Below are 72,089 nucleotides of genomic sequence, written 5' to 3' on the forward strand. Positions count from 1 at the left end.
CCTTGTTGCTTTTGTTGATAGCATTCCGGTAACCACCGATGGACGAGAACTTTGCCTATTGGTCCGCCTCGTTCAATGAGCAGGAAAATGGTTCTCTTCGTCCCTCGCCCTTGGTACTGATGTTGTTGTCGACATAAATGACAGGCTATCCTCTGACATGCCTTGCTTACATGATCACGCAAGACGTCTCCGCCCTTTCTACTTTTAACCCACATGGTGGGCCCATAACCCACAGTTCCACAGGATCAAAACCTGACTCTCTTGTACAACCCTGTCTCTAATGGTTATTCCTCACGCTTGGCTTCGTATTTAATTCATGGGCCACCTTCCTAGTGCTCTATTCTGGTATCAAACACAATACTTACTCTCGCTGCTCTGAACCCCTTTTCCTCTCTAGTTCAGACTTCGAGCAACTATCTATCCGCTTGGAACCTCTTATTGTACCTTCGTACCTTACTCTCGATGTATTTTATATGTTCAACTCGAGAGATACTCATGTGTTCATTCCTGGGATAACCCCAAATGAGTTCCCTTACACCATTCTATCGTTTTAGAGCAGCCCCTTACCTATTTGTAAGTACGGCGGTATTTTCCGAAGAAAGGAGGACGACTTCATCATGATGACCTGGAGCAGAGGAATGAAGGCATCAACGTAATGGATTGACCTCTTCGAGAAGAGCAACCAACACCGAGAAGACCAGTTAGAATTTCGTAACCAAATCCCTTCCCCCTTACTCCCCTCTTAAATCTCGGGACGAGATTTCTTATATTGGAGGAGAATTATGACGCCCGGATAATTAAACTACAGTAACCCTCTACTAATGATGCCACGTCACTTCGATTACTGTTGCTAATCTCGCGTTATTTCAAAACCAATTCAAATTCAAAATTGATTTAAAGAAAACATCAAAAGTTTTCAAACTTTAAAACTAAAATGTTCAGGTTGTGCCAAATAATGCATAGGTAATTGTGGTGAAGAAACCCCACTTTTATAAAATGTTTTAAGTACTCTAAGGTGAATAAAATAGGGACTAAACAATTATTTAAATGCTTTTAAAAATAATAAACAATTACAAACTATCTTATTTTAGGTGCCAAAATTAATTGTGACAATGGCATAATTAATAATACTATTTTAGCTGCAACTTTTGTATTTTGTAAAACTAAAATTAAATAAAATAGAAAAGAAATAAAAAAAGGGCAAAGCAAAAACAAAGTAAAACAAATGGGGTGACCCCCCCAACTGGGCCTCAGCCCGGCAGGCCACCAGGCCGACCCAGTCAGCCCCTACCAGGACCCCGCTGCCCCAGCCTAACCCTAACGCCCACCCCACGATCCCCACTCCTCCTGTCCCCCTCTCGCTCGATCTGGATCGAGCTCGACGCCTGCCCCCGACGCGTCCCCGGCGCCATCGCACCGGGACCACCCCGCCGCCGCCACGCCGTCCCGGAGCCGCCCCCGACGCCGTCGCTCGCCGCTTCCCCGTCTTCCTCCCTTGACGGCCTGCCTCCACTCCGATGCTGTCGTCCCCGTCGCCCTCCTCGCGCCCCGCTGCCCCGTTCCCTGCAATCCGCTGTGAGCTACCCCTCCCTCCTCTCTTCGCCGTGGCCGCACTCGCCTTCCCCTTCCCGCCCGCGCCTGCTGCCGCCACCCACGGGTGCGCTCGCCTCGCCCAAAGACGCCCGCTCCTTCGTCCCCTGTCCCAACATCCCCGTGCCGCCACCCGCCGCGGCGGTCGCCGCTCCGGCCGCCTGGCCGGCGCCGTGGCCTCCGGCCCCGCCTTGCGCCACCACCTCCCACTGCTCCTGGCCGCGCGCCTCGCGTGGAGGCAACACCTCGCCGACGGCTTTGCCGTTGGTCGCCCGCGGCCCCACACCTGTCGGCCCGCTCTGCCGGACCCAACCTGGCCTCGCCCTACCCTGCTCCGGCGCCGCCCGGTGTTCCTCCCATCCCTCCCGCTCCGGCCACTGGCGGCCGGTCTCGCCGCGGCCACGCCCCTCTCGCTGGCCGGCCTCGTGACCTCCGGCACCCGCAGGGCCCAGTCGGGCGCCCGGCGCCCGCCCACCCGGGGCTCTGCCCCGTTTCGCCAGCGCCCGATCCACTAAGCCCCAGGGGCCAATGACAGGCGGGCCCCGCCCTTAAACGTTTTATAAAAAACATAAAAAATAATTAAGAAAATAATTAATTAATTAATTACTTAATTAATTAACTTAATTAATCCTGATCAGATTAACTTAATCACTTAGGTTAGTTAATTAATCTGTTAGGTTAGTTAACAGTCAATGGCAGCTGGGACCCACACGTCAGCTTGACCCAGTCAACACCTCTGTTGACTACTGACATCATGCGGACGTCATGCTGATGCAGTAATGCCATTTTCGAATTAAATTAATAATAATAATTTAGAAAATGTTTTAAAATCTTTAAAAATTAATATAAAATAATCCATAATTCGGATGTAAAACTTTGTACATGAAAGTTGCTTAGAACAACGAGACGAATCCGAATACGCTGCCCGTTCGTCCGCCACACATCCCTAGCATAGCAAACTCGCAACTTTTCCCCTCCGGTTCATCTGTCCGAAAACGCGAAACACCGGGAATACTTTCCCGGATGTTTTCCCCCTTCGCCAGTATCACCTATCCTGCGTTAGATGATGGAGATCAAAGATGATCATGGTGCCCTGAAGATGGAGATCAAAGGAGCAAAATGATATTGGCCATATCATGTCACTATTTGATTGCATGTGATGTTTATCATGTTATGCATCTTATTTGCTTAGAACGACGGTAGTAAGTAAGATGATCCCTCACTAAAATTTCAAGAGACGTGTTCCCCCTAACTGTGCACCGTTGCGAAGGTTCGTTGTTTCGAAGCACCACGTGATGATCGGGTGTGATAGATTCTAACGTTCGAATACAACGGGTGTTGACGAGCCTAGCATGTACAGACATGGCCTCGGAACACATGCGAAACACTTAGGTTGACTTGACGAGCCTAGCATGTACAGACATGGCCTCGGAACACAAGAGACCGAAAGGTCGAACATGAGTCGTATAGTAGATACGATCAACATGGAGATGTTCACCGATGATGACTAGTCCGTCTCACGTGATGATCGGACACGGCCTAGTTTGACTCGGATCATGTATCACTTAGATGACTAGAGGGATGTCTATCTGAGTGGGAGTTCATTAATCAGATGAACTTCATTATCATGAACATAGTCAAAAGGTCTTTGCAAATTATGTCATAGCTTGCGCTTTAGTTCTACTGTTTAAGATATGTTCCTAGAGAAAATTTAGTTGAAAGTTGGTAGTAGCGATTGTTGGAAATATGCCCTAGAGGCAATAATAAATAGGTTATTATTATATTTCCTTGTTCATGATAATCGTTTATTATCCATGCTAGAATTGTATTGATAGGAAACTCAGATACATGTGTGGATACATAGGCAACACCATGTCCCTAGTAAGCCTCTAGTTGACTAGCTCGTTGATCAATAGATGGTTACAGTTTCCTGACCATGGACATTGGATGTCGTTGATAACGGGATCACATCATTAGGAGAATGATGTGATGGACAAGACCCAATCCTAAGCCTAGCACAAGATCGTGTAGTTCGTTTGCTCAGAGCTTTTCTAATGTCAAGTATCATTTCCTTAGACCATGAGATTGTGCAACTCCCGGATACCGTAGGAATGCTTTGGGTGTACCAAACGTCACAACATAACTGGGTGGCTATAAAGGTGCACTACAGGTATCTCCGAAAGTGTCTGTTTGGTTGGCACGAATCGAGACTGGGATTTGTCACTCCGTGTAAACGGAGAGGTATCTCTGGGCCCACTCGGTAGGACATCATCATTATGTGCACAATGTGACCAAGGAGTTGATCACGGGATGATGTGAGTTATGGAACGAGTAAAGAGACTTGCCGGTAACGAGATTGAACAAGGTATAGGGATACCGACGATCGAATCTCGGGCAAGTAACATACCGATAGACAAAGGGAATTGCATATGGGATTGATTGAATCCCCGACATCGTGGTTCATCCGATGAGATCATCGTGGAACATGTGGGAGCCAACATGGGTATCCAGATCCCGCTGTTGGTTATTGACCGGAGAACGTCTCGGTCATGTCTGCATGGTTCCCGAACCCGTAGGGTCTACACGCTTAAGGTTCGATGACGCTAGGGTTATAGGGAAAGTATGAACGTGGTTACCGAATGTTGTTCGGAGTCCCGGATGAGATCCCGAACGTCACGAGGAGTTCCGGAATGGTCCGGAGGTAAAGATTTATATATGGGAAGTCCTGTTTTGGTCACCGGAAAAGTTTCGGGTGAAATCGGTAATGTACCGGGACCACCGGGAGGGTCCCGGGGGTCCACCAAGTGGGGCCACCAGCCCCAGAAGGCTGCGTGGGCCAAGTGTGGGAGGGGACCAGCCCCAGGTGGGCTGGTGCGCCCCCCCACCAAGGCCCAAGGCGCATGGGAGAGTGGGAGGGGGCAAACCCTAGGTCCAGATGGGCCTTAGGGCCCATCTAGTGGGGCGCCCCCCTCTCCTCCCCTTGGCCGCCCCCCTTGATGGGATCTAGGGCTGGCCGCCTCCTCTTGGGGGTGGAAACCCTAAGGGGGGCGCAGCCCCCTCCCCCCTATATATAGTTGAGGTTTGGGCTGCCCAAGACACACGAGAACGTCTCTCTTTCGGCGCAGCCCTACCCCTCTCCCTCCTCCTCCTCTCCCGCGGTGCTTGGCGAAGCCCTGCGGGATTGCCACGCTCCTCCACCACCACCACGCCGTTGTGCTGCTGCTGGATGGAGTCTTCCCCAACCTCTCCCTCTCTCCTTGCTGGATCAAGGCATGGGAGACGTCACCGGGCTGCACGTGTGTTGAACGCGGAGGCGCCGTGGTTCGGCGCTTAGATCGGAATCAACCGCGATCTGAATCGCTACGAGTACGACTCCTTCATCCGCGTTCTTGCAACGCTTCCGCATCGCGATCTACAAGGGTATGTAGATGCACTCCCCTTCCCCTCGTTGCTAGATTACTCCATAGATTGATCTTGGTGATGCGTAGAAAATTTTGAATTTCTGCTACGTTCCCCAACAGTGGTTTCAGAGCCAGGTTTATGCGTAGTTTCTATGCACGAGTAGAACACAAAGTAGTTGTGGGCGTAGATGTTGCCAATTCTTCTTGCCGTTACTAGTCTTATCTTGTTTCGGCGGCATTGTGGGATGAAGCGGCCCGGACCGACCTTACACGTACGCTTACGTGAGACAGGTTCCACCGACTGACATGCACTAGTTGCATAAGGTGGCTAGCGGGTGTCTGTCTCTCCCACTTTAGTCGGAACGGATTCGATGAAAAGGGTCCTTATGAAGGGTAAATAGAAATTGGCATATCACGTTGTGGCTTTTGCGTAGGTAAGAAACGTTCTTGCTAAAATCCCATAGCAGCCACGTAAAACATGCAACAACAATTAGAGGACGTCTAACTTGTTTTTGCAGGGTATGCTATGTGATGTGATATGGCCAGAAGATGTGATGAATGATATATGTGATGTATGAGATTGATCATATTCTTGTAATAGGAATCACGACTTGCATGTCGATGAGTATGACAACCGGCAGGAGCCATAGGAGTTGTCTTTATTTTTGTATGACCTGCGTGTCATTGAATAATGCCATGTAAATTACTTTACTTTATTGCTAAGTGCGTTAGCCATAGAAGTAGAAGTAATCGTTGGCGTGACGACTTCATGAAGACACAATGATGGAGATCATGGTGTCATGCCGGTGACAAAGATGATCATGGTGCCCCGAAGATGGAGATCAAAGGAGCAAAATGATATTGGCCATATCATGTCACTATTTGATTGCATGTGATGTTTATCATGTTATGCATCTTATTTGCTTAGAACGACGGTAGTAAGTAAGATGATCCCTCACTAAAAATTTCAAGAGACGTGTTCCCCCTAACTGTGCACCGTTGCGAAGGTTCGTTGTTTCGAAGCACCACGTGATGATCGGGTGTGATAGATTCTAACGTTCTAATACAACGGGTGTTGACGAGCCTAGCATGTACAGACATGGCCTCGGAACACATGCGAAACACTTAGGTTGACTTGACGAGCCTAGCATGTACAGACATGGCCTCGGAACACAAGAGACCGAAAGGTCGAACATGAGTCGTATAGTAGATACGATCAACATGGAGATGTTCACCGATGATGACTAGTCCGTCTCACGTGATGATCGGACACGGCCTAGTTTGACTCGGATCATGTATCACTTAGATGACTAGAGGGATGTCTATCTGAGTGGGAGTTCAATAATCAGATGAACTTCATTATCATAAACATAGTCAAAAGGTCTTTACAAATTATGTCATTGCGCTTTAGTTCTACTGTTTAAGATATGTTCCTAGAGAAAATTTAGTTGAAAGTTGGTAGTAGCAATTATGCGGACTGGGTCCGTAAACTGAGGATTGTCCTCATTGCTGCACAGAAGGCTTATGTCCTTAATGCACCGCTCGGTGTGCCGAACCTCAGCGTCGTCTGTAGATGTTGCGAAACATCTGACATACACGTTTTGATGACTACGTGATAGTTCAGTGAGTAATGCTAACGGTTTAGAATTGGGGCACGAGAGACGTTTTTGAAACGTCGTAGAACATATGAGATGTTCCGAAGACAGAAATTGGGATTTCAGACTAGTGCCCACGTCAAGAGGTATGAGACTTCTGACAAGTTTCTTAAGCCTGCAAACTAAGGGAGAAAAGCTCAATCGTTGAGCATGTGCTCAGATTGTCTGAGTACCACAATCGCTTGAATCGAGTGGGAGATAATCTCCCAGATGAGATAGTGATTGTTCTCCATAGTCACTGCCACCAAGCTAGTAGAGCTTCGTGATGAACTATAACATATCAGGGATAGTTATGATGATCCTTGAGCTATTCGCGATGTTTGACACCGCGAAAGTAGAAATCAAGAAGGAGCATCAATTGTTGATGGTTAGTAAAACACTGGTTTAAGAAGGGCAAGGGCAAAAGGGATACTTCATGAAACAACAAGTCATTTGCTGCTCTAGTGAAGAATCCCAAGGTTGAACCCAAACCCGAGACTGAGTGCTTCCGTAATGAGAGGAACGGTCACTAAAGCAGTGCTACCCTAGATACTTGGTAGATGAGAAGGCAGGCAAGGTCGACAGAAGTATATTGGATATACATTATATGAATGTGCACTTTACTAGTACTCCTAGCAGCACCAGGGTATTAGATACCGGTTCGGTTGCTAAGTGTTAGTAACTCGAAATAAAAGCTGCGGAATAAACGGAGACTAGCTAAAGGTGAGATGATGATATGTGTTGGAAGTGTTTCCAAGGTTGATGTGATCAAGCATCGCATGCTCCCTCTACCATCGAGATTTGGTGTTTGCGTTGAGCATGATTGGATTATGTTTATCGCAATACGGTTATTCATTTAAGGAGAATAATGGTTACTCTGTTTATTTGAATAATAGCTTCAATGGTCTTGCACCTAAAATGAATCTCGATCGTAGTGATACACATGTTCATGCCAAAAGATATAAGATAGTAATGATAGTTCCACATACTTGTGGCACTGCCATTTGAGTCATATTAGTATAGAACGCATGAAGAAGCTCCATGTAGATGGATCTTTGGACTCAGTCGTTTTTGAAAAGATTGAGACATGCGAACCATGTCTATTGGTATATATGCATGAAGAAACTCCATGCAGATGGATCGTTTGGACTCACTTGTTTTTGAATCACTTGAGACATGCAAATCATACCACATGGGCAAGATGACTGAAAGTCCTCGTTTTCAGTAAGATGGAACAAGAGAGCAACTTATTGGAAGTAATACATTTTGATGTATGCAGTCCAATGAGTGCTGAGGCATGCAGTGGATATCGTTATGTTCTTACTTCACAGATGATTTGAGTAGATGCTGAGTGTATTTACTTGATTAAACACAAGTCTGAATTATTGAAAGGTTCAAGTAATTTCAGAGTGAAGTTGAAGATCGTCGTGACAAGAGGATAAAATGTCTGTGATATGATCATAGAGATGAGTATCTGAGTTACGAGTTTGGCACACAATTAAGACATTGTGGAAAGTGTTTCACAATTAATACCGCCTGGAACACCATAGTGTGATGGTGTGTCCGAACATCATAACTGCACCCTATTGGATATGGTGCATAACATGATGTCTCTTTACCACTATCGTTTATGGGTTAGGCATTAGAGACAACCGCATTCACTTTAAAAGGGGCACCACGCAATTCCGTTGAGACGACACCGTTTAGAGAAACCTAAGTTGTCGTTTCTTAAAAGATTGGGGCTGCGATGCTTATGTGAAAGAGTTTCAAGCTGATAAGCTCGAACCCAAAGCGGATAAATGCATCTTCATAGAAAACCCAAAACAGTTGGGTATACCTCCTATTTCAGATCTGGAAGCAAAAGTAATTGCTTCTAGAAACGAGTCCTTTCTCGAGGAAAAGTTTCTCTCGAAAGAATTGAGTGGGAGGATGGTGGAGACTTGATAAGGTTATTGAACCGTCACTTCAACTAGTGTGTAGCAGGGCACAGGAAGTTGTTCCTGTGGCACCTACACCAATTGAAGTGGAAGCTTATGATAGTGATCATGAAACTTTGGATCAAGTCACTACCAAACCTCGTAGGACGACGAGGATGCGTACTACTTCAGAGTAATGCGTAATCCTGTCTTGGAAATCATGTTGTTGGACAATGATGAACCTACGAGCTATGGAGAAGCGATGGTGGGCCCATATTCCGACGAATGGCTCGAAGCCATGAAATCCGAGATAAATGGATCTTTAAGAAGAAGACGGACATGGACGGTAATGTTACCGTCTATGAAGCTCGACTTGTGGCAAAGAGTATTTTCACAAGTTCAAGGAGTTGACTACGATGAGATTTTCTCATCCGTAGCGATGCTTAAGTCCGTCGGAATCATGTTAGCATTAGCTGCATTTATGAAATCTGGCAGATGGATGTCAAAACAAGTTTCCTTACCAGTTTTCGTAAGGAAAGGTTGTATGTGATACAATCAGAAAGGTTTTGTCGATCCTAAGGATGCTAAAAGGTATGCTAGCTCCAGCGATCCTTCCATGGATTAGAGCAAGCATCTCGGAGTCAGAATATACGCTTTGATGGAGTGATCAAAGTTTTTGGGTTTATACAAAGTTTGTTAGAAACTTGTATTTACAATAAAGTGAGTGGGAGCGCTACAACATTTCTGATAAGTATATGTGAATGACATATTGTTGATCCGAAATGATGTAATATTTCTGGAAAGCATAAAGGGTTGTTTGAAAGGAGTTTTTCAAAGGAAGACCTGGATAAAGCTGCTTACATATTGGGCATCAAGATCTATAGAGATAGATCAAGACGCCTGATGATACTTTCAAAGAACGCACACCTTGACATGATTTTGAAAGAGTTCAAAATAGATCAGCAAAGAAGGAGTTCTTGGCTGTGTTACAAGGTGTGAGTATTGAGTAAGACTCAAGACCTGACTACAGCAGAAGAGAGAGAAAGGACGAAGGTCGTCCCCTATGCTTTAGACGTAGGCTCTACAGTATGCTATGCTGTGTACCGCACATGAAGTGTGCCTTGCCATGAGTTGGTCAAGGGGTACAATAGTGATCCGGGAATGGATCACATGACAGCGGTCGAACTTATCCTTAGTATCTAGTTGACTAAGGAATTTTCTCGATTATGGAGGTGAAAAGGAGTTCGTCGTAAAGGGTTACGTCGATGCGAACTTTGACACTAATCCGGATGACTCTGAGTAGTAAACCGGATTCGTATAGTAGAGCAATTATTTGAAATGGCTCCAAATAGCGCGTGGTAGCATCCACAAGATGACATAGATATTCGTAAAGCACACACGGATCTGAAAGGTTCAGACCCGTCGACTAATAACCTCTCTCACAAGCATAACATGATCAAACCAGAACTCATTGAGTGTTAATCACATAATGATGTGAACTAGATTGTTGACTCTAGTAAACTCTTTGGATGTTGGTCACATGGTGATGTGACCTGTCAGTGTTATTCACATGGTGATGTGAACTAGATTATTGACTCTAGTGCAAGTGGGAGACTGTTGGAAATATGCCCTAGAGGCAATAATAAATAGGTTATTATTATATTTCCTTGTTCATGATAATCGTTTATTATCCATGCTAGAATTGTATTGATAGGAAACTCAGATACATGTGTGGATACATAGACAACACCATGTCCCTAGTAAGCCTCTAGTTGACTAGCTCGTTGATCAATAGATGGTTACGGTTTCCTGACCATGGACATTGGATGTCGTTGATAACGGGATCACATCATTAGGACAATGATGTGATGGACAAGACCCAATCCTAAGCCTAGCACAAGATCGTGTAGTTCGTTTGCTCAGAGCTTTTCTAATGTCAAGTATCAGTTCCTTAGACCATGAGATGGTGCAACTCCCGGATACCGTAGGAATGCTTTGGGTGTTCCAAACGTCACAACGTAACTGGGTGGCTATAAAGGTGCACTACAGGTATCTCCGAAAGTATCTGTTGGGTTGGCACGAATCGAGACTGGGATTTGTCACTCCGTGTAAACGGAGAGGTATCTCTGGGCCCACTCGGTAGGACATCATCATTATGTGCACAATGTGACCAAGGAGTTGATCACGGGATGATGTGAGTTACGGAACGAGTAAAGAGACTTGCCGGTAACGAGATTGAACAAGGTATAGGGATATCGACAATCGAATCTCGGGCAAGTAACATACCGATAGACAAAGGGAATTGCATACGGGATTGATTGAATCCCCGACATCGTGGTTCATCCGATGAGATCATCGTGGAACATGTGGGAGCCAACATGGGTATCCAGATCCCGCTGTTGGTTATTGACCGGAGAACGTCTCGTTCATGTCTGCATGGTTCCCGAACCCGTAGGGTCTACACGCTTAAGGTTCGATGACGCTAGGGTTATAGGGAAAGTATGTACATGGTTACCGAATGTTGTTCGGAGTCCCGGATGAGATCCCGGACGTCACGAGGAGTTCCGGAATGGTCCGGAGGTAAAGATTTATATATGGGAAGTCCTGTTTTGGTCACCGGAAAAGTTTCGGGTGAAATCGGTAATGTACCGGGACCACCGGGAGGGTCCCGGGGGTCCACCAAGTGGGGCCACCAGCCCCAGAAGGCTGTGTGGGCCAAGTGTGGGAGGGGACCAGCCCCAGGTGGGCTGGTGCGCCCCCCACCAAGGCCCAAGGCGCATGGGAGAGTGGGAGGGGGCAAACCCTAGGTCCAGATGGGCCTTAGGGCCCATCTAGTGGGGCGCCCCCCCTCTCCTCCCCTTGGCCGCCCCCCTTGATGGGATCTAGGGCTGGCCGCCTCCTCTTGGGGGTGGAAACCCTAAGGGGGGCGCAGCCCCCTCCCCCCCTATATATAGTTGAGGTTTGGGCTGCCCAAGACACACGAGAACGTCTCTCTTTCGGCGCAGCCCTACCCCTCTCCCTCCTCCTCCTCTCCCGCGGTGCTTGGCGAAGCCCTGCGGGATTGCCACGCTCCTCCACCACCACCACGCCATCGTGCTTCTGCTGGATGGAGTCTTCCCCAACCTCTCCCTCTCTCCTTGCTGGATCAAGGCATGGGAGACGTCACCGGGCTGCACGTGTGTTGAACGCGGAGGCGCCGTGGTTCGGCGCTTAGATCGGAATCAACCGCGATCTGAATCGCTACGAGTACGACTCCTTCATCCGCGTTCTTGCAACGCTTCCGCATCGCGATCTACAAGGGTATGTAGATGCACTCCCCTTCCCCTCGTTGCTAGATTACTCCATAGATTGATCTTGTTGATGCGTAGAAAATTTTGAATTTCTGCTACGTTCCCCAACAGCAATTATGCGGACTGGGTCTGTAAACTGAGGATTGTCCTCATTGCTGCACAGAAGACTTATGTCCTTAATGCACCGCTCGGTGTGCTGAACCTCAGCGTCATCTGTAGATGTTGCGAAACATCTGCATACACGTTTTGATGACTACGTGATAGTTCAGTGCGTATTGCTAACGGTTTAGAATTGTGGCACCAAAGACGGTTTTGAAACGTCGCAGAACATATGAGATGTTCCGAAGACTGAAATTGGGATTTTAGACTAGTGCCCACGTCAAGAGGTATGAGACCTCTGACAAGTTTCTTAAGCCTGCAAACTAAGGGAGAAAAGCTCAATCGTTGAGCATGTGCTCAGATTGTCTGAGTACCACAATCGCTTGAATCGAGTGGGAGTTAATCTTCCAGATGAGATAGTGATGGTTCTCCGTAGTCACTACCACCAAGCTATTAGAGCTTCGTGATGAACTATAACATATCAGGGATAGATATGATGATCCTTGAGCTATTCGCGATGTTTGACACCGCGAAAGTAGAAATCAAGTTGGAGCATCAATTGTTGATGGTTAGTAAAACCACTAGTTTCTAGAAGGGCAAGGGCAAAAGGGATACTTCATGAAACAGCAAATCATTTGCTGCTCTAGTGAAGAATCCCAAGATTGAACCCAAACCCGAGACTAAGTGCTTCTGTAATGAGGGGAACGGTCACTGAAGCAGTACTACCCTAGATACTTGGTAGATGAGAAGGCAGGGAAGGTCGACAGAAGTATATTGGATATACATTATATGAATGTGTACTTTAATAGTACTCCTAGCAGCACCAGGGTATTAGATACCGGTTCGGTTGCTAAGTGTTAGTAACTCGAAATAAAAGCTGCGGAATAAATGGAGACTGGATAAAGGTGAGATGACAATGTGTGTTGGAAGTGTTTCCAAGGTTGATGTGATCAAGCATCGCATGCTCCCTCTACCATCTAGATTTGGTGTTTGCGTTGAACATGATTGGATTATGTTTATCGCAATACGGTTATTCATTTAAGGAGAATAATGGTTACTCTGTTTATTTGAATAATACATTCAATGGTCTTGCACCTAAAATGAATCTCGATTGCAGTGATACACATGTTCGTGCCAAAAGATATAAAATAGTAATGATAGTACCACATACTTGTGGCACTGCCACTTGAGTCATATTGGTATAGAACGCATGAAGAACCTCCATGTAGATGGATCTTTGGACTCGGTCGTTTTTGAAAAGATTGAGACATGCGAACCATGTCTATTGGTATATATGCATGAAGAAACTCCATGCAGATGGATCGTTTGGACTCACTTGATTTTGAATCACTTGAGACATGCAAATCATACCACATGGGCAAGATGACTGAAAAGCCTCATTTTTAGTAAGATGGAACAAGAGAGCAACTTGTTGGAAGTAATACATTTGATGTGTGCAGTCCAATGAGTGCTGAGGCATGCAGTGGATATCGTTATGTTCTTACTTCACAAATGATTTGAGTAGATGCTGAGTGTACTTGCTTGATGAAACACAAGTCTGAATTATTGAAAGGTTCAAGTAATTTCAGAGTGAAGTTGAAGATCGTCGTGACAAGAGGATAAAATGTCTGTGATATGATCATAAGAGATGAGTATCTGAGTTACGAGTTTGGCACACAATTGAGACATTGTGGAAAGTGTTTCACAATTAATACCGCCTAGAACACCATAGTGTGATGGTGTGTCCGAACATCATAACTGCACCCTATTGGATATGGTGCATAACATGATGTCTCTTTACCACTATCGTTTATGGGTTAGGCATTAGAGATAACCGCATTCACTTTAAAAGGGGCACCACGCAATTCCGTTGAGACGACACCGTTTAGAGAAACCTAAGTTGTCGTTTCTTAAAAGTCTGGGGCTGCTTATGTGAAAAAGTTTCAAGCTGATAAGCTCGAACCCAAAGCGGATAAATGCATCTTCATAGAATACCCAAAAACATTTGGGTATACCTCCTATTTCAGATCTGGAAGCAAAAGTAATTGCTTCTAGAAACGGGTCCTTTCTCGAGGAAAAGTTTCTCTCGAAAGAATTGAGTGGGAGGATGGTGGAGACTTGATAAGGTCATTGAACCGTCACTTCAACTAGTGTGCAGCAGGGCACAGGAAGTTGTTCCTGTGGCATCTACACCAATTGAAGTGGAAGCTTATGATAGTGATCATGAAACTTCGGATCAAGTCACTACCAAACCTCGTAGGACGACGAGGATGCGTGCTACTTCAGAGTAATGCGTAATCCTGTCTTGGAAGTCATATTGTTGGACAACAATGAACCTATGAGCTGTGGAGAAGCGATGGTGGGCCCATATTCCGACAAATGGTTAGAAGCCATGAAATCCGAGATAAATGGATCTTTAAGAAGAAGACGGACGTGGACGGTAATGTTACCGTCTATGAAGATCGACTTGTGGCTAAGAGTATTTCCACAAGTTCAAGGAGTTGACTACGATGAGATTTTCTCATCCGTAGCGATGCTTAAGTCCGTCGAAATCATGTTAGCATTAGCTGCATTTATGAAATCTGGCAGATGGATGTCAAAACAAGTTTCCTTACCAGTTTTCGTAAGGAAAGGTTGTATGTGATACCACCAGAAGGGTTTTGTCGATCCTAAGGATGCTAAAAGGTATGCTAGCTCCAGCGATCCTTCCAAGGACTAGAGCAAGCATCTCGGAGTCAGAATATACGCTTTGATGGAGTGATCAAAGTTTTTGGGTTTATACAAAGTTTGTTAGAAACTTGTATTTACAATAAAGTGAGTGGGAGCGCTACAACATTTCTGATAAGTATATGTGAATGACATATTGTTGATCCGAAATGATGTAAAATTTCTGGAAAGCATAAAGGGTTGTTTGAAAGGAGTTTTTCAAAGGAAGACCTGGATAAAAGCTGCTTGCATATTGGGCATCAAGATCTATAGATAGATCAAGACGCCTGATGATACTTTCAAAGAACGCACACCTTGACATGATTTTGAAAGAGTTCAAAGTAGATCAGCAAAGAAGGAGTTCTTGGCTGTGTTATAAGGTGTGAGTATTGAGTAAGACTCAAGACCTGACCACAGCAGAAGAGAGAGAAAGGACGAAGGTCGTCCCCTATGCTTTAGACGTAGGCTCTACAGTATGCTATGCTGTGTACCGCACATGAAGTGTGCCTTGCCATGAGTTGGTCAAGGGGTACAACAGTGATCCGAGAATGGATCACATGACAGCGGTCGAACTTATCCTTAGTATCTAGTGGACTAAGGAATTTTCTCGATTATGGAGGTGAAAAGGAGTTCGTCGTAAAGGGTTACGTCGATGCGAACTTTGACACTAATCCGGATGACTCTGAGTAGAAAACTGGATTCGTATAGTAGAGCAGTTATTTGAAATGGCTCCAAGTAGCGCGTGGTAGCATCCACAAGATGGCATAGATATTCGCAAAGCACACACGGATCTGAAAGGTTCAGACCCGTTGACTAATAACCTCTCTCACAAGCATAACATGATCAAACCAGAACTCATTGAGTGTTAATCACATAATGATGTGAACTAGATTGTTGACTCTAGTAAACTCTTTGGATGTTGGTCACATGGTGATGTGACCTGTGAGTGTTAATCACATGGTGATGTGAACTAGATTATTGACTCTAGTGCAAGTGGGAGACTGTTGGAAATATGCCCTAGAGGCAATAATAAATAGGTTATTATTATATTTCCTTGTTCATGATAATCGTTTATTATCCATGCTAGAATTGTATTGATAGGAAACTCAGATACATGTGTGGATACATAGACAACACCATGTCCCTAGTAAGCCTCTAGTTGACTAGCTCGTTGATCAATAGATGGTTACGGTTTCCTGACCATGGACATTGGATGTCGTTGATAACGGGATCACATCATTAGGAGAATGATGTGATGGACAAGACCCAATCCTAAGCCTAGCACAAGATCGTGTAGTTCGTTTGCTCAGAGCTTTTCTAATGTCAAGTATCATTTCCTTAGACCATGAGATTGTGCAACTCCAGGATACCGTAGGAATGCTTTGGGTGTACCAAACGTCACAACGTAACTGGGTGGCTATAAAGGTGCACTACAGGTATCTCCGAAAGTATCTGTTGGGTTGGCACGAATCGAGACTGGGATTTGTCACTCCGTGTAAACGGAGAGGTATCTCTGGGCCCACTCGGTAGGACATCATCATAATGTGCACAATGTGACCAAGGAGTTGATCACGGGATGATGTGTTACGGAACGAGTAAAGAGACTTGCCGGTAACGAGATTGAACAAGGTATCGGGATACCGATGATCGAATCTCGGGCAAGTAACATACCGATTGACAAAGGGAATTGTATACGGGATTGATTGAATCCTCGACATCGTGGTTCATCCGATGAGATCATCGAGGAGCACGTGGGAGCCAACATGGGTATCCAGATCCCGCTGTTGGTTATTGACCGGAGAGTCGTCTCGGTCATGTCTACCTATCTCCCGAACCCGTAGGGTCTACACACTTAAGGTTCGGTGACGCTAGGGTTATAGAGATATTAGTATGCGGTAACCCGAAAGTTGTTCGGAGTCCCGGATGAGATCCCGGACGTCACGAGGAGTTCCGGAATGGTCCGGAGGTAAAGATTTATATATGGGAAGTCTTATTTTGGTCGCCGGAAAAGTTTCGCACTTTATCGGTATTGTACCGGGAGTGCCGAAAGGGGTCCGGGGGTCCACCAAGGGGGTCCACCAGCCCCGGGGGGCCACATGGGCTGTAGGGGGTGCGCCTTGGCCCATATGGGCCAAGGGAACCAGCCCCAAGAGGCCCATGCGCCAAGAGATAAGATAAATGGAGAGTCCTAAAGGGGGAAGGCACCTCCGAGGTGCCTTGGGGAGGAAGGACTCCTCCCTGGCCGCACCCTTCCTTGGAGGAAGGGCCAAGGCTGCGCCCCCCTCTCCCTTGGCCCTATATATAGTGGGGGGGGGGGGAGGGAGGGCAGCAATACCTAAGCCCTGGCGCCTCCCTCTCCCTCCGGTGACACGTCTTCCTCCCCGCTTGCGCTTGGTGAAGCCCTGCCGGGATCCCGCTACTTCCACCACCACGCCGTCGTGCTGCTGGATCTCCATCAACCTCTCCTCCCCCCTTGCTGGATCAAGAAGGAGGAGACGTCGCTGCTCCGTACGTGTGTTGAACGCGGAGGTGCCGTCCGTTTGGCGCTAGGATCATCGGTGATTTGGATCACGACGAGTACGACTCCATCAACCCCGTTCTCTTGAACGCTTCCGCTCGCGATCTACAAGGGTATGTAGATGCACTCCCCTTCCCCTCGTTGCTAGATTACTCCATAGATTGATCTTGGTGATGCGTAGAAAATTTTGAATTTCTGCTACGTTCCCCAACAATATCGCCTATTCTTCTCTATACTGCTTGCATTGGAGTAGTGTAGCATGTTATTGCTTTCGGTTAATCCCATTTATCTGCATAGCATGTCATTGTTGCTACAGTTGTTACCCTTACCTGCTATCCTACTGCTTAGTATAGGATGCTAGTGTTCCATCAGTGGCCCTACACTCTTGTCTGTCTGCCATGCTATACTACTGGGCCGTGATCACTTCGGGAGGTGATCACGGGTATATACTATATACTTTATATACATGACACATGTGGTGACTAAAAAGTCGGGTCAGCTCGTTGAGTACCCGCAAGTGATTCTGATGAGGGGGCTGAAAGGACAGGTGGCTCCATCCCGGTAGAGGTGGGCCTGGGTTCCTAACGGCCCCCGACTGTTACTTTGTGGCGGAGCGACAGGGCAGGTTGAGAGCACCTAGGAGAGAGGTGGGCCTGGCCCTGGTCGGCGTCCCTGGTCGGCGTCCGCGGATACTTAAAAATAACACGCTTAACGAGTTCTTGGTATTTGATCTGAGTCTGGCCATTTGGTCTATACGCACTAACCAACTACGCGGGAACAGTTATGGGCACTCGACGTCGTGGTATTAGCAGAAGCCTTCGTGACATCAGCTACTGAGCGGCGTGCGCCGGATTGGAACGTAAGCCTGCTCTTGTATTAAGGGGGCTAGTTCTGCTTCCGGCCGCGTACGCAACGTGCAGGTGTGCAATGGGCGATGGGCCCAGACCCCCGCGCCATAGGATTTAGACCGGTGTGCTGACCTCTCTGTTGTGCCTAGGTAGGGCTGCGACGTGTTGATCTTCCGAGGCCGGGCATGACCCAGGAAAGTGTGTCCGGCCAAAGGGGATCGAGCGTGTTGGGTTATGTGGTGCACCCCTGCAGGGAAGTTTATCTATTCGAATAGCAGTGTCCCTCGGTAAAAGGACGACCCAGAGTTGTACCTTGACCTTATGACAACTAGAACCGGATACTTAATAAAACACACCCTTCCAAGTGCCAGATATAACCCGGTGATCGCTCTCTAACAGGGCGACGAGGAGGGGATCGCCGGGTAGGATTATGCTGTGCGATGCTACTTGGTGAACTTATCATCTATTCTCTTCTACATGCTGCAAGATGGAGGTGGCCTGAAGCGCAGTCTTCGACAGGATTAGCTATCCCCCTCTTATTCTGGCATTCTGCAGTTCAGTCCACCGATATGGCCCTTACACATATACTCATGCATATGTAGTGTAGATCCTTGCTTGCGAGTACTTTGGATGAGTACTCACGGTTGCTTTTCTCCCTCTTTTCTCCCTTTCCATTCTACCTGGTTGTCGCAACCAGATGCTGGAGCCCAGGAACTTGACGCCACCGTCGACGACGACTCCTACTACACCGGGGCGCCTACTACTACGTGCAGGCCGCTAACGACGACCAGGAGTAGTTTAGGAGGATCCCAGGCAGGAGGCCTGCGCCTCTTTCGATCTGTATCCCAGTTTGTGCTAGCCTTCTTAAGGCAAACTTGTTTAACTTATGTCTGTACTCAGATATTGTTGCTTCCGCTAACTCGTATATGATCGAGCAATTGTATTCGAGCCCTCGAGGCCCCCTGGCTTGTATTATGATGCTTGTATGACTTATTTTATTTTTAGAGTTGTGTTGTGATATCTTCCCGTGAGTCCCTGATCTTGATCGTACACGTTTGCGTGTATGATTAGTGTACGATTGAATCGGGGGCGTCACACGCTCGTCCCAATGTCAGTTGCCATAGTTATCATCCTTCTAATGCTGGTCTAATCGAAGGCGCTGATCTGACGAAGGACATCATGCTTCTTGTTGAACATCCCTAAGTCAATGTTGTCGAGAAAGAAAATCTGAAAACATAAATAAATTTGTCGTCAATAAAAGCCACGACCCCTAAGATACATGATGTGATCAGATGCATGCAAAAAAAATGCTGCAAAAGGAACAAGTAAACTGACCTGCAAGAACAAATGGCAACCAACTAAATTAGTGTTTGGGTTGTTGTTCAACATGTCCTTATGTCCTTCTTAAGCCGTCGAACTGACTGGAGGAGACACTCAAGTACATAATCACACCAATTGAATTGTGAGACGTCTCTATGCTGGCAAGTGCACCCCAGTAGTCTATAGTGGCATAATCATGTTTGGTTGTTGGTGCCAAAACATGACCCATTACGAAAATAACAAATGCAATTTGGAAACAGTCCTTTTCAAGCTTGCTAGATGTCTCAGAAATGTCTTGGAGAAGGAATTTCTCTGCAGCTCGGAGGCTATGCACCCCAATCTTGTCCATCCCAAGTGTGCTCTTTATGAAATGGATGGCTTCACGCTTTATAAATGTATCACGTCCTCTAACATTTCGATGCCCAAATGGTATACCGAAAATCTTGTGCACGTCTTCGGCCCAAAACTTTAGAATGTACCACTCTGTTAGTATGATTGCGCGACGCCTAATGCTGACCTTACTAATTGTCCATGCACTGAATTTTAGGTTGAGTTGTTGGATCACAGGTAGCTTTAGCATACAACCAAATCCAATTTCTGCAACCAGCCACCTCTTGTAATCATCAAGACTAAATTACTTCTACTGCTCGCTTAACTGAAATTCTGGATGTGGGTGCCGGAGGCGCCTGTGCTTCATTTCCAGATGATGAGTGCTCCGGGTCTTGTGTTGTAACTTCTACACCGGCTCCAACTACATCGCAACTGCGGAGTCAGACATGATTACTACCTCAAATAAGGTCTGATTAGCCAACAGTACACTGTATCGTTTATATAATCATGCATTCCTGCAAATTGTTTTGTTTCATGTTTACAAATCATTTAAAATCATAAAAGTTTGGCCTGCAACAATACAGCAATTCAAAGCACAACACGTGGTTGGACACAACAATCATTAAGCTAACAGAACAACGGATCTGCAAATAGGAGGTTTCCTAGTATTCTTGTCGTACAAACTAAAAGTAAACAGATATGTCAGACTATGCAATCTATAATGAAAACAGATTAAGCATTTGTTTGGAATGAACATTGCATTTCAGATCAGTATGAGATTTGCACAACCGCAATGGATTGAAAACGAAAATACACACATACTGGTTGCAGATCAGATCCAGATTCAGAATAACAACAAAATGGATTGGTGGAGTGTGAGAAGGTGCAACAGGGGTGGGGCGTGGAAGGGGGTGGAAGGATGAGACATGTTCTTTGAGTGTACCGGGCGAATTTGTCCATGCGCAAGGGATACCCGCCGGCCAGATTGCTGATGGTGAGCCGGCAAACCCTCGGATTGATTTCTCCATTGCTGGCCAAGGGCAGCAAATCTTTAAAAAATCTCCACCCAAAACACGGACGAACAACCACACCCACGACCAGATCCGTACCTGTTGACCGGCTGCATCAAGAACACCATGTTCGCCGGAGCGGAGTGCTCCTCCCCTGCTCGCCACTCTCAACAAAACAAGATCTACAGCCGGGAGGTAGACCCACTGCGGTCTTACTGCCGCCGTTACCGGAAAGCAGCAGAACTGATCCACGGATCAAGACGACGCTGACGACTCGAGCCACGGCTCTGAACCGAACTAGCGACGCTGTCCGTTCTAGGTGGACCCTATCCACCTCACGTGCATTTACTAGAACGAATCGCAAAGCCATGCCCAACGGGAGAGATTACGAGCGCCTGTGTGCTCGTGATCGCATACTCCGCGTCTGTCGCTTTTCTACGTGTTTTTCTTCTCGGCAACACGAAGCTTCTGTTGCTTCTAACATCTCCTATTCTAGTGTGCAGCCACTGGTATCTCCTATCCGATGCCGCTAGTGGTCCCTCCTCCCACTCCGCTTCACCGTCGCTACGGAGCCCATCGTGTATGTCTGCCCCTTTTCTATAGCACGACCAAATATATTTTCTACACTATCGTGCGTCGTCTCACCTCAAGACCTTCATGTCGGGTTGCCAGATCAATTAACGGCTCCTGCCAAAGGAATTGAGTCGAGTTACTTTAAATGTGGAGATTGGAGGCTGTATTATTAGAGTATATATGGAGGAGTGCCGCCGTGTTGATCTCTGGCTCTGGTGAGATTCTGTCATCCTATTGGGGTTCCACGACATTGCGAAGTCACTCTGTATAGACATGCACCTCACCACTCTAGATTGAGACTCCTAATACTTTTTCGAAACGGAGACTCCTAATACTTCGAAGCCAAAGAATAGAAAAACTGCAACGACATGCTCTTGACGGCATCAGCGACATGCTCCTTCTCCTCTTCTCTGTTGCCGCTGACACCCACACCATTCTCCACTGGTGGTAGACGAACCAGCGGCTGCCGACCGTAAGAAACCGTCCATGCTAGCAACAATTCTTGTGTTTCTCTCTATGTAGATACGGTCTGGAGAAGCTATTTGGTATTCCTTTCGGTAGACTAGGTGAGGAAGGACTGAGGCAGTAAGATCACAACAAAATCGTACAAGCCATATTAAATCCATGGGAGTAGCGTGCTTCAAAACCGGTTGTTAGAGCATCTCCAACAGCCGCCGAACACGCCGCGCGCTAAAACCTACATTGCCGCGCGCCCATTGTCTGGTTTAGCGCGGCGGGCAGCGCTGACTCCAGCAGCCGCGCTAAAATGTAGCGCGCAAAAAATGCAGCGCGAGCGACTCACACAAACGACATATGCATTTCAAATAGAAGCAAAAATGATCAAACTAACAAAATAAATCAACAATAAATAGTTCAATTTCGTTATTACAACCCAAACAAATAGTTTATCGTTCAGTACAACAAATAGTGCAATAAACACAACAAAAAGTTCATGAACAATACAATGTCGAACGCACAAATCATGCTCTTTGTCGTTCATGCCATGCCCACCACTCCTCAATGAGATCCTTCTGAAGATCATTGTGCGCTGCGGGACACCGAATGGCATGATAGGAGGCAACAAAACGGGCCACCCTTTCAGCCCTCCGTCGCACTCGCACGGGATGTCCCAAGAGCTCATACTGTGAGTAGTCTAAATCTTGGCCACGCTCATTCTCGATGATCATGTTGTGCATGATCACATAAGCGTGCATGATGTACCAAAGCATTTTTTGATCCCAAAATCTAGCCGGTCCTCTCACAATAGCAAATTGGGCTTGCAAAATCCCAAAAGCTCTCTCCACATCTTTTCTAGCTGCCGCCTGAGCATTGTGGAAATCAAGATTTTTCTTACCTTCCGGCTTTTTCAACGGCTTCACGAAGGTTTGCCACTTTGGATATATGCCATCCGCTAGATAATAACCATAGTTGTATGTACGACCATTTGCTACAAACTGCACCAGTGGCAACTCACCATTTGCAATCTTATTTATTAGTGGTGACCGGTTGAAAACATTGATGTCATTCAAAGATTCAGGCATTCCAAAGAATGCATGCCAAATCCAAGTCTCTTGATCGGCCACCGCTTTAAGGATTATAGTGGAACCCTTTTTTGGCCGTGGAATTGCTCATGCCATGTCTTTGGACAATTCTTCCAACTCCAATGCATGCAATCTATTGAGCCAAGCATGCCAGGAAAGCCGCGAGCTTTGTTCATCGCCAATAGCTTTGCGGTGTCTTCAGGATTGGGAGATCTCAAATACTCCTCGCCAAACACTTGCACAATTCTGACTGCGAAGCGCTTGACACACATGATGGCTTGGCTCTCACCCATAGCCAAGTGATCATCAACTAGATCAGCCGGGATACCGTATGCCAACATACGCAAAGCGTCTGTCACCTTCTGAAAGGTGCTATGCCCGAGCTCTCCTGCGGCATTCCTCCTTTGCTGAAAAAACCGGTCATGGCTCGCTAGTTTCTCTGCAATGTGCCTGAACAACTCGGTGCTCATCCTAAACCGACGACGAAAGTACGACTCCGGGCATGTGGGATTCTCCATGAAATAGTGCCTCATCAATCTGTTATGGGCATCGATCCTATCCCTCCAAATTTTCTGCCGACCCATAACCAAACCACCGTGCTTCGGTTTTTTTATTGATATGCATAGCTAGGATCATTGCAAGATCCTCCTCCTCTTCCATATCAAATTCTTCTTCGAAAGAATCATACGACGAACTCATCTACAATGTTCAATACTATCCTATAAAAACTACAATCAACATGCACCAAATTCATGACGTTTGAGCGATACATACCTTGCAGGCGTTTTGTCGAACACCTTGCGGGCGCCGAGCGGCAGCGAGCGCTCGGGCGCTGTTCGTCGGACGACGGACGCGCGCGAGGGGCGGCGGGACTAGAGGGGGGGCGGAGAAGCCGCCGCGGCGCGGGGATAGGCCGGGGAAGCGCCGGAACGGTCGCCGGGTGGCGCGGGCGGCGGCGGCGGCGCCACTGGATGGGGGGTGGGAGTTGCGAGCGAGCGCGCGGGAGCGGGCGCAGCAAATAAGCGGCACGTGATCCTGTTTCGGCCCGCGCGCTGACCTAGATATGCCGCGCGCGCTGTTTTTGCGCGCCCGCTGGAGCCACTATACCGGTTGTGCGCGCTAAAACGGGCAATTTTACGGCGCGACGCTAGTTTGGCGCGGCTGTTGGAGATGCTCTTACAGATGATTGCCAAAAGTTGATGGCGGAATTTGGTAGGGCGACAATGTCACACTGTAAACGAGAGGCTAACCTTGCTGCTCATGAGCTTGATGGGTTTGGCTTCATTCAGAGGACCGGATTTTCATGGCAGGATCGGCCTCCTAACTTTTAGTCCCAACACATGTAAATGATTTGATTGTTATTCGAATAAAGTCACCAAAACTTCAAAAAATAACAATTAATGTAAGATGTTGGCAAGCAAGGACATGTGGTGGTCTCTTATTGGCCCAGCACAATAATTTGGAGTTTTGGACCCGTTTGAGCCAGGACCGGCTCAAGCAAAAAAAAAAAATACGGGGAAATTTCCGATCTATTCATCTTCAAGCAATTTAATCTCTAGCTATTGTTAATTTGTTTGCAAAATCTTTTGCATTTGTATCACAAAATATCACAATTGATTGGGGGATGTCAGTTTTTGTTGTTGTTTTTTTTTTTGCACGGAGGGAGAGGTGCATGGACCGATTCTTGAAACACTGTGTATGTATCCAGTGGAGTAGATGTAACAACTAACCACACGTACGTTACGAAGTGCAAAGCCACTGACCAGCTGCATCCCACCATCATATCGCCGTGCTTGTTCCTTCCTGGCTATATATCTCCCCCGTCTTGCCTCTCGGCATTGCATTCCTCCTTGCTCTTGTCCCAGGGAATCAAGCTCTCGATCTCGACGGGACATGGCGGGGCGCGACGGCGACGTGGCCGTGATGGCGGTGGCGGAGGATGAGGCAAGGAGGAGGAGGAGGAGGCAGGCGGAGCGGGTGGCGCTGCCGGCCGGCATGGTGCTGGTGCAGGTGCTGACGGTGGTGACCATGCTGCTTTCCAAGGTGGCTCTCAACAGCGGCATGCACCCGCTCGTCCTGCTCGTCTACCGGAACCTCGTCGGCGCCGCCTTCGTCGCCCCCCTCGCCGTCGTCTTCGAGAGGTACGCACGCAACGCCTGACCAATCGATCGATGGTATACTACGGTGCAACATCCATCGATTAGTTCTAGAGAAAGTACGTACGTTTGCACTAATTTTCACGCACGTACGGCGTGCGATGTGTGTTCGCCGCGTCCGCCCCAAACTGTATATTTCCATGTGTCATCCATTCATTCATGCATGAACCGTCTTTTGTACGTATTTTGCAGTATACTGGTTATTTATTAGCTAATTAATTCGCTATATGTTATGCATGCGACGCCGACCATGTAGCTAAAGCTAGCTCGAGTGACGAACGAGTGGATCGACGTATATTTGACCCGCGCCGGCGGATTAGTTGCCGTGTTAATATGATGGTCTGGGTCATATATAGATATTATTCACGCAGTTCATTTAATTGGCAATACGTATCCTGACGCACTGCCTCTCTAATTATTATAAGACGTATTTTGACACTATCATGGAAGTAGTAAAACTTTTGACACTGACACACATTTGGCCACAACTGCCAAATTCGGCAATCTTTGGTAATTTTAGGGCGATTAACGTACAAATTAGCTAGTTTTCGTGACAGCGCTCTAGAAACATGCGTGCAACTCTCTCCATTTGTGCTGATCGAGGGATCGACCCTGATCATGCATGCATGCATGCACATAGTAGTAGGAACACGCCGTGCACTAATTAATACTACATCTACAAAGGTTTACTTCAAGATTTTACTTACAAATAACTGATAGGGAGGATTGTGATTGGTAATAGGGGAATGAGGGTGCCCACCCGACTTAAAATCAAGAGGGAGAGAGAATTAGTTTGGAAGGTTATGCAAACCTTTATAGGTGTAGCACTATTGCTAATTAATTGTACCACTCTTCTCCGATTTGGAAAATGATGTATACTCCTGCCCTACTGCTTAATAGTGTCTGTACAATACAAACACCTGTTTTGTTTTGCGAAATGTACCAGACTAACACTTGACAGAAGTGGAAAGTTCGGACAAGGATCAGCTGGTCTGTGTTTTGATTAGTTGGGTCAGTGTCCTGACAGCTAGCTAGCTAGCGCTAGACACGCCAACTGAACTGCTAATGGAACGAGATCAGCACTAATTAATGTACTAGCTACTCTGTCTGTGTGTCAATTTGGAAAGTCACACCTACTCTTGTGAATACGTATTAACCCTCTTCAAGTGAGAGCACAAGAAATTAGTAGTACGTACCTCTACTACTAATTAACCGAGATGCTAGTAATTTTTATTGCTGCGAATAACCGAGATGGTAATTAATAACTAAGATGTTCTAAAAAATAATAACTAATAACTGAGATAACGTCTCTTCCCGTCGATGCATGCATGCAGTATATGGAAAGAACAGTATCTCCCATGCATCCGTTTTTCTGATGTGTCCTGGTCATTTCTTTAGTTGCCTAGCTAGCTTGTTCTTCTTGCACTGATTAATAAGTTCCTGCCTAGTTGTTTTTTGATAGTAATTAATTAAATTAACTGTTGCAGGGAGATGTGGAAGAAGGTGAACCCGCGAGTGCTGGGCTGGATTTCCCTCAACGCAACGTTCGGGTTCGCACTACAACCACTCCCAATCTATTCTCACAACTAGTAGTAGCTTGTATTTTGTGCAGCCAGCAGTTCTATATTCAGAAATGCATTTGTGATTTGCCCGTTTGCAAACTTCTGCAAAGGCACAAGAAACCTTAGTTATAATTAAACAGCAAATCTAAAAAAAAATACATAATGTTTTCAAGGGAAAAAGCATAATCTTGTTCTGAGTACAAGAAAAGTAGTACGTGCAACTGGAATGCAGATTAATTCTGGCATACATATTGTGCATAAACTCATTCTTAATTATTTTCGATTCACATTAATATTCCTCTCACAAGCTTATGTATGTATATGTATGTAGAGTACTGTTGGCGATGGGGCTGTATTACTGCGGCTTGCGGACCACCAGCGCCGCCTACGCCGTCAACTTCCTCAACCTCATCCCCATCGCTACCTTCATCATCGCCGTTGCGCTCCGAGCCGAGAGCCTGTCCCTCGCCGTCTGGGCCAGCAGGATGAAGCTCCTCGGAGCTGTCGTGGGCGTCGCCGGCACCATGGTCGTCAGCCTCTGCAAGGGCACCCATCTCCTGCTGCCGCACCTCCGGCAGTCCTTCCATGCCAACCCCCACGTCGCCTCGCCCCACGGCGGCCGCGACATGGCCATCGGCACGCTTTTCCTGTGCGGGAGCTGCGTCAGCTACGCGCTCTGGTTCGTCGTGCAGGCCAAGGTCGCCAAGGTGTTCCCGTCCCGGTACTGGGCCACGGCACTCACGTGCGCCGCGGGCAGCTTGCAGTCTGCCGTGGCCGCGGCCGTGGCGGTCGTCCTCGCCCCCGCCGGCGACGGACATGGATGGGCGCGCACGTGGACGCTGCGCTGGGACCTGCAGCTGGCCACGGTGGTCTACTCCGGGGTGTTCAACACGGGCGTCACGTTCGTGCTCGTGTCGTGGGCGGTGGAGCGCCGCGGCCCGGTGTACCCTCCCATGTTCAACTCCCTGTCGCTCGTCGCCACCACCGCCGTCGACGCCGTCGTACTCGGAACCGACGTGTACCTCGGCGGCGTGCTGGGAGCGGCGCTCGTCGTCGTCGGCCTCTATGCGTTTCTGTGGGGCAAAAGCAAGGAGCTCGCGGCCGCCAAAGCGGTCAACGCCGAGCAGGAGCTGCGGTGTGCAGGAGACACCGACGATGGCATTGCCTAGCGATTTTATCCAGCTTGGGTACAGATATCGATGGAATTAATTGAACTATTGAGCCGTATGAATCTGTGATCACATCGCACACAGTCATTCCAATGTGTCCGGGACATAAGACTGGCAGAGTTATTTTATGCTGCTATCTGTGCTAGTTCGTCACGCGCTCGGCGTGGATTAATTCCTGTGCACTGAGAGTTAGAGCATCTCCAGCCGTTGCCCCCTCAGGACGCATAAAAATCGCCTTCTGAAGGCAAACCGGCGATACAATCGGCACTGGAGGCGGTTTTGCGCCCAGTCGTCGCCCCAGCTTGTCCCCAGGCGCCGAAATTGGCCCACTTTTCAGCCCCATTTCGGCGAATTAAAGGGCCCATATGGGCGAGAATAAGCTCATATTTGGCGTGGTTCGCCGTGTCTCGGCGTTTAATTATCAACACAATTTTTTCTTATCACATATTTCATCACAGAAAAATCAAATACTTCAACAAAATACTACAACAACAAATAGTTCAATACAAATTATATAGTTCAACAAATAAAAACTCATATTTCATCACACGGCGTCCCCCTTGAGCCTCCATAGGTGCTCAATCAGATCTTTCTGCAGTTGATGATGCACCCGTGGGTCTCGGATCTCCTGACGCATACTGAGATAGGCAGTCCAGGTTGCCGGTAGCTGGTGATCAACTTCGGCTAGAGGACCCTGCCTGTAGTATGGTTCAGTGTCAAACATTGGGTCTTCTTGCTCGCTCACGATGATCATGTTGTGCAAGATGACACAGCAAGTCATAATCTCCCACATTTGATCTTTGGACCAGGTCTGAGCGGGGTACCGGACAACAACAAATCAAGATTGGAGCACACCAAATGCCCGCTCGACATCCTTCCTGTAAGCCTCTTGAATCTTTGCAAACCAGGCGTTCTTGCCTCCTGCCACAGGGTTTGAGATCGTCTTCACAAATGTCGACCATCTCGGATAGATGCCATCAGCTAGATAGTACCCCTTGTTGTAGTGCCGCCCATTGATCTCGAAGTTCATCGGAGGATAATGACCTTCAACAAGTTTGGCAAAGACAGGAGAGCACTGCAGCACGTTGATGTCATTGTGAGTTCCTGGCATACCAAAAAAGGAGTGCCAAATCCAGAGGTCCTGTGTGGCCACCGCCTCAAGTACCACACTGCAACCGCCTTTGGCGCCTTTGTACATCCCCTGCCAAGCAAATGGGCAATTCTTCCATTTCCAATGCATGCAGTCGATGCTTCCAAGCATCCCAGGAAATCCTCTTGCTGTATTCTGTGCTAGGATCCGAGCAGTGTCTTCCGCATAGGGTGTTCTCAAGTATTGCGGTCCAAACACTGCCACTACTGCCCGACAGAACTTGTAGAAACACTCTATGCTGGTGGACTCGGCCATGCGCCCATAGTCGTCGAGTGAATCACCGGGAGCTCCGTATGCAAGCATCCTCATCGCTGTCGTGCACTTCTGGATGGAGGTGAATCCAAGGGCCGGTGCAATCCATCTTGCACTTGAAGTAGTTGTCGAACTCCCGGATGGAATTCACAATCCTGAGGAAGAGCTTTCGGCTCATCCGATAACGGCGCCGAAATGTTTTCTCGCCGTGAAGTGGAGCATCGGCGAAGTAGTCGGAGTAGAGCATGCAGTAGCCTTCGAGACGATGTCGGTTCTTTGCTTTCACCCGCCCCGGCGCCGACCCACCTCGCCACGGCTTTTCATTGCTCGCCAACAGCTGGGCGAGGGCGGCGAGCACCATGAGATGCTCTTCTTCCTGGACGTCGGCCTCGGCTTCCTCTTCCAGCAGCGCGGCGAGCGCTTCCTCGTCATCCGAGTCCATCGCCGAGGCAGGCAAATCGCCGAACACCTTGCGCCCGGTGGGCGTGTACCCGCCGCTAAACTGCCCCTCCGCAGCCGGAAACGGCGGCCGGAAACGCCCAGCTGCTGTTGGAGGGGCTGCCGCGGCGAAGCTCTGCTATTTTTCCGGCGGGGAGTGGCTATCTAGCAGTGAAGGGCGGCGGGCGGCGCCGGGATATAGCTAGTGGCGGCCGAGGGCGCGGGGGTTGGGAGGCGAGTCGGGGAAGAAAACCTTGACTTTTCCCCTGACGGTGTGGGCCAGCCGCGCTTTTCCCTTGCGCCGGAGCCGCCAATTGCCCCCCAGTGCGCCGGCTTCGGCCTGTGACCGCCGGGCAGAAAAAGAGCCGAACCGACGATTTTCGGCGTCCTGGGGCCGCGACTGGGGCGTCTTTTTGGCGCCGGCGCCGAAAAAGTGGCCTGGGGGGCCTGTTGGGGGCGCGGCTGGAGATGCTCTTAGAGCCGGCCATCCTGTTCCCTAAATGTCCGTCTATGTTTTTTTTTCAAAAACCACAACACTAAAAATAAAATAAAAAATAGGACAATTCATCCATAAATAGCATGTAAATATGTAACAATAGTCTAAAGGTGAACCGGATCTTCAACAAGTTTTGTGAATTCACTGATTTCAAATTCAACGATACTAGAATGAGAGCTAGCACATGACCTCCCACACATGATGCCCCTTAGCTTCATCCAAATGTGCGTGAATGGCCTGCTCTCAGTCCTGTAGTACATCACAGTAGAGCATGCAAACTATACAACATGTAGAGCAACATTGAGTGGATGAATAAGTTAACCGACATGTACATGAAGCAAATTTATGATCTCCATGATTGGCGAGAGCCTGATGGCCACATTTCCTCCACTGTGAAACATCATGACGGAGTTGCAGATGGTGTACCGTCGATGCGATATCGACTTCACTTGCGTTTATGGATGACATGCATGTTGTAGGGCGCGAAGTTCTTTCGCGCATGAAATGAAGTATGCATGTGCTGCCAACAGATCGAGCCCTTGAGTTCTTTCCTACAAAGTCCGCAGATAAGACCAACAATGCAGCCCACAACAAGTGATCCTCCTTCACTGAGTACCCCACCATCATGCTTACTCTAGAAAATAACAAAAACTTCAACAAAAAAGCTTAATGCCATTTGACCGAACATCTGCTGGGATGGTGTTCGCCATGGATGTCGTCAGCAGGATGTGGGCTGCATTATAAACCACACGATGCAATGCGAAGCCATGTCATTATTTCTATCAGGTTGGCTGAGCAAGACCAAACGCACCGAGTTCCATCGACCATACAAATTTGGCTAAATAAAAGCTAAAATAATACTTGTAATTAGTTTTAAAGGAAGGTCTATTCTCAATGAGACAATCAAATTAGTTATAAAGGAAGGTAGTCGTCACGATGAAGGACTATTCCCAAATGAGACAATCAATTCGGAACTCACTCTGTACAAAAAAGAGAGAGATATGACAAGTAAAGTAATGTCGACTTGACCGTCCCCAACAACTAGAGAGTGAATGGATGTGATTGTATCAATATATTAACCATGCCACATGTATTAATTGTGTAATATCTCAGGAATACAAACTAAATGAATTGTCTCAATATATTCCAAATATTTCCCTACTTGTTTGAACCCGGCCCTGCTCACCTACTGGGCTCCCTACATGAATTATGGTCTAGGGCCAATAGGACACCGCCACATATTGGGGGGGGGGGGGGGGGGGGGGGCATGTCTAATTTTGTTTCCCCTATTCGTCTTGTTGCTTGGGACCCTTTTCTACGTGCTTTTCTTCTCCTTGCTAGTACGAAGCGCCCGTCACTTCTAACATCTCCTATTCTAGTATGCAACCACCGATATCTCCCATCCGATGCCGCTGGTGGTCCCTCCTCCCACTCCGCTTCACCGTCGCTATGGAGCACATCGCTTATATATGTCCGCCCCTTTTCCATAGCACGACCACATATATTTTCTACAATGTCGTGCCAAGCCACCTCGTCTCACCTCAAGACCTTCATGTTGTGTTGCCAGACCAATTAACGCCTCCTGCCAAAGGAATTGAGTCGAAGTACTCTAAATGTGGAGATTGGAGGCCGTATTATTCGAGTTTAATGAAGGATCACCGCCGTGTTGATCTCTGGCTCTGGTGAGATTCTGTCGTCCTCTTGGGGTTCCACGACATCCCGGAGTCAATCTGTATAGACATGCACCTCACCACTCTAGATTGAGACTCCTAATACTTCGAAGCCCACGAATAGAAAAACTACAACGACATGCTCCTCCTCTTCTCTATGTCCACCGACATCCACACCATTCTCGACTGGTGGTAGACGAACCAACTGGTAGAGTAGTCGTTATGGTATACGACTTCTAGTCCAAGTTAGTTTTGTATCCCTACCCCAAGTCGGTTTGTACCCTCTTATATACTCTTGTATGCCGCACCAAATCATCAATAAGCAACAGTTTTATTCAGCTTTCATGGTATCAGATACCGGTCCCAGGGTTTAGGGTATGGCTCCGCCAACGCCACCGCCGCCGCCGCCGCCCGGCTACTTCGAGCGCCGGGCCGCACTCATCGCCAAGGCCGCCAACGCCGCGGCCGCTTCTCTCTCGGCCGTCACCATAGCTCCACAAAACTACCCTGCACCGATCCTCGCCGCACCAATATCTCTTGCTGACACAATCTCCGACGTCAGCCCCTACATCCCCATGGTTCTTGATCTCGCCGCCCACAACTACTATCATTGGAGACATCTCTTCGATCTCCACCTCGGCCGCTGCAACCTGCGCTCGCATGTCGCCGCCAACTGTGTTTCCCGCCCCGACGATCCGCAATGCTTGAAAGACGATCTCGCGATCTCGCGATTTTGTTTCCCCTATTCGTCTTGTTGCTTGGGACCCTTTTCTACGTGCTTTTCTTCTCCTTGCTAGTACGAAGCGCCCGTCACTTCTAACATCTCCTATTCTAGTATGCAACCACCGATATCTCCCATCCGATGCCGCTGGTGGTCCCTCCTCCCACTCCGCTTCACCGTCGCTATGGAGCACATCGCTTATATATGTCCGCCCCTTTTCCATAGCACGACCACATATATTTTCTACAATGTCGTGCCAAGCCACCTCGTCTCACCTCAAGACCTTCATGTTGTGTTGCCAGACCAATTAACGCCTCCTGCCAAAGGAATTGAGTCGAAGTACTCTAAATGTGGAGATTGGAGGCCGTATTATTCGAGTTTAATGAAGGATCACCGCCGTGTTGATCTCTGGCTCTGGTGAGATTCTGTCGTCCTCTTGGGGTTCCACGACATCCCGGAGTCAATCTGTATAGACATGCACCTCACCACTCTAGATTGAGACTCCTAATACTTCGAAGCCCACGAATAGAAAAACTACAACGACATGCTCCTCCTCTTCTCTATGTCCACCGACATCCACACCATTCTCGACTGGTGGTAGACGAACCAACTGGTAGAGTAGTCGTTATGGTATACGACTTCTAGTCCAAGTTAGTTTTGTATCCCTACCCCAAGTCGGTTTGTACCCTCTTATATACTCTTGTATGCCGCACCAAATCATCAATAAGCAACAGTTTTATTCAGCTTTCATGGTATCAGATACCGGTCCCAGGGTTTAGGGTATGGCTCCGCCAACGCCACCGCCGCCGCCGCCGCCCGGCTACTTCGAGCGCCGGGCCGCACTCATCGCCAAGGCCGCCAACGCCGCGGCCGCTTCTCTCTCGGCCGTCACCATAGCTCCACAAAACTACCCTGCACCGATCCTCGCCGCACCAATATCTCTTGCTGACACAATCTCCGACGTCAGCCCCTACATCCCCATGGTTCTTGATCTCGCCGCCCACAACTACTATCATTGGAGACATCTCTTCGATCTCCACCTCGGCCGCTGCAACCTGCGCTCGCATGTCGCCGCCAACTGTGTTTCCCGCCCCGACGATCCGCAATGCTTGAAAGACGATCTCGCGATCGTCCAGTGGTTCTACACCCGCATCACCACCGAGATCTTCAACATGCTCGATCACGACGGCGCCACCGCTGCCAACATCTGGCACTCCCTCCGTCAGCTCTTCCAAAACAACACCGACGCTCGAAAAAACGCTCTCCACACCGAGCTTCGCAATATGGTGCAAGGAGACGCCCCGGTGAACCTGTTCTGCCAGCGCGTTAAGACCATTGGTGATGAGCTCCGCGAACTCGGCGATACAGTTAGCGACTCACAGCTAATCAATATCGTCGTCGTCGGCCTCAGCGAAGACTTTGACAAGCAAGCCTCGTTCATACCGATGATACGGCCCCCTCCTACCTTCGCTGAAGTTCGTTCCTTGCTACAACTCGCGGCGGAAACACAAGCTAGCAAGGACTCTCGCCCCAAGGTCTTTCATGCTGCGGCTCGTCCTCCTCTGTCGTCTACACCAGCGCCGCCTTCCAGGCCGGCTCCTGCCGCCGGGCCGTCCGCATCGTCATCTGTTGAACCGCCCCCAGGCTGGCGTCCTAGTCCGAACTACCGCGGCAAAAACCCTATCTACAGGCCGCCGTTGACTCGTTCGGTTCCGCCTACGACATCCCCAGCACCGAGTCCTGCACCACCCACCAGTGCTCCATCTGCAGTTGCATGGCGGCCTCCTCATGATCCTTGGACGGGGCTTGTTCAAGCATGGCCCATGCCCTGGTCCGCTCCGTCCACCCTCGGTGCTCCGCCGGCATACTCAGGTGCCTGGCAACCCGGCCTTCGGCCGCCTACTGGTGCTCCCGGGGTTCTCAACCCCCGACAGCCGGCCAATGCCTATCACGCCACCCCGACGTATGCTCCTTATGGTCATTACAGCACCGACGGCGGCGCCTACTACACACCTCAGCCGGTCCTGCTCCCGACGCCACCCCCACCACAGCCGGCCAATGCCTACTACACTCCCCAGCCGGCCCTACTGCCTTCACCATCGTATCCGCCGGCACCGCTTCCGACGCCACCCTCACCTGCGACGCCGAGCTGGGATCAAGCTGCCTTTCTCCAGGCCATGAATAACTTTGCTGCACAAGGAAACTCAGGTACGGATTGGATCTTTGATTTAGGGGCCTCTAGTCATATGTCTGCATCTAGTAATTGGTTATCTTCTTGCACTAAATCTCCTTTCCTTTCCATTATCCTTGGAGATGGATCATCTATTCCTATATATTGTGTTGGTCAGGCTCAACTTCCCTCTTCCACCAAACCTCTTTTACTTCGCGATGTTCTAGTTGCACCCGCCCTCATTAAAAATCTTATCTCTGTTCGCCGCGACAATCTAGTTTCGGCTGAATTTGACCCTTTTGGTTTATCCGTGAAGGATTACCTGACCAAGGCCGAGATCGCTCGCTTCAATAGCTCCGGTGATCTTTATTCTCTTAATGGAGTTCCTACCGCCACCCCTCCAACATCCATGCTGGCCTCCGTCGATCTCTGGCATCGTCGCTTGGGCCATCCCAACCCCGCCGTCTTAGCTTCTATGCTTAGTGAATTTACCATACCATGTCATAGGGACTCTCATAATTCTGTGTTTTGCGAGTCTTGTCAATTAGGCAAACATGTGCGTCTTCCCTTTAGTTCCTCTAGTTCTTGTAGCACTTATCCCTTTGAATTAATACATTGTGATTTATGGACCTCTCCCATTGCAAGTATTTCGGGTTTTAAATACTACCTTGTTATCCTAAATGATTTCACCCACTTTGTCTGGACTTTTCCTCTACGCAACAAATCCGAGGTCCATTCTCTTTTCCTTAATTTTCAACGCTATGTGTCTGTTCACTTCTTCCTCCCAATTCGCTTTTTCCAATGTGACAATGGTCGCGAGTTTGATAACATTAAAAATCGTACTTTCTTCTTACAACATGGCATCCTGCTTAGGTTCTCATGTCCCTACACCTCCCCTCAAAATGGTAAAGCAGAACGCTCTCTTCGCACCCTCAATGATATAGTTCGCACTCTCCTCATTCAATCATCTATGCCTCACAAGTTTTGGGCTGAAGCCCTACACATGGCCACCTTCCTTCTAAATATTCGACCTTCTAAAACTAAACCCAACACTACTCCCTATTATTCCCTCTTTCTTTCCCACCCCGACTACTCCGCAGTTCGTGTTTTCGGCTGTCTCTGTTTTCCCAATGCCTACGCCACTTCTGCAAATAAATTATTACCACGCTCTATCCCATGTGCTTTTCTCGGCTTCTCTGACGAGCACAAAGGCTATCGCTGCCTCGACCTTCACACCGGACACGTTCATGTCTCTCGTCATGTCACGTTTGCTGAGCACATTTTTCCTTTCTCACAACGCACTACTACACCATCCAACACCCCTAGCTCCGCAAACACCCCCTCTCCCCGTCCTTTCCAACTATATACTCCCCTACCTGCCGAACACAACTTATCACCACCACCATTAACACCCACCATAGCCAATCCCAACCATACACTCACCCCACCCGAGACGTCTCCAACTCCCCCGACCCCTGCTTCCTCCCCAACACCCCCGGCCCCTACTCCCACTCCACCACCCAGCCCTGCTCCCACTCCACCACCCAGCCCTACTCCTTTGTCCGACTCTTCCGCTGCGCCGGACTCACCAGTACCCACCTTACCCCCTCGTGCTATTCCTATAGCAGCCCCGATTAATGATCATCGCATGCGTACTAGGGCCAAATCAGGATTTCATCAACCCCAAGACCGCCTAAACCTTCATACCTCCGTATCTCTCACTTCTCTTCCAAAGAATTACAAAACTGCTCTACTTGATCCCAATTGGGCCGCTGCCAAGCAAGAAGAATATAATGCTTTACTTCAAAACAACACCTGGCAACTTGTTCCTCGTCCTCCCAATACAAATATTGTTTCTGGCAAATGGATTTTTCGCCAAAAGTTCCACTCCGATGGGAGCCTCTCACGATATAAAGCCAGGTGGGTTTGTCGTGGCTTTTCTCAGCAACAAGGAATTGATTACGAAGAAACCTTCTCTCCTGTTGTTAAACCTAGCACCATTCGCACCGTTCTTAGTGTTGTTGTCTCCTCTTCATGGCCCATTCACCAACTTGATGTTAAAAATGCTTTCCTCCATGGTTCCCTTCAAGAAACTGTCTACTGCCAGCAACCTCTGGGTTTTGAAAATCCATCCTTTCCAACTCATGTATGTCTTCTTCAGAAATCTCTCTACGGTCTTAAACAGGCCCCACGAGCTTGGTTTCAACGCTTCTCCTCCTTCATTCAAACAATAGGCTTCACTCCATCTCTCTCCGACACCTCTCTTTTTGTGTATCATCAAACTTCTGATACTGCCTATTTACTTCTCTATGTAGATGATATCATTCTTACCGCCTCCTCTCAAAAGTTCTTAGATCATATTGTCTCTCTTCTTAGATCTGAATTTTCTATGACTGACCTAGGACTCCTTCATCATTTCTTAGGCATTGCTGTTGTTCGAGATTCCTCCAGCCTTTTTCTTTCCCAGCGCCAGTATATTCTTGATCTTCTTAATCGTGTTGGTATGCTTGACAGTCAATCATCTCGCACTCCTGTCGATACTAGTTTTAAACTTTCGGCTACCGGTGAACCCTTTTTCGATCCTACTCTCTACCGTAGCCTAACAGGTGCTCTCCAATATCTCACCATTACTCGTCCTGAAATCTCTTTTGCTGTTCAACAAGCATGTCTCTATATGCATGATCCCCGGGTTCCTCACTATAATCATGTTAAACGCATTCTTCGGTATTTAAAAGGAACTCTCAATCATGGTCTCCACCTCAATAATTCTTCTCCAAACTCGCTTACCGCATACTCTGATGCAGACTGGGCTGGTTGTCCTGACACTCGAAGGTCCACTTCCGGTTTTTGTGTTTTTCTTGGTAACAATTTGATTTCTTGGTCTTCAAAAAGACAGGTTACAGTCTCACGTTCGTCGGCCGAGGCTGAGTATCGCGCTGTGACACATGCCGTTGCAGATACCATCTGGATTCGGCAGTTACTCTCCGAGCTACACATGCCTATTGAGCAGGCCACTATTGTCTACTGTGACAACATATCAGCAGTCTACATGACCAGCAATCCAGTTCAACACCGACGCACAAAGCATATTGAGATTGATATTCATTTTGTTCGTGAAAAGGTTGCTCTTGGTCAGGTTCGGGTGCTTCATGTTCCCTCTACGGCTCAGTTTGCTGACATTTTCACCAAGGCACTGCCTACTAAGCCGTTTCAAGATATCTGTTTCAGTCTCAACGTCGTCGAGCCTGCTGTTGATACTGCGGGGGAATGTTAGAGTAGTCATTATGGTATACGACTTCTAGTCCAAGTCAGTTTTGTACCCCTACCCCAAGTCGGTTTGTACCCTCTTATATACTCTTGTATGTCGCACCAAATCATCAATAAGCAACAGTTTTATTCAGCTTTCACCAACGACTGCCGACCGTAGTAAGAAACCGTCCATGCTAGCTACAATTCTTGTGTTTCTCTCTATGTAGATACGGTCTGGAGAAGCTATTTGGTATTCCCTTCGGTAGACCAAGTGAGGAAGGACCGAGGCAGTAAGAGCACAACAAAATCGAACAAGCCATATTAAATCCATCGGAGTAGCGTGCTTCAAAACCGGTTGTTAGAGATGATTGCCAAAAGTTCACGGCGGAATTTGGTAGGGCGACAATGTCATACTGTAAACGAGAGGCTACCTTGCTGCTCATGAGCTTGATGGGTTTGGCTTCATTCAGAGGACTGGATTTTCTTGGCAGGATCGGCCTCCTAACTTTCTAGTCCCAACACATGTAAATGATTTGATTGTTATTCGAATAAACTCGCCAAAACTTCAGAAAAAATATTAATGTGAGATGTTGGCAAACAAGGACATGTGGCGGTCTCTTATTGGCCCAGCACAATAATTCGGAGTTTTGAACCTGTTTGAGCCAGGACCGGCTCAAGCAAAAAAAAAATATTTACGGGAAAATTTCTGATCTATTCATCTTCAGGCAATTTAATCACTAGTTATTATTAATTTCTTTGCAAAATCTTTTGCATTTGTATCACAAAATATCACAATTGATTGGGGGATGTCAGTTTTTTTTTGGTTTTTTTTTGCGGGGAGGTAGAGGTGCATGGACCGGTTCTTGAAACACTGTGTATGTATGGAATGGAGTAGATGTAACCAAGTAACCACACGTACGTTACGCAGTGCAAAGCCACTGACCAGCTGCATTCTCCAGCATCATATCGCCTTGCTTGCTCCTTCCTGGCTATATATCTCCCCCGTCTTGCCTCTCGGCGTTGCATTCCTCCTTGCTCTTGTCCCAGGGAATCAAGCTCTCGATCTCGATCGTCCCTGACTCCGTGACTCGGGACATGGCGGGGCGCGATGGCGACGTGGCCGTCATGGCGGGGGCGGAGGAGGAGGCAGGCGGAGCGGGTGGCGCTGCCGGCCGGCATGGTGCTGGTGCAGGTGCTCACGGTGGTGACCATGCTGCTTTCCAAGGTGGCTCTCAACAGCGGCATGCACCCGCTCGTCCTGCTCGTCTACCGGAACCTCGCCGCCGCCGCCTTCGTCTTCCCCCTCGCCGTCGTCTTCGAGAGGTACGCACGCGTGACCCATCGATCGATGGTATACGTAGTACGGTGCCACATCCATCGATTAGGTCTAGAGAAAGTACGTACACTCGCACTATTCTTTTGCTGTACGGCGTGCGATGCGTGTTCGCCGCGTCCGCCCCAAACTGTATATTTCCATGCGTCATCCATTCATTCATGGATAAACCGTCTTTTGTACGTATTTTGTTTCAGTATACTGGTTATTTATTAGCTAATTAATTCACTATGCTATGCTATGCTATGCATGCGACGCCGACCATGTAGCTAAAGCTAGCTCGAGTGACGAACCAGTGGATCGACGTATATTTGACCCGCGCGGGCCGATTAATTAGTTGCCGTGTTAATATGATGGTCTGGGTCATATATAGATATTATTCACGCAGGTTATTTAATTAGCAATACATGTCCGCACGCACTGCCTCTCTAATTTAATATAAGACGTATTTTGATACTATCATGAAAGTAGTAAAACCTTTGACACTGGCACACATTTGGCCACAACTGCCAAATTAAACAATCTTTTGTAGTTTTGGGGCGATTAACATACAAATTAGCTAGTTTTCGTGACAGCGCTAGACATACACTACACGCATGCATGCAACTCTCTCCATTTGTGCTGATCGATGGATCGACGGCCGTGATCATGCATGCATGCACATAGTAGTAGAAACACACTAATTAATGCTACATCTACAAAGATTTACTTAAAAAAATTACGTATAAACTGATGCGGAGGATTGTGATTGGTAATAGGGGATGAGGGGGTCCACCTCATTTAAAATGGGGGAGAGAGATAATTAGTTTGGAAGGTTATGCAAACCTTTGTAGGTGTAGCATTATTGCTAATTGTACCATTCTTCTTCGATTTGGAAAATGATTATACTCCTACCCTCTGCTTAAGAGTGTGTGTACAAGAGAAACACCTTTTTTTTTTTGCGAAATGTACCAGACAAGCACTTGACAGAATTGGGAAGTTCGGACAAGGATCAGCTGGTCTGTGTTTTGATCAGTTGGGTCAGTGTCCTGACAGCTACTCCCTCCGTTCCAAAATAAACGACTCAAATTTATATTAACTTTATATTAAAATTAATATAAAGTTGAGTCGTCTATTTTGAAACGAAGGGAGTAGCTAGCTAGCGCTAGACACGCCAACTGAACTGCTAATGGAACGAGATCAGCACTAATTAATGTATTAGCTACTCTGTCTGTGTGTCAATTTGGAAAGTCACACCTACTCTTGTGAATACGTATTAACCTCTTCAAGTGAGAGCACAAGAAATTAGTAACTGAGATGCTAACTAAATTTTATTGCTGCGAATAACCGAGATGGTAATTAATAACTGAGATAACGTCTCCTCCCGTCGATGCATGCATGCAGTATACGGAAAGAACAGTATCTCCCATGCATCCATTTTTCTGATGTGTCCTGGTCATTTCTTTAGTTGCCTAGCTAGCTTGTTCTTCTTGCACTGATTAATAAGTTCCTGCCTAGTTGTTTTTTGATAGTAATTAATTAAATTAACTGTTGCAGGGAGATGTGGAAGAAAGTGAACCCGCGAGTGTTGGGCTGAATTTCCCTCAACGCAACGTTCGGGTTCGCACTACAACCACTCCCAATCTATTCTTTTTTTTTTGAGGCACACTCCCAATCTATTCTTACAACTAGTAGCTTGTATTTTATGCAGCCAGCAGTTCTATTTTTAGAAATGCATGTGTGATTTGCCCGTTTGCAAACTTCAACCAAGGCACAAGTCACCTTAGTTATAATTAAACAGCAAATCCAAAAGAAAGAAAAATATCATGTTTTTAGAGGGAAAAAGCATAATCTTGTTCTGAGTAGAAGAAAAGTAATACCTCTGTCTCAAAATGTAAGACGTTTTTTAGGCTAGTTAGTACATATAACTGGAATGGAGATGTACAGATGCAGATTAATTCTGGCATACATTTTGTGGATAAACTCATTCTTAATTATTTTCAATTTACATTAATATTCCTCTCACATGTTTATGTATGTATATGTATGTAGAGTACTGCTGGCGATGGGGTTGTATTACTGCGGCCTGAGGGCCACCAGCGCCGCATACGCCGTCAACTTCCTCAACCTCATCCCCATCGCCACCTTCATCATCGCCGTCGTGCTCCGGGCCGAGCGCCTCTCCCTCGCCGCCTGGGCCAGCAGGATGAAGCTCCTCGGAGCTGTCGTGGGCGTCGCCGGCACCATGGTCGTCAGCCTCTGCAAGGGCACCCATCTCCTGCTGCCGCACCTCCGGCAGTCCTCCCACGCCAACCCCCACGTCGCCTCGCCACACGGCGGCCGCGACATGGCCATCGGCACGCTTTTCCTGTGCGGAGCTGCGTCAGCTACGCGCTCTGGTTCGTCGTGCAGGCCAAGGTTGCCAAGGTGTTCCCGTCCCGGTACTGGGCCACGGCGCTCACGTGCGTCGGGGGCAGCCTGCAGTCTGCCGTGGCCGCGGCCGTGGCGGTCGTCCTCGCCCCCGCCGGTGACGGACATGAATGGGCGCGCACGTGGACGCTGCGCTGGGACCTGCAGCTGGCCACGGTGGTCTACTCCGGGGTGTTCAACACGGGCGTCACGTTCGTGCTCGTGTCGTGGGCGGTGGAGCGCCGCGGCCCGATTTACCCTCCCATGTTCAACTCCCTGTCGCTCGTCGCCACCACCGCCGTAGACGCCGTCGTGCTCGGAACCGACGTCTACCTCGGAGGCGTGCTGGGAGCGGCGCTCGTTGTCGTCGACCTCTATGCGTTTCTGTGGGGCAAAAGCAAGGAGCTCGCGGCCGCCAAAGCAGTCAACGCCGAGCAGGAGCTGAGGTGTGCAGGAGACGCCGATGATGGCATTGCCTAACGAGTTGTCCAGCTTGGGCAGAGCTGTTACTACCTCGGTCCAGATTTATTAAGGCTTCTACTATTTTGAACCAAACTTTGATCATTCATAAGATTAATGAAATATAGAATACTGAGACAGACATTTAAAAAACTAGACGGCCGGCTCCCATATCACTCTCCTCGTTGAGCAGATACCGTGTCCGTTTTAGGATCGATCTTAATCCACGCCGAGCGTGACGAATTACTACCTCCGTCGGGTTTATTAGCCCCCCTCTCATTTTGGGCTAATGTTTGACCAACAAATTTAACTAATAAAATGTAAACTATATGTCACAAAAATTATAACTTCGAGAAACTCTTTCAAATAGAAATTCAAGAGTGTACTTTTTCAAATAGAAATCCAACAATGAATTAACCAATATGTACAGAAAGCAAAATTTACGATCTCCTTGGCTGACTAGCTTGATGGCCACATTGCCTCCATTGCAAAACTTCATGACAGAGTTGCAGAGGGTGGACCGTCTATGCGATATCGGCTTCATTTGTGTTCATGGATGACATGCATGTCATAGGGCGCGAAATTCTTTCGCGCATGAAATGAAGCATACATGTGCTGCCAAAACATCGAGCCCCTTGATTTCCTTTCTACAAAGGCCGCAAATACGACCAACCATGCATCCCACACCAAGTCATCCTCCTTCACTGAGTACCCGACCATCATGCTTACTCTAGCAAATAACAAGAAGTTAAAAAAAAGCTCAATGACATTTGACCGAACACCTACTGGGCATGGTGTTCGCCATGGACGTTGTCAGCAGGGGTGGAGGGACCTTGGGTGGATGGTGGCGTAGTCCAAGGAGGGCAGGCGCGTTGGTGGGGGCTACAGACGTCCTGTGATGCCTAGGCGGCATCCGAAGAGGTACAACCACAATGTTGGACGAGGAGGGTGAGGATGCAAAGTATGAGGGAGCAGGGGCAGAGTGGAAGAAAAGTGGATCCGAAGGGGATCTGAGTGGGTCGGGGGTGTCGGAGTCCTACGTGGCGGCGGTTTGAACTCCCAAACAGCTCGATCTGAACGGATGCAGGCGGTTTAAAGGTCAGTGTTGGAGACACCCTAAGACACAAATAGAGACAGAAGAGATCACAAACAGACGTCACACACACACACACACATGTATGTATGTATATAGACCATTCACAGAGGGTTGTCTTCATCCTTATCTGCCAACAGATGAATCCAGTGACCATGTGTGCAATATGTGCCAACGGGAGAAAGAATGCACGAGTATATGCCTACCTGCTTCATTATAACTTGGCTGCGCTCATATTCATAGGTTAGTAAAAAAACGCAGTGTCTATTTGGCACTCGACACAAAAGTAATTGGGCTTCAATCAAATTTTGTGAAAAATAGAGAGATGGCATGTGTTTTTCCTTTTTTTTCTTAGGGATGAAATTAGTTGGACCATTCAATCGTAGTAACTTTTTTTAACAGAGTATGGGTCCTTTGTGGACGAAGAGCACATGCTGACACAAGAATTCAAAGAAAAGAGAACTACAACTTGGCCCTGACCTTTTTATGGAGGGCCCCAATATAGAATCTAAATTGCAATTGGGTGTAAAAACTACCTAAACGCAAAACCAATTGCGCTGACACCGGAGGCAAACCACTTGGTTCAATGTAACCATCATTGCCTACGAAGGAGATGCATAGCTCATCAGAGAAGGACACCATGGACTCTATATCAAAGGGCAATTACCTCCCTTTTGGAAATTATGGCTGCGGTGAAGACCTGAGCGGTAGCTTCAACCCAAAACCAGCGGTGACGAACAACTGCCTAAACACTACACTTCAGTAATCCCTCCCTCCCCCTCTATCCTTCCACCACCATGATGAAGAGAAGAGAGGAGGAGGAGAGGCCGAAGCTCCTCCAGATAGGGGTGACTAGGGCCTCTGGTTTGACCATCTCCCCAACTCGAACAACTTTTCCTCTGACCAACATGGTTGCGATGATGACCGGAGTGGTAGCCTCAACGCAAACACCAGCGGTGACGAACTGCAGCCCAAACACCACACTCCGGTAATCCACCCCCTATCTTCCCACCACGACGAGTAGAAGAGAGGAGGAGGAGAGGCTAAAGCTCCTCCAAATCAGGGATGACTCCCCAACTCGAACAATATTTCCCAATGAGGAGAGGATAACCAAGATCAGGTTTATTTAGAGAAGCAAAAGGGGGGCGGGTTAGTGAGGGCGTTGGCGGTGAAAAGAACTCGTCGCCATATGGATTTGGCCAAGAGGTGCCAACTTAGGAGCGTAATCTTGTCCGACCCTCTACCTCGCCTACATCACCATGAATGAGAGGGAGAGGAGATAGAGAAGGAATCAGGGTGGATCTAGATCTAACTGCCTCTTTATTTGGCAGGAGAAGTAAAGCAAAGGAAAACCTACTACTACACACGGGTACGGCCTCTTCCCCCCATTCCGGCTGACAATGCGAGTAGAAGAGGGAGGAATAATGCTGATCGGAGTCTACGACATGAGCCTGACTTCATTCAGAGCTCGGTCTACATGAATGAGATAAAGGAAGAAAGAAAGTGTCATTGATGAACACCACATGAGCTTACAAATCCCTTATTGCTTTGATGGTCTAATAATATAGAGTATGTAACTAATTTGCTATCAGGAACTCTATTTATAGTTCAGTACTTCAGGTGATTGCTTTTGTTACTATACACAGTCTCAAACATACTTGATCCATGACATGAAATTTTTAGGTCAAATACTTTTTAGTGTTATGTCCATGTGGATATGCTTAATAAAATTGATCATGAAAAATAATGACTTCAAATGGGACCGTGAAACAATCCACATCATTTGTTTTCGAAAAAGAGGATGACTCCCGGCCTTTGCATCAAAAGATGCATATAACCATATATTATTCAAGAAAGAAAATCACGCAACGGAACAAATTCGACCCGAAAAAAAAAACCCGAGGCCATGCCTCGCGAGAGTAGTGCCGCCAGGCAACCACTAACCATATGGTAAAAGTCCACAACAAACAAAAAGTATACAACTCCTAGGCTAAGCCTTCAAGAGGGAAATACCGCACGTGTGCTAATTGTGACAAGTCCAAACATAGGTCAGTCATGCGATTTTCATCCTTAAAGTTGAGATTTAATCCACCACCTTCAACAAGGACACAACGCAGACGCTCATCATCGGTCAACTCAAAATAAATAAATAAACAACACATCGGTAATGGCTTCTCCATGACAATGATATTGTAACTAGAAAAATAAATAAAACATCGGTAATAGCTTGACAAACCTAGACTAGTTTGCTTCATGTGATCGTGGTCATCATCAAAGCATATATGTGTGACAAGTCATCATGATATGAACTAGTAACAGAGTGAACAAGCCTTTGCCTTTTCTTAGGGACCCTTTGCTTCTTTCGTCAACGTGGACAAGTCATCATATACATATTGATTATAATTCCTTCCTCATATTGTAATTAGACTGTCTCCATTATGCTAAAGCCATGCTACATTTGCAACACTAAACTACAAGCAAACTACATTTTTGCAATCCCTATAGTGTTTAATTTCTTTGACATCGACAGTGTGCCTACCCGAACTACATTTCCTAGTTTTCCAAGTTGTCAACCACAGAGCACCAGCTCACCTGGATCCGATGCAAAAGAAGATACCCATCTGCCAAGCATGTCATTAGTCCTATCATGTTGGTCGAGCAAGACCAAAAGCACTGAGCACCACCAGCCATATATATTTGGCTAAAGAAAAGCCAAAAATAGCACATATGTACAATTTTCTGGGTAAAGGAAGTCGCCACAATGAAGGTCTATTTTCTAATGAGACCATTAATATGAAAACCACTATACACAAAAGGGAGAGATACAACGAGCAAAGTAAGGTAGAGGCTACCAAGATGGTAAATTGAGCACCCCCAATAACCAGAGAGTAGGTGTGATTATATCAGGGGTGCCACCGGTATTCATGGCGCAATATCCCTCCTCGAGGACAAAATAAATCAATGTCTCAAGATATTTCAAATATTCTCTCACTTGTTTGTACCAGGACCGGCCAAGGCAATTAAAACATTACTTTTACAAAATGTTTTGGATTGTATTCATATTGCATAACATGGCAACAGTTTTGCTTCATTATGTCTCAATCGATGCTACCTTCCTTTGATTTTGCATGGAGATTCTTACAAAAAATTATTTTTAGTTTTTTTTCTTCTTACATATTATATCACTTGACTAAGACTTGGTTAAGTCTCAGTCGACTGAGACCTAGCCACACCCGACAACACATATGGCAAATCATTGGGGCGTCGATTTTTTTTTTTGCGGGGAGGTAGGGAGGTGCATGCATGGACCAAATTTGGAAACATTATTTACGTATGGATTCAATTCAAAACATAGTACCTACACCCCGCAAAAAAAACATAGTACCTACCACACCAACCAGTTAGTGACCACGCAGACGCAAGCGCAGCGCAAAGCCACCAGCCAGCTGCATTCCACGATCATGTCGCTTGCTTGTTCATTCGTGGCTATATATATCTTCCCCCTCCTCTCGGCGTTGCGTTGCTCCTTGCTCGATCGCGTCCCAGGAAATTAAGCCCTCGATCGGCCGGCACCTGATCGACTCTGGACATGGCGGGGAGCGGCGACGACGTGGCCGTGATGACCGTGGCGGAGTATGAGGCAAGGAGGAGGAGGCGGGCGGAGCAGGTCGCGCTGCCGGCCGGCATGCTGCTTGTGCAGGTGCTGACGGTGGTGACCATGCTCCTTACCAAGGTGGCTCTCAACGACATGCACCCCCTCATCCTGCTCCTCTACCGCAACCTCGTCGCCGCCGCCTTCTTCTTCCTCCTCGCTGTCGTCTTCGAGAGGTACGCAGCGCAGGCGCGCGCGTGATCGATCGATCGATCGATTGATGGAGTATACTGTGACACGGTAGCTGCACTAATTAATGTACACTGCGCGGATTTGGAAAATGCATGCACTAACCCTGCTACCCTACTGCTTAATTGTGTGTGCGCGCGCGTTCGTTCTGGCCCTCCTCAATCGATTGTCTACCGCGATCTCTTGTGCACAGCTACAATATTAGGAAAAGGCATGCTAGTGGCGCACCTGTTTTGCCTACTAATGGCGCACTACAGGTGCGCCACTAGCATCACGCCATTAGATTTTTTACTAATGGCGCATCATCAGATACTAATGGCGCACCAGGTAGTGCACCATTAGTATACCATACGGTGCGCCATTAGTATGCCTCCCAGGGGGCCATATTTAACCATGTGCTCTGGCTTACTAATGGCGTACTTGTTGATGATGCGCCACTAGTGTGCATTTTGCAGTGCGCCACTAAAGTGCTGGGTGGTGCGCCACTAGTATGAATATTAGGGATTTTTTTTCTTTTCTGATATTTGCACAGGTTACAAAACATATTACTGCACAGAATATAGACAGCACAACATATAAACAGCAGAGTTATCGAATACAATAGAAGATTAGTCTCCGAATACAATTCATCATATTAGTCTCCGAATTCAAAAGACCGAACAAAGTTAGAACATTACAAGTCTCGAAACCGCGAGTAGAGAGTTTGTCTTCACATTACAAGTCGATATCGATCATCTAAACTACCATCACATAGAAGAGAGCTGCGGTCATCACGATTAGCATCATCGCGATGAAACTGGTCTTCATCCGGTTCCTCCTCTGCTCCCTCCTCTCTCCCGCTAGATAGCGCGCGTATCTAGCTTCCGTCTCCGCCCTAGTAGTGTACCCTTTGTAACTGTTACCGCTGAAACGATGAACCTGTCTCCGACACTCCTCCCAGTCGTCGTAGACTCCGGGAACCTTACCCTTGTACACGACATACAATGGCATCTCTATGCACTAGCCAAACAAAATGTTAGTAGCAATTCACAGACAATACATAAGCAATATATAAGTATGCAACAAAAGGATCGAAAAAGAAAAGCAACACATTAATAGCACGATTCATGGTCTTACTAATAAATAGCATCGATTACATATAAGTTGAACGACTGTCCAAACCAAAGAGACATACAAGTTCATTAAAGTTTAATATTACAACATGAGCCAATCGACATTTCAGAACTACATAACATCACTACTTTGGACTCGACTCAGGGACCGGAGCGTGGATGAAGCCGCCGTCTTTCGTGATGGTCATGAAATCACGGGCGCTGTCAGCCTGCATTTGTAGCGTTGTTTCTATCTCACTGTTGGACGGTTGATATCTGAGATAGAACTACCCCGAGGTACGAAGGACATCTTGATGGATAATTTCCGCAAACTCCGACTGGATGCGAAAGAATTCTTGTCTGATGTCCGCGTCCTGGATTGCCGACAAGCGTGCGGCCCAATCTTTGAGATTATTTGGTAGCAGAAGGTGATTATGGTCCCGTACGATCGCCCGCATGTGATGGAGGGCGTAGTAGGCATCTTTCTGACCGCCAGGCGGCTGCTTGACGCAGGGGAACGTCGTATTATGGGTGAAGATGTGCTTGCCGTACCTACGAACTGGCCTGCTGAAGGTGCCTCCAGATCTGGCGTAGACAGGGAGAACATCATCAAACACTTTCTTGATATTTGTGTAGTCTTTTTTTGACTGACGGTCCGGGTCGAAGTACGTGGCCATGAAATATTTCGGGTTTAAGAGGATGAGTGTGCAATGTGTGTCACTGCACAAAACACGGAATGTTAGAAAAAAAGAACGATCAAAATCTAAGAAATCATATGTTACGGGGTGGTGAGGGGATGACTTACTCGGGAAAGTAAGGCACGAGGAAGTTATCCTTATCTGGGTTTGCCAGAATGACGCCTTCGAGGTATGAACCCGCGACTTGCTGGTCCCCAGCGCTGCCCAAGATCTTGGCACGCATGTAGAAGGGGTCGACTATCACGATGTCCGGGGTCTTGTCTCTAATGATCCGCATGCGAAATTAGTCGAACGAAGGTGTAGTGCAGCGGATGAAAGTTAAACATAGCGAAGATGTCATCAAACCGCAGGACGATCGTACCCCCGATGGTGCTATCCACAAAGCCCTTGCCCTCTGGCACCTTGGCCACGAAAACCGGGTATGCCATATCATTCTCGGAGAGACGCCGCTTCTCCAAAGAAAGAACACTGTCATGCAGACTCCGCATAGCACCGGTTGCAGCATTGAGCAGATTAGTCGGTAGCTGAAGGAAATATGCCCTAGAGGAAATAATAAAGTTATTATTTATTTCCTTATATCATGATAAATATTTATTATTCATGCTAGAATTGTATTAACCGGAAACATGATACATGTGTGAATACATAGACAAACAGAGTGTCACTAGTATGCCTCTACTTGACTAGCTCGTTGATCAAAGATGGTTATGTTTCCTAGCCATTGACATGAGTTGTCATTTGATTAACGGGATCACATCATTAAGAGAATGATGTGATTGACTTGACCCATTCCGTTAGCTTAGCACACGATCGTTTAGTATGTTGCTAATGCTTTCTTCATGACTTATACATGTTCCTATGACTATGAGATTATGCAACTCCCGTTTACCGGAGGAACACTTTGTGTGCTACCAAACGTCACAACGTAACTGGGTGATTATAAAGGTGCTCTACAGGTGTCTCCGAAGGTACTTTTTGGGTTGGCATATTTCGAGATTATGATTTGTCACTCCGATTGTCGGAGAGGTATCTCTGGGCCCATTTGGTAATGCACATCACTTAAAGCCTTGCAAGCCTTGCAACTAATGAGTTAGTTGCGGGATGATGTATTACGGAACGAGTAAAGAGACTTGCCAGTAACAAGATTGAACTAGGTATTGAGATACCGACGATCGAATCTCGGGCAAGTAACATACCGATGACAAAGGGAACAACGTATGTTGTTATGCGGTTTGACCGATAAAGATCTTCGTAGAATATGTGGGAGCCAATATGAGCATCCAGGTTCCGCTATTGGTTATTGACCAGAGACGTGTCTCGGTCATGTCTACATAGTTCTCGAACCCGTAGGGTCCGCACGCTTAAAGTTAGATGACGGTTATATTATGAGTTTATGTGTTTTGATGTACCGAAGGAGTTCGGAGTCCCGGATGAGATCAGGGACATGACGAGGAGTCTCGAAATGGTCGAGACGTAAAGATTGATATATTGGACGACTATATTCGGATATCGGAAAGGTTCCGAGTGATTCGGGTATTTTTCGGAGTACCGGAGAGTTACGGGAATTCGTATTGGGCCTTAATGGGCCATACGGTAAAGGAGAGAAAGGCCCCAAAGGGTGGCCGCACCCCTCCCCATGGACTAGTCCGAATTGGACTAGGGAGGGGGGGCGCCCCCTTCCTTCCTTCTCCTTCTCCCTTCCCTTCTCCTACTCCAACAAGGAAAGGAGGAGTCCTACTCCCAGTGGGAGTAGGACTCCCCCCTTGGCGCGCCCTCCTCCTAGGCCGGCCGCCTCCCCCCTTGCTCCTTTATATACGGGGGCAGGGGGCACCCCAAATACACAACAATTGATCTCTTGATCTCTTAGCCGTGTGCGGTGCCCCCCTCCACCATAATCCACCTCGATAACATCGTAGCGGTGCTTAGGCGAAGCCCTGCGTCGGTAGAACATCATCATCGTCACCACGCCGTCGTGCTGACGGAACTCTCCCTAAAAGCTCGGTTGGATCGGAGTTCGAGGGACGTCATCGAGCTGAACGTGTGCTGAACTCAGAGGTGCCGTACGTTCGGTACTTGGATCGGTCGGATCGTGAAGACGTACGACTACATCAACCGCGTTGTGCTAACGCTTCTGCTTTCGGTCTACAAGGGTACATGGACAACACTCTCCCCTTTTGTTGCTATGCATCACCATGATCTTGCGTGTGCGTAGAATTTTTTTGAAATTACTACGTTCCCAGCAGTGGCATCCGAGCCCGGTTTTTTGCGTAGATGTCATATGCACGAGTAGAACACAAGTGAGTTGTGGGCGATATAAGTCATACTGCTTACCAGCATGTCATACTTTGGTTCAGCGGTATTGTTGGATGAAGCGGCCCGGACCGACATTACGCGTACGCTTACGCGAGACTGGTTCTACCGACGTGCTTTGCACATAGGTGGCTGGCGGGTGTCAGTTTCTCCAACTTTAGTTGAACCGAGTGTGGCTACGCCCGGTCCTTGCGAAGGTTAAAACAACACCAACTTGACAAACTATCGTTGTGGTTTTGATGCGTAGGTAAGAACGGTTCTTGCTAAGCCCGTAGCCGCCATGTAAAACTTGCAACAACAAAGTAGAGGACGTCTAACTTGTTTTTGCAGGGCATGTTGTGATGTGATATGGTCAAAGCATGATGCTAAATTTATTGTATGAGATGATCATGTTTTGTAACCGAGTTATCGGCAACTGGCAGGAGCCATATGGTTGTCGCTTTATTGTATGCAATGCAATCGCCCTGTAATGCTTTACTTTATCACTAAGCGGTAGCGATAGTCGTAGAAGCATAAGATTGGCGAGACGACAACGATGCTACGATGGAGATCAAGGTGTCGCGCCGGTGACGATGGTGATCATGACGGTGCTTTGGAGATGGAGATCACAAGCACAAGATGATGATGGCCATATCACTTATATTGATTGCATGTCATGTTTATCTTTTATGCATCTTATCTTGCTTTGATTGACGGTAGCATTATAAGATGATCCCTCACTAAATTATCAAAGTATAAGTGTTCTCTCTGAGTATGCACCGTTGCGAAAGTTCTTTGTGCTGAGACACCACGTGATGATCGGGTGTGATAGGCTCTACGTTCAAATACAACGGGTGCAAAACAGTTGCACACGCGGAATACTCAGGTTAAGCTTGACGAGCCTAGCATATAACAAATATGGCCTCGGAACACGGAGACCGAAAGGTCGAGCGTGGATCATATAGTAGATATGATCAACATAGTGATGTTCACCGTTGAAACTACTCCATCTCACGTGATGATCGGACATGGTTTAGTTGATATGGATCACGTGATCACTTAGCGGATTAGAGGGATGTCTATCCAAGTGGGAGTTCTTAAGTAATATGATTAATTGAACTTGAATTTATCATGAACTTAGTACCTAATAGTATCTTGCTTGTCTATGTTGATTGTAGATAGATGGCCCGTGCTGTTGTTCCGTTGAGAAAGCAAAGTTGAAAGATGATGGTAGAAATTATACGGACTGGGTCCATAACTTGAGGATTATCCTCATTGCTGCACAGAAGAATTACGTCCTGGAAGCACCGCTGGGTGCCAGGCCTGCTGCCGATGCAACTGACGACGTTAAGAACGTCTGGCAGAGCAATGCTGATACTACTCGATAGTTCAATGTGCCATGCTTTACGGCTTAGAACCGGGACTTCAACGACGTTTTGAACGTCATGGAGCATATGAGATGTTCCAGGAGTTGAAGTTAATATTTCAAAAGAATGCCCGGATTGAGAGATATGAAATCTCCAATAAGTTCTACAGCTGCAAGATGGAGGAGAATAGTTCTGTCAGTGACCATATACTCAAAATGTCTGGCTATAATAATCACATGATTCAACTAGGAGTTAATCTTTCGGATGATAGCGTCATTGACAGAATTCTCCAATCACTGCCACCAAGCTACAAGAGCTTCGTGATGAACTATAACATGCAAGGGATGGATAAGACAATTCCCGAGCTCTTCGCAATGCTAAAGGCTGCGGAGGTAGAAATCAAAAAGGAGCATCAAGTGTTGATGGTCAATAAGACCACCAGTTTCAAGAAAAAGGGCAAAGGGAAGAAGAAGGGGAACTTCAAGAAGAACAGCAAGCAAGTTGCTGCTCAGGAGAAGAAACCCAAGTCTGGACCTAAGCCTGAGACTGAGTGCTTCTACTGCAAGCAGACTGGTCACTGGAAGCGGAACTGCCCCAAGTATTTGGTGGATAAGAAGGATGGCAAGGTGAACAAAGGTATATGTGATATACATGTTATTGATGTGTACCTTACTAATGCTCGCAGTAGCACCTGGGTATTTGATACTGGTTCTGTTGCTAATATTTGCAACTCGAAACAGGGGCTGTGGATTAAGCGAAGATTGGCTAAGGACGAGGTGACGATGCGTGTGGGAAATGGTTCCAAAGTCGATGTGATCGCGGTCGGCACGCTACCTCTACAACTACCTTCGGGATTAGTTTTAGACCTAAATAATTGTTATTTGGTGCCAGCGTTAAGCATGAACATTATATCTGGATCTTGTTTGATGCGAGACGGTTATTCATTTAAATCAGAGAATAATGGTTGTTCTATTTATATGAGTAATATCTTTTATGGTCATGCACCCTTGAAGAGTGGTCTATTTTTGTTGAATCTCGATAGTAGTGATACACATATTCATAATATTGAAGCCAAAAGATGCAGAGTTGATAATGATAGTGCAACTTATTTGTGGCACTGCCGTTTAGGTCATATCGGTGTACAGCGCATGAAGAAACTCCATACTGATGGACTTTTGGAACCACTTGATTATGAATCACTTGGTACTTGCAAACCGTGCCTCATGGGCAAGATGACTAAAACGTTGTTCTCCGGAACTATGGAGAGAGCAACAGATTTGTTGGAAATCATACATACAGATGTATGTGGTCCGATGAATATTGAGGCTCGTGGTGGATATCGTTATTTTCTCACCTTCACAGATGATTTGAGCAGATATGGGTATATCTACTTAATGAAACATAAGTCTGAAACATTTGAAAAGTTCAAAGAATTTCAGAGTGAAGTTGAAAATCATGGTAACAAGAAAATAAAGTTTCTACGATCTGATCGTGGAGGAGAATATTTGAGTTATGAGTTTGGTCTTCATTTGAAACAATGCGGAATAGCTTCGCAACTCACGCCACCCGGAACACCACAGCTTAATGGTGTGTCCGAACGTCGTAATCGTACTCTACTAGATATGGTACGATCTATGATGTCTCTTACTGATTTACCGCTATCGTTTTGGGGTTATGCTTTAGAGACGGCCGCATTCACGTTAAATAGGGCACCATCAAAATCCGTTGAGACGACGGCTATGAACTGTGGTTTGGCAAGAAACCAAAGTTGTCGTTTCTTAAAGTTTGTGGCTGCGATGCTTATGTGAAAAAGCTTCAACCTAATAAGCTCGAACCCAAATTGGAGAAATGTGTCTTCATAGGATACCCAAAGGAGACTGTTAGGTACACCTTCTATCACAGATCCGAAGGCAAAACTTTTGTTGCTAAATTCAGAATTTTTCTGGAGAAGGAGTTTCTCTCGAAAGAAGTGAGTGGGAGGAAAGTAGAACTTGATGAGGTTGTTGGAAATATGCCCTAGAGGCAATAATAAATGGTTATTATTATATTTCTTTGTTCATGGTAATTGTCTATTATTCATGCTATAATTGTATTGTCCGGAAATCGTAATACATGTGTGAATACATAGACCACAACATGTCCCTAGTAAGCCTCTAGTTGACTAGCTCGTTGATCAATAGATGGTTACGGTTTCCTGACCATGGACATTGGATGTCGTTGATAATGGGATCACATCATTAGGAGAATGATGTGATGGACAAGACCCAATCCTAAGCATAGCATAAAAGATCGTGTAGTTTCGTTTGCTAGAGCTTTTCCAATGTCAAGTATCTTTTCCTTAGACCATGAGATCGTGCAACTCCCGGATACCGTAGGAGTGCTTTGGGTGTGCCAAACGTCACAACGTAACTGGGTGACTATAAAGGTGCACTACGGGTATCTCCGAAAGTGTCTGTTGGGTTGGCACGGATCGAGACTGGGATTTGTCACTCCGTGTGACGGAGAGGTATCTCTGGGCCCACTCGGTAATGCATCATCATAATGAGCTCAATGTGACTAAGGCGTTAGTCACGGGATCATGCATTGCGGTACGAGTAAAGAGACTTGCCGGTAACGAGATTGAACAAGGTATTGGGATACCGACGATCGAATCTCGGGCAAGTAACATACCGTTTGACAAAGGGAATTGCATACGGATTGATTGAATCCTCGACACCGTGGTTCATCCGATGAGATCATCGTGGAGCATGTGGGAGCCAACATGGGTATCCAGATCCCGCTGTTGGTTATTGACCGGAGAGGCGTCTCGGTCATGTCTGCATGTCTCCCGAACCCGTAGGGTCTACACACTTAAGGTCCGGTGACGCTAGGGTTGTAGAGATATATGTATGCGGAAACCCGAAAGTTGTTCGGAGTCCCGGATGAGATCCCGGACGTCACGAGAGGTTCCGGAATGGTCCGGAGGTGAAGAATTATATATAGGAAGTCCAGTTTCGGCCACCGGGAAAGTTTCGGGGGTTACCGGTATTGTACCGGGACCACCGGAAGGGTCCCGGGGGTCCACCGGGTGGGGCCACCTATCCCGGAGGGCCCCGTGGGCTGAAAGTGTAAGGGAACCAGCCCTTAGTGGGCTGGGGCGCCCCCCTTGGGCCTCCCCCCATGCGCCTAGGGTTGGGAACCTTAGGGGGAGCTTCCCCCTTTCCTTGGGGGGCAAGGCAACCCCTTCGCCCCTTGGCCGCCCCCCCCTTGGAGATCCCATCTCCCAGGGCTGGCGCATCCCCCAGGGGCCTATATAAAGGGGGGAGGTAGGGCAGCAACCTACAGCCTTGGGCGCCTCCCTCCTCCCCTGCAACACCTCTCTCTCTCTCGCAGAAGCTCGGCGAAGCCCTGCCGGAGACCCGCTACATCCACCACCACGCCGTCGTGCTGTTGGATCTCCATCAACCTCTCCTTCCCCCTTGCTGGATCAAGAAGGAGGAGACGTCGCTGCACCGTACGTGTGTTGAACGCGGAGGTGCCGTCCGTTCGACACTCGGTCATCGGTGATTTGGATCACGGCGAGTACGACTCCGTCATCCACGTTCATTGGAACGCTTCCGCTCGCGATCTACAAGGGTATGTAGATGCACTCCCTTCCCCTCGTTGCTAGTACACTCCATAGATGCATCTTGGTGAGCGTAGGAAAATTTTAAATTATGCTACGATTCCCAACAGTGGCATCATGAGCCAGGCCTATGCGTAGTTACTATGCACGAGTAGAACACAAAGCAGTTGTGGGCGTTGAGTTTGCCAATTCTTCTTGCCGCTACTAGTCGTTTCTTGTTTCGGCGGCATTGTAGGATGAAGCGGCCCGGACCGACCTTACACGTTCGCTTACGTGAGACAGGTTCCACCGACTGACATGCACTAGTTGCATAAGGTGGCTAGCGGGTGTCTGTCTCTCCTACTTTAGTCGGAACGGATTCGATGAAAAGGGTCCTTATGAAGGGTAAATAGAAATTGGCAAATCACGTTGTGGTCATACGTAGGTAAGAAAACGTTCTTGCTAGAAACCTACAAACCACGTAAAAACTTGCAACAACAATTAGAGGACGTCTAACTTGTTTTTGCAGCAAGTGCTATGTGATGTCATATGGCCAGAAGATGTGATGAATGATATATGTGATGTATGAGATTGATCATATTCTTGTAATAGGAATCACGACTTGCATGTCGATGAGTATGACAACCGGCAGGAGCCATAGGAGTTGTCTTTATTATTTTGCATGACCTGCGTGTCATTGAATAACGCCATGTAAATTACTTTACTTTGTTGCTAAACGGGTTAGCCATAGAAGTAGAAGTAATCGTTGGCGTGACGACTTCATGAAGACACAATGATGGAGATCATGATGATGGAGATCATGGTGTCATGCCGGTGACGAAGATGATCATGGTGCCCCGAAGATGGAGATCAAAGGAGCATGATGATATTGGCCATATCATGTCACTATTTGATTGCATGTGACGTTTATCATGTTTTTGCATCTTATTTTCTTAGAACGACGGTAGCAAGAAGGATGATCCCTTATAATAATTTCAAGAAAAGTGTTCACCCTAACTGTGCGCCGTTGCAAAGGTTCGTTGTTTCGAAGCACCACGTGATGATCGGGTGTGATAGATTCTAACGTTCGAATACAACGGGTGTTGACGAGCCTAGCATGTACAGACATGGCCTCGGAACAAACGCAATACACTTAGGTTGACTTGACGAGCCTAGCATGTACAGACATGGCCTCGGAACACGGAGGACCGAAAGGTCGAGCATGAGTCGTATAGAAGATACGATCAACATGAAGATGTTCACCGATCTTGACTAGTCCGTCTCACGTGATGATCGGACACGGCCTAGTTAAACTCGGATCATGTTTCACTTAGATGACTAGAGGGATGTCTATCTGAGTGGGAGTTCATTAAATAATTTGATTAGATGAACTTAATTATCATGAACTTAGTCTAAAATCTTTACACTATGTCTTGTAGATCTAATGGCCAACGTTGTCCTCAATTTCAATGCGTTCCTAGAGAAAACCAAGCTGAAAGATGATGGCAGCAACTATACGGACTGGGTCCGGAACCTGAGGATCATCCTCATAGTAGCCAAGAAAGATTATGTCTTAGAAGCACCGCTAGGTGATGCACCAATCCCACAGAACCAAGACGTTATGAACGCTTGGCAATCACGTGCTGATGATTACTCCCTCGTTCAGTGCGGCATGCTTTACAGCTCAGAGCCGGGTCTCCAAAAGCGTTTTGAGAAACATGGAGCATATGAGATGTTCGAGGAGCTGAAACTGGTTTTTCAAGCTCATGCCCGGGTCGAGAGATATGATGTCTCCGACAAGTTCTTCAGCTGTAAAATGGAGGAGAACAGTTCTGTTAGTGAGCACATACTCAGAATGTCTGGGTTGCACAACCGCTTGTCTCAGCTGGGAGTTAATCTCCCGGATGACGCGGTCATTGACAGAATCCTCCAGTCGCTTCCACCAAGCTACAAGAGCTTTGTGATGAACTACAATATGCAGGGGATGGAAAAGACCATTCCCGAGGTATATTCAATGCTGAAATCAGCGGAAGGGGAGATCAGAAAAGAACATCAAGTGTTGATGGTGAATAAAACCACAAAGTTCAAAAAGGGCAAGGGTAAGAAGAACTTCAAGAAGGACGGCAAGGGAGTTGCCGCGCCCGGTAAACCAGTTACTGGGAAGAAGTCGAAGAATGGACCCAAGCCTGAAACTGAGTGCTTTTATTGCAAGGGAAGTGGTCACTGGAAGCGGAACTGCCCCAAATACTTAGCGGACAAGAAGAAGGCCGGCAACACCAAAGGTATATGTGATATACAAGTTATTGATGTGTACCTTACCAGTACTCGTAGTAGCTCCTGGGTATTTGATACCGGTGCGGTTGCTCATATTTGTAACTCAAAACAGGAACTACGGAATAAACGGAGACTGGCAAAGGATGAGGTGACGATGCACGTCGGGAATGGTTCCAAGGTCGATGTGATCGCCGTCGGCACGCTACCTCTGCATCTACCCACGGGATTAGTTTTAAACCTCAATAATTATTATTTAGTGCCAGCTTTGAGCATGAACATTGTATCTGGATCTCGTTTAATTCGAGATGGCTACTCATTTAAATCCGAGAATAATGGTTGTTCTATTTATTTGGTAGATATGTTTTATGGTCATGCCCCGCTGGTCAATGGTTTATTTTTGATGAATCTCGAACGTGATGTTACACATGTTCATAGTGTGAATACCACAAGATGTAAAGTTGATAACGATAGTCCCACATACTTGTGGCACTGCCGCCTTGGTCACATTGGTGTCAAGCGCATGAAGAAGCTCCATGCAGATGGACTTTTGGAGTCTCTTGATTACGAATCATTTGACACGTGCGAACCATGCCTCATGGGTAAGATGACCAAGACTCCGTTCTCCGGAACAATGGAGCGAGCAACCAACTTATTGGAAATCATACATACCGATGTGTGTGGGCCAATGAGTGTTGAGGCTCGCGGAGGATATCGTCATGTTCTCACTCTCACTGATGATTTAAGTAGATATGGGTATGTCTACCTAATGAAACACAAGTATGAAACCTTTGAAAAGTTCAAGGAATTTCAGAGTGAAGTTGAGAATCAACGTGACAGAAAAATAAAATTCTTACGATCAGATCGTGGTGGAGAATATTTAAGTCACGAATTTGGTACACACTTAAGGAAATGTGGAATAGTTTCACAACTCACGCCGCCTGGAACACCTCAGAGAAATGGTGTGTCCGAATGTCGTAATCGCACTCTATTGGATATGGTGCGATCTATGATGTCTCTTACCGATTTACCGCTCTCATTTTGGGGCTATGCTTTAGAGACTGCCGCATTCACTTTAAATAGGGCTCCGTTGAAATCCGTTGAGACGACACCGTATGAATTATGGTTTGGGAAGAAACCTAAGCTGTCGTTTCTAAAAGTTTGGGGATGCGATGCTTATGACAAGAAACTTAAACCTGAAAAGCTCGAACCCAAGTCGGAAAAATGCGTCTTCATAGGATACCCTAAGGAAACCATTGGGTATACCTTCTACCTCAGATCCGAAGGCAAGATCTTCGTTGCCAAGAACGGGTCCTTTCTGGAGAAGGAGTTTCTCTCGAAAGAATTGAGTGGGAGGAAAGTGGAACTTGATGAGGTGATAGTCACCCCTTCCGAACCGGAAAGTAGGGCAGCGCGGGAAAATGTTCCTGTGGTGCCTACACCGACTGGGGAGGAAGTTAATGATGATGATCATGAAGCTACAGATCAAGTCACTGAACTTCGTAGGTCCACAAGGACACGTTCCGCACCAGAGTGGTACGGCAACCCTGTCCTGGAAATCATGTTGTTAGACAACGGTGAACCTTCGAACTATGAAGAAGCGATGGCGGGCCCGGATTCCGACAAATGGCTAGAAGCCATGAAATCCGAGATAGGATCCATGTATGAAAATGAAGTATGGACTTTGACTGACTTGCCCGTTGATCGGCGAGCCATAGAAAATAAATGGATCTTTAAGAAGAAGACGGACGCGGATGGTAATGTGACCATCTACAAAGCTCGACTTGTCGCTAAGGGTTATTGACAAGTTCAAGGGGTTGACTACGATGAGACTTTCTCACCCATAGCGAAGCTGAAGTCCGTCCGAATCATGTTAGCAATTGCCGCATACTATGATTATGAGATATGGCAGATGGACGTCAAAATGGCATTCCTTAACGGCTTCCTTAAGGAAGAGTTGTATATGATGCAGCCGGAAGGTTTTGTCGATCCTAAGAATGCTAACAAAGTATGCAAGCTCCAGCGCTCAATCTATGGGCTGGTGCAAGCATCTCGGAGTTGGAACATTCGCTTTGATGAGATGATCAAAGCGTTTGGGTTTAGACAGACTTATGGAGAAGCCTGTGTTTACAAGAAAGTGAGTGGGAGCTCTGTAGCATTTCTCATATTATATGTGGATGACATATTATTGATGGGAAATGATATAGAATTCTTGGAAAGTATAAAGGCCTATTTGAATAAGTGTTTTTCAATGAAGGACCTTGGAGAAGCTGCTTATATATTAGGCATCAAGATCTATAGAGATAGATCAAGGCGCCTCATTGGTCTTTCACAGAGTACATACCTTGACAAGATATTAAAGAAGTTCAATATGGATCAGTCCAAGAAGGGGTTCTTGCCTGTATTGCAAGGTGTGCAATTGAGCACGGCTCAATGCCCGACCACGGCAGAAGATATAGAAAAGATGAGTGTCATCCCCTATGCCGCGGCCATAGGGTCTATTATGTATGCCATGTTGTGTACCAGACCTGATGTAAACCTTGCCGTAAGTTTGGTAGGAAGATACCAAAGTAATCCCGGCATGGAACACTGGACAGCGGTCAAGAATATCCTGAAGTACCTGAAAAGGACTAAGGATATGTTTCTCGTTTATGGAGATGACGAAGAGCTCGTCGTAAAGGGTTACGTCGACGCTAGCTTCGACACAGATCTGGATGACTCGAAGTCACAAACCGGATACGTGTATATTTTGAATGGAGGAGCAGTAAGCTGGTGCAGTTGCAAGCAAAGCGTCGTGGCGGGATCTACATGTGAAGCGGAGTACATGGCAGCCTCGGAGGCAGCACAGGAAGCAGTCTGGATGAAGGAGTTCATTACCGACCTAGGGGTGATTCCCAATGCGTCGGGCCCAATGACTCTCTTCTGTGACAACACTGGAGCTATTGCCCTTGCGAAGGAGCCCAGGTTTCACAGGAAGACCAGGCATATCAAGCGTCGCTTCAACTCCATTCGTGAAAGTGTTCAAAATGGAGACATAGATATTTGTAAAGTACACACGGACCTGCATGTAGCAGATCCGTTGACTAAACCTCTCCCTAGGGCAAAACATGATCAACACCAGGACGCAATGGGTGTTCGATTCATCACAATGTAACTAGATTATTGACTCTAGTGCAAGTGGGAGACTGTTGGAAATATGCCCTAGAGGCAATAATAAATGGTTATTATTATATTTCTTTGTTCATGGTAATTGTCTATTATTCATGCTATAATTGTATTGTCCGGAAATCGTAATACATGTGTGAATACATAGACCACAACATGTCCCTAGTAAGCCTCTAGTTGACTAGCTCGTTGATCAATAGATGGTTACGGTTTCCTGACCATGGACATTGGATGTCGTTGATAACGGGATCACATCATTACGAGAATGATGTGATGGACAAGACCCAATCCTAAGCATAGCATAAAAGATCGTGTAGTTTCGTTTGCTAGAGCTTTTCCAATGTCAAGTATCTTTTCCTTAGACCATGAGATCGTGCAACTCCCGGATACCGTAGGAGTGCTTTGGGTGTGCCAAACGTCACAACGTAACTGGGTGACTATAAAGGTGCACTACGGGTATCTCCGAAAGTGTCTGTTGGGTTGGCACGGATCGAGACTGGGATTTGTCACTCCGTGTGACGGAGAGGTATCTCTGGGCCCACTCAGTAATGCATCATCATAATGAGCTCAATGTGACTAAGGCGTTAGTCACGGGATCATGCATTGCGGTACAAGTAAAGAGACTTGCCGGTAACGAGATTGAACAAGGTATTGGGATACCGACGATCGAATCTCGGGCAAGTAACATACCGTTTGAGAAAGGGAATTGCATACGGATTGATTGAATCCTCGACACCGTGGTTCATCCGATGAGATCATCGTGGAACATGTGGGAGCCAACATGGGTATCCAGATCCCGCTGTTGGTTATTGACCGGAGAGGCGTCTCGGTCATGTCTGCATGTCTCCCGAACCCGTAGGGTCTACACACTTAAGGTCCGGTGATGCTAGGGTTGTAGAGATATATGTATGCGGAAACACGAAAGTTGTTCGGAGTCCCGGATGAGATCCCGGACGTCACGAGAGGTTCCGGAATGGTCCGGAGGTGAAGAATTATATATAGGAAGTCCAGTTTCGGCCACCGGGAAAGTTTCGGGGGTTACCGGTATTGTACCGGGACCACCGGAAGGGTCCCGGGGGTCCACCGGGTGGGGCCACCTATCCCGGAGGGCCCCGTGGGCTGAAAGTGGAAGGGAACCAGCCCTTAGTGGGCTGGGGCGCCCCCCTTGGGCCTCCCCCCATGCGCCTAGGGTTGGGAACCCTAGGGGGGAGCTTCCCCCTTGCCTTGGGGGGCAAGGCAACCCCTTCCCCCCTTGGCCGCCGCCCCCCCCCCCCTTGGATATCCCATCTCCCAGGGCTGGCGCACCCCCCAGGGGCCTATATAAAGGGGGGGAGGGAGGGCAGCAACCTACAGCCTTGGGCGCCTCCCTCCTCCCCTGCAATACCTCTCTCTCTCTCTCTCGTAGAAGCTCGGCGAAGCCCTGCCGAAGACCCGCTACATCCACCACCACGCCGTCGTGCTGTTGGATCTCCATCAACCTCTCCTTCCCCCTTGCTGGATCAAGAAGGAGGAGACGTCGCTGCACCGTACGTGTGTTGAACGCGGAGGTGCCGTCCGTTCGGCACTCGGTCATCGGTGATTTGGATCACGGCGAGTACGACTCCGTCATCCACGTTCATTGGAACGCTTCCGCTCGCGATCTACAAGGGTATGTAGATGCACTCCCTTCCCCTCGTTGCTAGTACACTCCATAGATGCATCTTGGTGAGCGTAGGAAAATTTTAAATTATGCTACGATTCCCAACAGAGGTAACTGTACCTGCTCCATTATTGGAAAGTAGTTCATCGCAGAAACCGGTTTCTGCGACACCTACACCAATTAGTGAGGAAGTTAATGATGATGATCATGAAACTTCAGATCAAGTTATTACTGAACCTCGTAGGTCAACCAGAGCAAGATCCGCACCAGAGTGGTATGGTAATCCTGTTCTGGAAGTTATGTTACTGGACCATGACGAACCTACAAACTATGAAGAAGCGATGGTGAGCCCAGATTCCTCGAAATGGCTTGAGGCCATGAAATCTAAGATGGGATCCATGTATGAGAACAAAGTGTGGACTTTGGTTGACTTGCCCGATGATCGGAAGCAATTGAGAATAAATGGATCTTTAAGAAGAAGACTGACGCTGACGGTAATGTTACTGTCTATAAAGCTCGACTTGTTGCAAAAGGTTTTCGACAAGTTCAAGGGATTGACTACGATGAGACCTTCTCACCCGTAGCGATGCTTAAGTCTGTCCGAATCATGTTAGCAATTTCCGCATTTTATGATTATGAAATTTGGCAAATGGATGTCAAAACTGCATTCCTGAATGGATTTCTGGAAGAAGAGTTGTATATGATGCAACCGGAAGGTTTTGTCGATCCAAAGGGAGCTAACAAAGTGTGCAAGCTCCAGCGATCCATTTATGGACTGGTGCAAGCCTCTCGGAGTTGGAATAAATGCTTTGATAGTGTGATCAAAGCAATTGGTTTTGTACAGACTTTTGAAGAAGCCTGTATTTACAAGAAAGTGAGTGGGAGCTCTGTAGCATTTCTGATATTATATGTGGATGACATATTGCTGATTGGAAATGATATAGAATTTCTGGATAGCATAAAGGGATACTTGAATAAGAGTTTTTCAATGAAAGACCTCGGTGAAGCTCCGTATATATTGGGCATCAAGATCTATAGAGATAGATCAAGACGCTTAATTGGACTTTCACAAAGCACATACCTTGACAAAGTTTTGAAGAAGTTCAAAATGGATCAAGCAAAGAAAGGGTTCTTGCCTGTGTTACAAGGTGTGAAGTTGAGTAAGACTCAATGCCCGACCACTGCAGAAGATAGAGAGAAGATGAAAGATGTTCCCTATGCTTCAGCCATAGGCTCTATCATGTATGCAATGCTGTGTACCAGACCTGATGTGTGCCTTGCTATAAGTCTAGCAGGGAGGTACCAAAGTAATCCAGGAGTGGATCACTGGACAGCGGTCAAGAACATCCTGAAATACCTGAAAAGGACTAAGGATATGTTTCTCGTTTATGGAGGTGACAAAGAGCTCATCGTAAATGGTTACGTTGATGCAAGCTTTAACACTGATCCGGACAATTCTAAATCGCAAACCGTATACGTGTTTACATTAAACGGTGGAGCTGTCAGTTGGTGCGGTTCTAAACAAAGCGTCGTGGCGGGATCTACGTGTGAGGCGGAATACATAGCTGCTTCGGAAGCAGCAAATGAAGGAGTTCATATCCGATCTAGGTGTCATACCTAGTGCATCGGGTCCAATGAAAATCTTTTGTGACAATACTGGTGCAATTGCCTTGGCGAAGGAATCCAGATTTCACAAGAGAACCAAGCACATCAAGAGACGCTTCAATTCCATTCGGGATTTAGTCCAGGTGGGAGACATGGAAATTTTCAAGATACATACGGATCTGAATGTTGCAGACCCGTTGACTAAGCCTCTTCCACGACCAAAACATGATAAGCACCAAGGCTCCATGGGTGTTAGAATCATTACTGTGTAATCTAGATTATTGACTCTAGTGCAAGTGGGAGACTGAAGAAAATATGCCCTAGAGGCAATAATAAAGTTATTATTTATTTCCTTATATCATGATAAATATTTATTATTCATGGTAGAATTGTATTAACCGGAAACATGATACATGTGTGAATACATAGACAAACAGAGTGTCACTAGTATGCCTCTACTTGACTAGCTCGTTGATCAAAGATGGTTATGTTTCCTAGCCATTGACATGAGTTGTCATTTGATTAACGGGATCACATCATTAAGAGAATGATGTGATTGACTTGACCCATTCCGTTAGCTTAGCACACGATCGTTTAGTATGTTGCTAATGCTTTCTTCATGACTTATACATGTTCCTATGACTATGAGATTATGCAACTCCCGTTTACCGGAGGAACACTTTGTGTGCTACCAAACGTCACAACGTAACTGGGTGATTATAAAGGTGCTCTACAGGTGTCTCCGAAGGTACTTGTTGGGTTGGCATATTTCGAGATTGGGATTTGTCACTCCGATACTCGGAGAGGTATCTCCGGGCCCACTTGGTAATGCACATCACTTAAAGCCTTGCAAGCATTGCAACTAATGAGTTAGTTGCGGGATGATGTATTACGGAACGAGTAAAGAGACTTGCCGGTAACGAGATTGAACTAGGTATTGAGATACCGACGATCAAATCTCGGGCAAGTAACATAACGATGACAAAGGGAACAACGTATGTTGTTATTCGGTTTGACCGATAAAGATCTTCGTAGAATATGTGGGAGCCAATATGAGCATCCAGGTTCCGCTATTGGTTATTGACCGGAGACGTGTCTCGGTCATGTCTACATAGTTCTCGAACCCGTAGGGTCCGCACGCTTAAAGTTAGATGACGGTTATATTATGAGTTTATGTGTTTTGATGTACCGAAGGAGTTCGGAGTCCCGGATGAGATCAGGGACATGACGAGGAGTCTCAAAATGGTCGAGACGTAAAGATCGATATATTGGTCGACTATATTCGGACATCGGAAAGGTTCCGAGTGATTCGGGTATTTTTCGGAGTACCGGAGAGTTACGAGAATTCGTATTGGGCCTTAATGGGCCATACGGGAAAGGAGAGAAAGGCCCCAAAGGGTGGCTGCACCCCTCCCCATGGACTAGTCTGAATTGGACTAGGGAGGGGGGGGCGCCCCCTTCCTTCCTTCTCCTTCTCCCTTCCCTTCTCCTACTCCAACAAGGAAAGGAGGAGTCCTACTCCCGGTGGGAGTAGGACTCCCCCCTTGGCGCGCCCTCCTCCTAGGCCGGCCGCCTCCCCCCTTGCTCCTTATATACGGGGGCAGGGGGCACCCCAAATGCACAACAATTGATCTCTTGATCTCTTAGCCGTGTGCGGTGCCCCCCTCCACCATAATCCACCTCGATAACATCGTAGCGGTGCTTAGGCGAAGCCCTGCGTCGGTAGAACATCATCATCGTCACCACGCCGTCGTGCTGACGGAACTCTCCCTCAAAGCTCGGCTAGATCGGAGTTCGAGGGACGTCATCGAGCTGAACGTGTGCTGAACTCGGAGGTGCCGTACGTTCGGTACTTGGATCGGTCGGATCGTGAAGACGTACGACTACATCAACCGTGTTGTGCTAACGCTTTCGCTTTCTGTCTACAAGGGTACATGGATAACACTGTCCCCTCTCGTTGCTATGCATCACCATGATCTTGCGTGTGCGTAGAATTTTTTTGAAATTATTACGTTCCCGACAGTAGCATCGGCCTACCCGCCACATGCACCCTCCTCGAGATATCCTTAGGTGGCCCGTCCTGAGCACGGATCGTACTCGGTGCCGGCTGGCTCGCACCGCCCTTGTTATTCTTTCGTTTCCATCCCTTCTTCCTCATCTGCTGTAATGAGATCGAGTTCTGCTCAGAGACCGCCTTCTTGAGTGTGTTGGGGCTGATAATATTCCGCACCTCGGCTATCTGAGGCTCGGTGAAGGCGGCAGCTGGAGGCGTCTCTTGAGAACTGAACGCCAGACGACGCCTGTTGCAATTGGGTTTCTCCGCGGTACCAGCTAGATCGCGGTCGTCTTTTTCAGGGTTGGGTTCTTGAGAAGGAGGCCCGAAGAATTTGTCACCGTACCCATGTTCGGCAAAGTACTTATCGACGTTGGTAAATGTACCGTCGTCGTTGGCGTCATCGTCCGGATCCTGTGCCATATGCATGTCCGGATCCTATGCCATAGGGATGTCCGGCATGTCCGGTAGCGTTGCGGCGGTCTTGCCATGGCTTGGCGCCGGCACGACTGGCGGTGTTGTCTGTGGGGTAGTGTCCCCCGCCCCCAAACGAATCTGGCTCTTCGGCCAAAGCAGGGGCCAGCTTAGGCATGTGCTAAGGGTCATCACATCATCTTCGTCGGCCCCAGCGGTTCGAATGGGTGGTACAACTCGTCGCAGCCTGGCAGCACCCGAACCAGTTCAACCCTATACACGGTGGGTGGCATCGGATTATCGTGGAACACGGAGTTGCGCGGTTGAACGATTCTGCCCTTGGCAACATCGATCAACTCGCCGCCCACGAAGTGCAGGAGAGTGCATGGAACGTCGGCGGCACCCTGCGAAAACATGTAGGACGTCAGGGATGCCCAGTCAAAGGCAAGGAGATGAAGTCATCGGCCGAGAGGCTTAGTTACCGTGATGGCATCGAGCTCGGTTAATGTCGAGGCACCGCCAACGGCGGGCATGCAACTGACGGAGGGGCCGCTTGCTGCTGCGGTGCCGGCCGGCGTACACCCGGGTGCATTAAGCTCCAATGCCCGTGCCGGCACCGGAGACACCAATACCGCCTCCGCCGGAGACACCAATGGCACCGCCTGCGCGTTGTGCGAGTTGCTGGCCGTGAAGCTGGGAACCGGGGGCGGCCCCTGTTGGCCGCCCGCAATCCACGTCTGCAGCCCCTGAATCAAGGTAGGCACAATGGCGGTGAGCATCGTTCCTAGTTGTTGTTGCACTTGCTCTTGGACAATCTCCGGAATCCGCGCCACTTGTGCCTTGAGTTCTTGAACCTCGCGTGACTGGCTTTCCGAGCTGGTCTTTTTCTACTTTCGCCCACCAGCGTTATAGTATGACGACCATTTTGTGGACAAGCCTTTGCCGGCCACACGACCAGCTGACGACGGCTTACTAAGCTTATCCTTGTTTTTCATTATGTTCAACGCCCTATTTAGAGTGTTGTCCCAAGGGGAGCTCTGAGACGACCCCGCGCTACTGCTTTCAGTCTCCTACGGAAGGAATGTGAACCATTTAGAAATTTGGCTTCATTAATTAGAATGCAACCATATGGAGCTAATTACGCAGGGGTGTATTCCTTACCAGAACACGCTCAAGCGCCTTGGTCTTCGGATCCGTGGTAAGCTCCTTTGTTACCGGGTCCTCCTTGTACCGGGCCCTGACATAGTTTCTGGTCTGCTTCTCACGGTATTTCTTGAAGCGGGGCGGTAGGCCTTGCTCGGCATGCTCCGCGTCCTCCTTATCCCATATAGGTTCTGCCACTCTGTAACCGCCGGGACCGAGTTTGTGGACCCCTAAGTTCAAGTCCCGCATCTCTTTCCCCCACTGACTTGATTCCTCGGATGCGCCGCTCTCGCACTTGATCTTGAACTCCTTGTAGTCATCTTCGCTGATCGAAGGATTTTTCGCCTTGATCTTCTCATAACTATCACCTTTGTAAATCATTCTCTTCACCGCGCTTCTCCAAGTAGACAGGGCCGTGCTCATCTTTGTGAGGGCGGCACTATTCGCTTTATTCCCTGAGAGGCGTGTGTTTGCAAAGTCAGCGGGGAACTTGTATCGTTCGTGCAGCTTCGTGAAGAGGAGGTTGCGCAAATTCCCTTGGTCCTTATGCCTTAGGTTCTCGGTGTTGATCGAGACGGTGCTCCGGAGAATGCACCCGAGCTGAACCAAGTACCCCTTGACTAATTCTTTGGGCGCCGTTGGATCCCCGTCGCAGTTCACTTAGTAAATTCCTCCTTGACGGTGCCGAGCACGTTCGGGCGCCGGTCCTTCCGTTGCCTCTTCGGTTGGCTGCCATCTGTGCGTGCGCTGCCATCATCAGTGGTGGCATCCTTGGCGGCACCATCAGTGGTGTCATCCCCGACGCCACTAGGGGTTGTGTAGTCAGGATCGGTGTCTTCCGCGGCGTCCTCATAGCGGGGAGGTTCTTCCTCCATCTCCTGGGACAGCTCCCAGAATGCCTTGCCGCCCGAACCGCCGGCCTCATCGTTGTGGGCCATGTTTCGCTCTAAATAGGAAAAAAGTTTGGTCAAAAAGTTGGTTATTGTCAAGGAACAAGATCATGGTCTCATCATTTAGGGTTTGTCGACACCGAGGCATCCTAAAAGCTAAGCTTTTATCATTTAGGGTTTGTCGACGCCGAGGCACCCTAAAAGCCTAAGCTTTCATCATTTAGGTTTTTATCGACACCGAGGCACCCTAAAAGCGAAGGTTTTATAATTTAGGGTTTGTCGACGCTGAGGCACCCTAAATGCTAAGTTAAGTTTTCATCATTTAGGGTTTATCGATGCCGAGGCACCCTAGGTTGACAGATATATATGGGTATCTTCTAATAATATACACTATCAAGAAAAGGGAAGGAGAATTCTAAGTTGGGCCTAATCACTTGGCTCTATTGCCACCTATGGTTTAATGCAGCAAGAATAAAGGGGCAGTTGATCCTACTTAATTAAGTACTAAGATACCCCGGCCCATGCATTAGTCGCAAGTACCCCATATGTCCTATTTTTAGCAAAGTCATGCTAAAATTCACGGAAAATTTCAGCATGACCTTTGCTGAAAATAGGACATATGGAGTACCCGAATTTGCCGGAACGGAAGTTAATCGACATTCCGGCAAACTCAAGGGCCTCTGCAACCCCACAATATCATCACGACACGATGGTCGGAGACAAAACCAATGCTATGTAGCCTTAATGCTACAGAACATATGAAATACATGCCAGCAATATATATGATATAAACTCCAATAATTTTTGAATAAAAACAGTAGCTAAAAACAGTAGCAAGCAAGCAATTCATAATATTATTGTGTAGTCTCAGTTTTTTGTTTGAAAAATTCACAACAAAGCCTGGTTTTCTTCTGTTTATTCATTAGTATGTAGTTTGAAAAATTCATTAGTTTTTTGTTTGAAAAATTCACAACATAGTTCTTCCCAGGATTAAGTACTACTACACAGACAACACTACATCACACTGCCATAGCATTATGTTTCACTATAGATAATCTGCATACCTACAAGTGGTACCTCTTTGCAGATGGTACCCCGGCGCGCTCCCGTCCGAGCACACTGCATCACCACAAGCATGAAATTTCAGAAATCACACTCAAATGAAGGTAGGTGCTCCTGGACCGTAGCAGAGCCCCTGTTAACAAGGTTGTTAATAGTACTTGCCTGAAATGCTACAGTTTCTACTCCTATTGTCAAATTCTAGCATTTGCAAGTTCAGGTCTCCTTTCCTCTTAAGCGGAGTATGATGCAAATTGTTTGTTTGCAGTAATCATCAGTGTATTTTTTGGCCCAGTCGATCCTACTAGCAGAATTGCACTGTTTTTGGGCCCAATCATCAAATACTCCATGAAATAATCCTAGTAGCAGCAGTCAAATACTGGGGACAGGAGTATGAATGGCATGTCATCTAAGGCTGCACACTACACAACATAGAAACTCTTAAGCCAAAAGCAAAGATAGTCTCTTGATTTTGTTTTCGTACTGATGCATACTGAACACTAATCCCAAAGATTTGCTGCATAGCATAGAATATCATCTTGACAGGAGTATTTTACAGACCCTTTTCTTGTTTCTGTAAATGCAACTACTGTTCCAGCAAACCACAAAGGAAAGAATCCTAATCCTACACTAATGTTCCAGCAAACCACAAAGGAAAGAATCCTAATCCCAAAGATTTGCTGCATCCCAAAGAATACTAGAGTAACAGTTTCAGATTTGCTGCATCCAGAGCCAGAGCAGGCAGAGCAGGTCCACGCCGGCGAGAAGAGGACGGCGAGGAAGAGCAGGGCACGTTCCTGTGGCCAAGCAGCAGCGGCACGGACATGAGCGGGAGCGGGGGAGGCAGCAGTGGCATCAGCATGGACCACCACCACCAGCTCCCCCCCCCCCCAAATCAAAGGCAGCGCACAGGCTGATACGTGCCCAAGGGCAGGAGCAGCAGAGGAGCCCGGGGCACGGCAGAGGAGCTCGGGGGCAAGAAGAGTCGGCCCTAGGGTTTGCAGGGGAGGAGATGGAGAAGTGGAGAAGAGGGTAGGAATCACCTCGAACCGGCGGAGGCGGACGTCGACGTTCTCGCGGCGGTGGGGCGTTGAAGACCTGGCGGCGAGGTTCCTCCTCTCGGTCACGGCGGGGCTCCTCCCCTCGGTGGCGGCAGTGGGCTCTTCCCCTCGGTGGCGGCGGCGGGGCTCCTCCTCTCCTTGTGGAGGCGGGGCGTTGATCCAGCGGCGGCGCTGGAACCCTAGCGCTGGCCCTGCTCGTCGGAGCACCTCGTCGGAGCGGGCGCGGCGGTCATCAGAGCGGGGGAGGCGGCGGGGGCGCGGGGGCGGCGGCGGTGCAGTACGGGTCGGGGCAGTGGGCGGGTGAGAGATGGGGAAGATAGAAAGGGGACTGGGGATTTTTGTGGGGGGGAAGGGTTAGCAATGGCGCACCCCCAAGCGGTGCCCATAAGTAAATTTTTTTATAGCAATGGCGCACCCCCTGGCGGTGCGCCATTAGTAATCTTTTTTTTGTACAGCAATGGCGCATCCCATAGAGGTGCGCCATTATGTCAGGACCCCGATTCTAAGTCACACCGATCTAGCCTGTAACACCTCATATCACTTTGCGGCCTCACGCACGGTATTCCCACGGGTGTCGCCTTACCATGGCCCGGGACCGTTTGCGCCTTTTGGCTCACGTATATGATAGTGTCGCTAGCATCCATATGACAGAGAACCCGGGCCGACATGGCTAGTCATGAACCCAAAGTGGCACTAACTTACGGGGATAGGCATACATGAATCAACATCGAGCATGTCGGTCAGCAGCGTGTGAATCCGGGCTGTAGCACTGGGCTAACAGGACTCCGGGGACCCGGGCTGTAGCAGGCTAGGCAGGACTCCGGATGTCACCGCGTGA

General features: G+C 47.6%; 1 protein-coding gene and 1 pseudogene across 1 annotated transcript; both read left to right on the forward strand.

The window, feature by feature from the left end:
- Positions 1-24,525: 24,525 nt before the first annotated feature.
- On the forward strand, positions 24,526-27,835 carry LOC109747928 (WAT1-related protein At5g64700-like). Its single transcript, XM_020306971.4, has 3 exons — positions 24,526-24,917; positions 26,420-26,482; positions 26,826-27,835. Exons 1-3 carry the CDS (start codon positions 24,670-24,672, stop codon positions 27,661-27,663), a joined length of 1,149 nt encoding a protein of 382 aa, XP_020162560.1. The 5' UTR covers positions 24,526-24,669; the 3' UTR covers positions 27,664-27,835.
- Positions 27,836-38,810: 10,975 nt separating this feature from the next.
- On the forward strand, positions 38,811-42,230 carry LOC109747929 (WAT1-related protein At1g43650-like; annotated as a pseudogene).
- The last annotated feature ends 29,859 nt before the right edge of the window (positions 42,231-72,089 follow it).

This window comes from Aegilops tauschii, chromosome 5 (genome assembly GCF_002575655.3).
Source record: "Aegilops tauschii subsp. strangulata cultivar AL8/78 chromosome 5, Aet v6.0, whole genome shotgun sequence".
Lineage (NCBI taxonomy): Eukaryota > Viridiplantae > Streptophyta > Magnoliopsida > Poales > Poaceae > Aegilops > Aegilops tauschii.

Coding starts and splice junctions, on each gene's coding strand:
- LOC109747928 (XM_020306971.4), top strand. CDS start 24,670: ATGGCGGGGCGCGACGGCGACGTGGCCGTGATGGCGGTGGCGGAGGAT. Junction 24,918..26,419: donor CTCGCCGTCGTCTTCGAGAG/GTACGCACGCAA, acceptor TAACTGTTGCAG/GGAGATGTGGAAGAAGGTGA. Junction 26,483..26,825: donor TCCCTCAACGCAACGTTCGG/GTTCGCACTACA, acceptor ATATGTATGTAG/AGTACTGTTGGCGATGGGGC.